General features: G+C 33.9%; 4 protein-coding genes and 1 long non-coding RNA gene across 11 annotated transcripts; 3 read left to right on the top strand and 2 right to left on the bottom strand.

Moving 5' to 3' along the window:
- Positions 1–2492: 2492 nt before the first annotated feature.
- Positions 2493–5405, top strand: LOC132274192 (probable trehalose-phosphate phosphatase J). Of its 2 annotated transcripts, none has more exons than XM_059775403.1 (12): positions 2493–2654; positions 2744–3030; positions 3145–3285; positions 3380–3451; positions 3565–3657; positions 3791–3847; positions 3965–4066; positions 4169–4246; positions 4361–4430; positions 4652–4722; positions 4859–4951; positions 5065–5405. In XM_059775403.1, exons 2-12 carry the CDS (start codon positions 2752–2754, stop codon positions 5122–5124), a joined length of 1116 nt encoding a protein of 371 aa, XP_059631386.1. In that variant the 5' UTR covers positions 2493–2654; positions 2744–2751; the 3' UTR covers positions 5125–5405. The 2 variants fall into 2 exon arrangements, with proteins under 2 accessions (XP_059631386.1, XP_059631385.1); XM_059775402.1 differs by having other exon boundaries at positions 2741–3030.
- Positions 5406–26084: 20679 nt separating this feature from the next.
- LOC132272749 (uncharacterized) lies at positions 26085–27236 on the bottom strand. Its single transcript, XM_059773843.1, has one exon. The coding sequence runs from the start codon at positions 27234–27236 to the stop codon at positions 26085–26087; it is 1152 nt and encodes a 383-aa protein (XP_059629826.1).
- A 23111-nt stretch (positions 27237–50347) lies between these two features.
- Positions 50348–53504, top strand: LOC132274191 (uncharacterized). Its single transcript, XR_009470356.1, has 3 exons — positions 50348–50740; positions 51256–51359; positions 53228–53504. It is a non-coding gene; the product is annotated as an uncharacterized LOC132274191 (long non-coding RNA).
- A 3229-nt stretch (positions 53505–56733) lies between these two features.
- On the top strand, positions 56734–71012 carry LOC132274189 (uncharacterized). 6 transcript variants are annotated; one of them, XM_059775400.1, is made up of 3 exons: positions 56734–58383; positions 58502–58582; positions 58879–66068. In XM_059775400.1, the coding sequence occupies exon 3, from the start codon at positions 59483–59485 to the stop codon at positions 63524–63526; it is 4044 nt and encodes a 1347-aa protein (XP_059631383.1). In that variant the 5' UTR covers positions 56734–58383; positions 58502–58582; positions 58879–59482; the 3' UTR covers positions 63527–66068. The 6 variants fall into 6 exon arrangements, 5 of the variants coding, with proteins under 5 accessions (XP_059631383.1, XP_059631382.1, XP_059631381.1 ...); XM_059775399.1 differs by having other exon boundaries at positions 58824–66068; XM_059775398.1 differs by having other exon boundaries at positions 58777–66068.
- Positions 69107–70740, bottom strand: LOC132274190 (uncharacterized). The gene is made up of 2 exons (XM_059775401.1): positions 70657–70740; positions 69107–70528 (listed from the first exon to the last, which is right to left on the bottom strand). Exon 2 carries the CDS (start codon positions 70526–70528, stop codon positions 69107–69109), a length of 1422 nt encoding a protein of 473 aa, XP_059631384.1. The 5' UTR covers positions 70657–70740.
- Positions 71013–72089: the final 1077 nt, after the last annotated feature.

Raw genomic sequence — 72089 nt, 5'->3', positions numbered from 1 at the left:
CGATCCAAAGATTTGATACTTTATGAGGCACCTGGGGTCCAGGGTCAAGTATTTTTTAACTAGACTAACACTAAGTAACATAATTCTTCTAAACGAGTTACGCTCTCACGCTCCGCGTATATTCTCGCTCATGCACTTTGCGCAAGCTCTTATTCACTATCCCACTATGTGGGACTTAGATTTTGCTGCTTTCGCACACCCACTCCCGCTTCCGCTTCCGCTCCTACTCCGTGAGACTTAGGGCCAATTCCTTGGGGTTAATTCTAGTAATTTCATTATTCTTAAAGATTGTAATCTAGTGGTATCTCCTCAACTTTTTAAAAGAATGGAGTGATGGTAAAAATTCAAGTTCTCTTAGAGACAAATGATTGCATGAGTTTCTTATCAATGAAAAGGAAAAATCATTTTAAGTTGACTTCAACGAATGTGCTTGTATTTGAGTCCGCCTCCATCTAATTTGACAGGATAAAAAAGAAAAAAAAAAAAAAAATACTCTATAAACATTCCCACTAAAAAAATTAAACTATAGTTTTGCTCTTTCTGAAAATATGAAAAATAAAAAATGAAAATTGAAATATTGACCCGTAATTTTACTTTTAAAATTTTTAACAAGGAAAACTAAAGATAAATGAGTTCAAGGCTCACTGAAGATGGGGTTTAAATGATAAATGTGGTTTTCGGACGGTTATATGAATTCACAGTATGAAAAAAATCATCTGAAAGTCCATAGTGACTAACGAGAAAAACAAAAAAACCCACCAAACCACCACAAACGTATTTAATAATCAGCACATAGAATTGTATTGCCGACCTTAAAGCCAGAGGGTGCCATGAGAAAGAAACAAAGCTTAGTTATCAAACACATACATGTTTAATGTCAAAGTTTAGGTGACAAACAAAACGCTGCTGGTTTTCATGCAACTAGTTTGGTTTGGAGCTGCTTGTTTTAATAATGGCCTTTCCAAGGGGCAGGCTATAACTTGCTAACAAGAGAATATTTTTGTTAATTTAGGGAATGGTTCATTTGGAAGTTATTAATGGTTTGCTAAAAAAAAATAGTAAGTTGACCTAATACCTTTGTGTATAAAATCGGTTGAAATAGTGTAAAAAGTTTGTTGAGAGTTTGAATCACATGTCCATATTTATAGTCTCCATTAAGACAATGATCACATTTATAAGAGAATGAGTGTAGCTATGGTATACCAAGTTCATCTAGTGTTATAAACTTGTACATTGAATTAGGTATGGACCTTTTTGTCATATAATTAGAATGACCACATTATGTCCATTTTGATTATTCATTACAAGGGTTTTTGAGTGTAAGATTTGCCTTAACTTTTAAACAAATTGTAAAGTTTTGAAGTCATCTAACCATTTGAGTCTCTTGTGAGCTTTCAATACCTTTCTCCCTCTCTACTTTGATCATTAAATGTGCGCGTTGAGATTCTTAGTAACCAAGAGTTGTAGTTAAGTGATATTTTTTTAATTTAATTTCAAAAGAAAAAATCAAAGGTTCAAATTCCCTTAAAAATATAAGGGTGTGTGAGTTTTTTTGTCGGAAAACCACAAAGTTCAAACGATTACAATTACATAATGTGATAAATAACAACAAAAAAAAAAAAAAAAATGCACTATAACATGCAAATAGATTACCATTGTCACCGTACACTTGTTTGTTTGTGAGTTCCATTTCTCGTGTGATAAACAAACGAAAATAAATTATAATACGAATATGACTTATCACTTTCATTTGTATGTTTATACGTTATTTTTTTTTTTTTAATAAACAATATTTTTCCATCTCAGTGATATGTCTCTTTCGATGATATCATGACATGACATGACATATCAGTTGTAAGGAAGATGAATTTCTCTCTTCTACCCGTAAAATGTGAATTATTGTGTATTCTTTAATACATACTAATGCAATAAGTTTAGAATAATCCACATTGTTTTCACCCATTTACAGAAAAAAAAAAAAAAAAAAAAATCAATGCGCCTTGGGGATTCTAGTAACCATCTTATAAAATGGCCTTGAATGTTGAATGATTCAAACTTGATTTGAATACATGGAAGAATAACGATGGTGAAAGTTTTCATCTGCGCCTTTTACCATTATACCCTTTTAAACAAAATTGTCCTTTTATCCCAACGGCAAACACAGAGTCAAAAAAGTAAAAAAAAAGATTGGAGTGAACAAAAAAACAAAAGAAAAGTAAAAGTGTAAAACTTTTTACCAAGACGAGTGGAAAATTAATGACACTAGTGAAATTAAAAGGTAATAATAATAAGAAAGTAAAAAAGTAATTTTGGTATGAAGAAAAGAGGCACTAAGTGAATCCAAAAAAGGTACACGGAGAATACGCATACCTTACTAGGGCCCTGCCCACAAAAGCTACACAATAGGAGCCGAAAAAGAGGGATGCTTCCGTCCATTAGTGCCTTCGACTTACTTATAAATTGACTACATTACACGCCTCCTTTATGACATTGTGACTTGCTTACCTCTAGTGCGCATGCTAGCTACTCTCTCTCTCTCTCTCTAAACTCCCCTCTCTCTCTCTCCATACTTGTGAGCTAGTTCATCACCTTTCAATTCTTTGGACAGAGACCTCTGTTTTTCTGCTCTGTTCTCTCTTCATTGCCGAACTCAGGTACGAATTAACATTAGTATTTCGAATTCCTCTGACGGGGTTTTCTTTCAATTATATGTACTGATAAATATTTTCTTGATTTGTAGTAGAAAAGGAAATGACAAATCAAGATGTGGTGGTGGTTCCGGATAAGAAATCCGGTGGCGGTGGTGGTGGCATGACGATAACGGTGACCGTGTCCAACTCCACTCTGTTCTCATCGTTGATTCCGAAACCGCCAACTGGGTACTTCACCATTTCTAGGAAATTGAAGAAGGTTGAAATTGAAACGGGTGCCGGAGCTAAAATCAATGCATGGGTTGACAAAATGAGAGCATCTTCTCCAACTCATAGATCATCCCCGGCTTCTACTGATCAAGACCCGAACTCTTGGATTGTATGTATCAAGTTTCATTCTGAACTTTCTTGCACATTCCTTCTATGTGTATATATATAGTGTCTCATGAATTCTTATTATTATTATTTTTTTTTCGAATTTTATTGGAGACAGCTTCGTCATCCCTCAGCGTTAACCATGTTCGAGCACATAACAAATGCTTCGAAGGGGAAGCAAATAGTGATGTTCTTGGATTATGATGGTACCCTCTCGCCGATTGTGGAAGATCCGGACCAAGCTTTCATGTCCAATGAGGTTTGTTTTATGTTGTATTTGGTTCAAATTTCTCTCATATGAGTCATATATATACAGTCTCAGATCACTAACTTTTTATCTTGTTTTGTATCAGATGAGAAATGCTGTAAGGGACGTTGCTAAGTATTTACCTACAGCCATAGTGAGTGGAAGGTGCAGAGCCAAGGTACATTTTGTACATACACTATACATATATATATATATATATATATATATATATGTATGTATATATATATGTCATTAACATTTATGCTAACGAAGTAGTAATAATTTATGCAGGTTTATAACTTTGTGAGGTTATCAGAGCTGTACTATGCGGGTAGTCATGGCATGGACATTAAGGGACCATCCAAAGGTCACAAGTATAAAAAAGTGAGGACTAGTTTACTACAATAATACTACATATGCTTCATTTCATCAAACCAACAATATATATATATATATATATATATATATATATATCTTAGTTTGTACATTAATTTGTGCTAATTTTTGAAAAATTCAGGATAATCAAACGGTTCTCTTCCAACCCGCCAGAGATTTCTTACCCATGATCGACGAGGTTTGTTTTTTCACTTTCTTTCATCTGCATGAGAAGCAAAATAAAATATGCTACAAATATTGAATAATATGTTCATAGATGTTTATTTAATTTGTGGTTTACTATATTTTTTTTCAGGTGTACAAAGCCTTGTTAGAGAAAACCAAATCCATACCAGGAGCTATGGTGGAAAACAACAAGTTTTGCTTATCCGTACACTTTCGGTGCGTTGATGAAAAGGTACAAATCAAACCGTTTTCATTTTTTTTTTTTTTTTGTTCTTGCTTCATAATTAAATTTCAATAACTAATATTACCTTTTTTGGAATAAAAATTAAATCAGAGGTGGACCACTTTGGCTGAGCAAGTTAGATCAGTGCTCAATAAGTACCCCAAGCTCAGACTAAGTCAAGGGAGGAAGGTACTGTTTGGCATTCATCTACATGATTATAGGAAAAATTTTATACAATATAAGTTTTTCTTCCTATGATAAATATTAGGTACTGTTTGGCTGACCATTTGTTGGTTAAAACAGGTTTTAGAGATCCGTCCAACCATTAAGTGGGATAAGGGAAAGGCCCTTGAATTCTTGTTAGAGTCGCTAGGTGAGTTTTGACTCAACTTATAAATATTATATATATGTGTGTGTGAATAGACACATACACACTCACACTCACACACAACACAGCACCACCACCAGCACAACAACAACGAGACCAACCACCCACTTGAATTTTTAATTCACATATATATTAAAGCATTAACACTTTTTTTTCCTTTATATGTCATTATATGTATATAATATTTGTTCACTGTCTTTTTTTAGGTTATGCAAATTCGCATGATGTTTTGCCGGTTTACATAGGAGATGATCGAACGGACGAGGATGCGTTTAAGGTATTGTGTGCTGTTTTGCTACATTCAGTTTGGACAGTTGATCATGTTTTTTCTTTTCTTTTTTTCAACATTGCAAGTCATTTTGAACACATTTATTACAAGTCATTTTGAAATTCTTGTACAATGATATATATAGGTTCTAAGCAAAAGAGGACAAGGGTTTGGGATTCTCGTCTCAAACGTACCAAAGGAAACAAATGCCTCCTACACTTTGCAAGAACCATCTGAGGCAAGAACATTAACATGCAATTTAATTTCTTTCGTTTAATGTTTTATTCAATCATTTAATTAGTTTAATAATTTTGCATGTTTATTGAATTATTATTTGTAAATTTTTTGCAGGTTATGATCTTTTTGCAGCGTTTGGTGGAGTGGAAAAGATCGTTGCTACGAGGACATTAGAGGGCTAACAATGTTGTATTTAGAGAAGAAATTGAACCTACCCTACTCAAAAAGTTGATTAGGGGTGGCTTGGATTTGTGTAGTTTTTATTGTTTAGGTCCACGTTGATAGATAATGAATGAGAGACCATAATTTGAGGTTTTGTAATCTTGAAAAGCATAAGAATATAATTATCATAAGAAACATCTACCCCTTTCTCTATATGTGTACCCTAGGGTTATCGAGAATATAGTACCCTCGATCAATGGTCAGTCAAATAGTAGATACAGGAGTATTCAATATTTTTTTCGTGCACACGTGAAGGAACAAAAGTTCTATGATGCAACCAGAACTAGTGTGAATGTGCATCTATGTGCAGGTTTCCAATCATTTTCACTCAAAATAATTTTTTCATTTTCTGACACAAACTATAGTGCATTTTGAGAAATTGACTAAGACAACTGAGGAGAAAAAAATGGAATTGAGGTATCATTTACTTTTATCATTTTTGTACTACTATTATTCCAACTTATAAGAGCATGGAATCAAAGCATTTTAAGGGTTCCTTCCAAAAGCAATATAACTTTTCTACACTAACAAAATGATGATGATGCCAAGAAACCAAATATTCCAGCCCCTAACATCAGATCTTAGCTTCAATAATGCAAAAGATGCTACTTTAAAACCATTAGAACTCTTCCAAAGCATTTCTCTAATTCAAAGGAGAATCAAAATTTTGAATTAATTGTAAGGCATGTGGCTTTTTAGGTGCATTGTATGTGACCACACTGTGTGGTATGTGACCACACTGTGTGGTGTCTCCATTAGGACATTCAATTTTATTATCATACATCTTAATTTTTAATTTGTCACAAAGTTATATATATATATATATATATATATATATATATATATATATATATATATATGTTTCTTGAAGGAATGTATGGATGGAAAAGGTTAGGGGTTAGATGTTTATGCCGTGCACAAACACTGCTACATGAATTGTATATATAATATGGTTTGCCGTATCGACCTATATACGATTTATCGGTCGGTTCGTAACTTTTTTTAATGATCTGATACCATTACACACAAGGCCGGCTCTGAGACTCCTAAAATTTTGAGAGGCCTTAGGCGAATTTTCAAATGTAAGGCCCTTTATAAGGTTCCATACATGCTGTGAAATTTTCATTAAAATGAGATGATAAACACAAAATGTATTAATGTCGAAAACACACGAAATAAAACCCGATTTTGCTATTCTATAAAGAGCACGATCCAGTTTACATTAAAAAATTAAAAAATATATTCAACACAACTTAGTCACAAAAATCAAAATTCAACTTCATATTAAAATAAATGTGATCATCTTGTATTTTGAGCTGTAAAATTGTGAATTAAAGTAATCTAATTAAGTTTCTCCAACATATCGTCGATTGTAGATAAGATTTGGTCAACTTTAACTTTGAAAAGCTTATCTAGGCAAATGCAACTATAACTGGGATAGTCAATAATACTCTATATGCAATCCAAGCATTTGGAAAACAATAACATAGTTTTTTTATAGCAATCAATACCTCAATTGCCTTTTTTATTCCTCTTGGTAAAGCTTTTCATAAGACTTGTAGCTTTGAAAATAATTCTGTTCCATCAATATTAGAAACTATGTCCTGTTTTAGGAAATCTTCAAGGTTATTTTAGAGAATGTGACAGTTGATTGAAATATCCATGAGTTAAAATTTTTGGTTGTTTAGATTGGACTTAACGGAATCTGCCATGCATGCACATGAGCCCAAAAATAATATAATAATAAAAATACAAAAGTTTCTAAGTTTAATGATAGATTTTATTTATTTATTTATTATTTTTATTTTTATATTTTGATGGGAGGGGACATAAATAAATTATTATTACCATACAAATTGTTGTATTATATATATAAATATTATAAGTACGTGTATTTATTGCCATAAATTTATTTTTTGAAAGTTATATATTGCCATAAATCTAGATGATATTATTGACATTGGAAACACATCACATTATGGCAGGGTAACGTTTCGCAGTTCAATGAATCTTCCACTTATTTGATGGGATGGTTATTAAAAGATTATTTATGGTTAAACTCTTTCCAACTTATCAATGGATATAACCACTTTGGTATGAATAGTTTATTGATCTAGGCATAGATGTTCTTATTTGGGCATCTAGTTTGGGCTACTGGTTTTGTGTTCTTAATTTCATGCTAAAGTAGTAATGAATCCTGTCAGTAAAATGGGTCCTATAGAAAGTCCATCTATTCCCAATCGCCAGTGGAAAAGTTCCATTAAAGAGCGTTTCCACGGGGTAGAACCTCCTAAGAGAATATAAGGTTTTCATGAGGCTGATCTTGAGCGGCCATCCAAGCACGAATACCTCCGTTTAAAAGAATATTTTTGGTGTAGAAAGTCTCAAATTCAGGATCTTCTGCTGTGCAGATTTCTTGAGAAACGAAGTCATAGGCACGTGGGTTCAGGGCTAGGCCGACTACTCTAAGAACACTCATCCATAAACCGGTTACTGGTACAAATAAATGTATATTGTCTTTTAATTATGCAAATTATGGTCACACATACATACTACTATATTTGCATTATGATCCTAAATTTGAGACCCTTCCAAATTGGAGGCCCTAGGCGCCTTGGTCGCCTTGCCTCAAGGCTGGCCCTTGTTACACATCTTTATGAATCGGTTGGTTTATACCGATATTCGTTTGAGTCCGTTATACCGCCACCACAGCCGATACTGTAACTGCGAAAGTATCATGTTAATTTGCTATAACGTACGCGCACACAACAAAAGTTATGGTACTGTTTGGTTCAATTACGTGAAAACGGTTCTCTTCTTTTAATCATGTTTTCATTGGTCATAAACTGTTTTAAAAAATTGTCAGTGAAATATACATTTTTTATTTTTTATTTTGCCTTAAAAAAACTTTGAAAATAATGTAAATATTTGAACTAAGTGTTTCATAGGAACAAAATCATCTCTTGTGCTACAGGAGAACCTGTGCCATCAGGTGAGTTAAAATGGTAAAGGTTTAAAAAAAAAAAAAAAAACATTTGTTTATACATACACAGATACACACAGGATACTTTGAAATGTACGTTAGCAAAATGTTGGGATGCTGGTAAGGAAAAAGTTAAGATGTACGTTAGGAAAATGTTGTGATGCAAGGCCAACGTCTCAATATTTTCCTAACATATATCACAAACAAGAGAAAGAGATGAATAGTGGGATGCTGGTAAGGAGAAAGTTGGGATGTACATTAGGAACATGTTGTGATGTAAGGCCAACTTTCCAATATTTTCCTAACAGGTATCGAAAATAAGATAAAAAGATGAGTAGTGGGATGTTGGTAAGGAGAAGTTGGGATGTACGTTAAGAAAATGTTGTGATGCAAAGTCAACGTTCTAATATTTTCTTAACATGCATCCCAAACAAGATAAAAGAGATGAATAGTGGGATGCTGGTAAGGAGAAAATTGAAATGTACGGTAAATCCTCTTGGAAATGTGATGGAAAAGCTTCATAAGTCAAAAATCTTGGAGAGAAAATGTTGTGATATAAAGTATCAAGATAAATTTATTTTTGTATTTGTATAATAAGTAATTTAATACAGTAAATTTTTTTGTAACTTGTTTGGACAATGACGTGGCTCAACAAAAGCCAAACAATGTTCACCGACTCTGACGAGAGGATTGTAACGCTAGAGAGGATTTTGTTCCGTGTTTCATTCCCCTTGCAACCAATATTTTCCACTCGGTAAACAATATAATAATAGAAAGCATCTTAGTAGGTTGTAAAGACACTTAAGGGACTCAGAGACAGCTAGACTGATGGAAAATTAGATACATTTTGTCGTGTATTAAGATTTTAATAAATGTTATTTATTATTTTTTGTTCTTGTTCAAGCGTTTACAGTAGAGTAACAAAAGTAAGTAAACTTAGGAAAAGTTCACATCAATCTGTTTTCGAGTGTTTGTAACTGTAGCTTCTGATGTGCAAGTTGATGCTACACTTCTCTAACTACAGATATAATGCGCAATTATTTACAGAAAAAATGCTTCTACAAATTTTTTTTTTTAATAGAAAGTAAATATGAAAGGAGCGACCAAAGTCCTAATTTTAGTTCTCGTGGCCAAAAATGTTACGTCTTTGCATGGATAAGATAGTGAAAACCATTAATGGATACTGTTAAAAAAAAAAAAAAAAAAAAAGAAAAAATTTTACACATTATAGTTTAAAATAAAACCTCTCATTTTCTGTCAAAGATATATATATATATATATATATATATTTATTTTTTTTTTGAAAGTTAAAATAATTACACATGCATCTTACCTTCACCAAAGTTTGAACTCCCAACCTTTCCTTTAGAAGAAAGGAGTGATATTGCTGAACTATTCGATTCTTTGGTCAAATAATAATAGATTTCCAGCTAAGAAACTTGATATATATCAAGATATATATTTTGTCATCTTTTCAAAGATCAATAATTGACAGACCACATACACAAACACAACCCTATATATATATATATATACACACACACACACGCACACACACATATCATGATAGAATTTCTTGTCACGTAATCAGAACCTTCTTTCCTATATCACTTAAGTAATTTTTCATGTGTGTGTTTGAAGTCAAGTGCTCTCATTATTATGTCCCAATCTAGTCTTAATAAATGCTCCTACCGTCTTTAATTGCAAATTATTTATAATCTTCATTGATATATATATACATATATATAGAGAGAGAGAAATAGAGAGAGAGAGAACATGAATATGGTACAAATTATATGTTCTGATTAGATAATTAATTAAGATGTACAGCTAAAAGTATAGAGCCCATGCTTCTAATTAGGAAGCACAAACTAACTAATTAGTTAATTAATGACCCTATTATATGTAGTCTTTGAAAGAAGAGAACATATTAGACACCTATACAAGATTAAGATATTAAACCCTAAATGGATGGAAACGAACGCCATTGCACATCAACACATGTACAGACCTAATCTATTGGGCATTTAGATTCGTGATAGTCCACCTCAAAAGATGAGAAATAGATCTTAGTTGTGTTTTTTTTAATGGATTCGAAATCTAGTTTATTGGGTATTTTCAGAGGGTTAGGTGGTGAAAGAGAAATCCACTTGTATGTAGGAAGAAGAAAAATCCATGGTTGAAGTAAGAGTTGGACTCCACTTAAAGTGCTTGATGTGAAGAAGACATGGATATTAAATGGAGACACCAATATGGTTCCAAGCCATGGAAAAAAACCTCTACACTTTTTAAACGTGTAAAGAAGGCTTCCACTAGATTCAACCCATCATTGGTGTCTTAAAACTCTTATAAACTATATAAGTCATATGAATACCAATAATTGGTGGACAAGGGCACACTTCCCTAGGACAAGCATCTCAACCCACACTAAATATCATCAGTATCATTGAAAAATTCAGTTCAATTCAAACCTTTTGATTTAAAAAAGTGAACTCACAATAATGTAATAATATATTATAATGAAGAGTCGTGATGTAGCGTTCGAAAATAAATGTTATAGTGGGACTCACGTCCTACTCACATAAATGCAGTTGTATGTGTCCGACTTTGTACAATATCACTTTCGTACAAAGAAATCTAAACGTTAATTTTGATTAGACTGTACCATCAAGTAGTAGATGAGACGTAACCCATCCAATAATTTCTCATCAATATCACCTTTAACTACTCAAATCATTCACCACCATGGAATTTTAAAATTTAAAAATAACCATTTTCAGATCTTCTATAAAAGTGGTTTTTCGAGGCAACTTTAAATATTTTTAGTTGTATAACTCTCCTCCTCCCAACAATGTATATAGTGTATGCTATAAAAAAAAAAAACTTAGGGGTTCAAAAGTTTTCACTTAGCCCATGATTTGAAACACTAAGACCCATGCTTTCAAAATAAAATACCATGCCTCCATTATTTGGATACTCTGTTAGCATGGGAGAGGTACAACTGGCTTTGATGTGTCATATAATTTGATCTTAAAGATGTCGACATAGAAATAATGAATTTTTTTTTTTTTTTTTTTTTGTATTGAGGTGGTCAATGGTAGGGTGTGCATAGCACTTGCCAATTTGATTCCCGTGTTAGTCAGATGACTTTGGTTAAGGGAACAAACAAATGGAGTGTTGGAATAAGAGTGTTGTTTAAGCTATATGTCCATGGTCATAAAAGAGAATCTCCAAGAATAAGGGAGCAATGAACAAATTGCAATGCTGGAGTTTATAACAAGTTATTAGCAATAATGTTAAGCACATCATACATATATATATATATATATATATATATATATATGGTTAAAATTGGCAAGCATGGAGAGGATGTGAAAGCCAATTTTAAAAAATAATAGGTATGAAGGTTGAATCCTTAATAAAGAAAGTGTCTTTAAATGTTTAGTAGCATTAATCCTAATCAGCCTCTAATATCAAATAACTCTCTTATCACAATGGCCAATTCATAGATGAGCTTAATGTTATAACATCATGTCATATGCAAATAATTAATTGAATAATAATTTAGAGTCTGAAACTCTAATAATTCCTACTGATTTATGTGAGTAGAATCGGATGATGTTATAGTGATATCATTAATATTTCTGACGGTACGATAACACCGGCGAATTAGTTTCCAAGATTCTCCAAATTAAAGGAAGTTTGATCGACCACCTTAGACATTCTCAAGGCACTTGGTGTGGAATGCAAGTGATGTAGCAGCAGGAAAAAAGATATTGAGTATTTCATGCTACTTAAATAGGGCCGATTGACCTGACTTATGTTTTTTCTTTCCAATAATCGGGGTGTCTCGGGCTTGACTTTGACTAATTCACAGAATTTGTGCAAAGTGATTCCTCCACACTATGCGCGCGGTCCCCTAAAGAATTTATCGCACTTAAAAAACATTCGAAACTTAATACTTCACGAGACACAAAGTTCCAAAGTTTCACCATTGGAACCAAGTCCCGATTGACCTACGAAGCTAACTAAACCATAATTATTAGATGCATTTATAGGGGTTCAATAGCTGTGATTAGGGACCATAACCCCAAAAAAATTGAAAAATAAAATCCTAAAAAATAGTGCTACCTATGTGCCGCCACAAAACTTATAAATAACCTCAATTTGAGTCATTTAAAGTCCTAGGTAATGTGATACCCCCGGATTTCCGGATGCGGGTTGGCCAGGCCCACGCCCACGCCCGAGGATATAAAAAACAAATGGTAATAATCGAACACATAATACAATTATGATAAAAAGGAATAAATAAAATTGCTGAAAGAAAACGAAAACGATAATCTAATAATGAAAACCTTAGAATAAATTTTACATATAAGAACTATTTTGATACATCTAATACAAATACAACTTGGGATCCATCTAGTGGACCCGTATTCAAAACCCAACTGAAGATAAACTAAACTAAAAAAGAAAACCAAAACTAAATATAAATAACAGTCCTACGCAGTTGGAAGAATGAGTGATCGTCTCTGTTCAATACGAACAAGTTCTAAGAATGAAACCGTCCGATACCTGAAAAATAATAGTGGGTCAGGCCCACGAATAAGTTCTATTCTAACTACAATCCAAATAGAGACTCGATACGCAGATACATCCTAGATATCTCAACAATATTTATCTAGTCCATACATATATATATATCCACACTATGAGACTCTCACTGGCCTACAAAGGGATTTTCAACCTGAGTAGAAGGCAACATGCAAAATGCACCTGAAGTGGACATGTGTACCTAAGCCTAACAGGGTATACTTTGACCTATCATAGCCAGCTACGCATCCTACTGCACATACGCGCCTTAACTATCGACTCTGAGACTCAAGCTCATATTGTGGTACCATAAATTATATATATAAATTTCCATCCAAAACCAATGTAGTGCCGCTCAACTGTTCGTTGTCAAGACACGACATATAATTTGGATTTAAATATTTTAATTAAATCTATTTCCTTCCTAATACAGAATATAAACAAACATCCAATATGTCGTTCAACTGTTTTAGTTGACAAGACATGAAACCATGTAGGATTTAACTGTTTTAGTTAATCCATTCTGTACGTTTGAATAGGTAGGAATTAGCGTTTTGATCTAATCTATCCCTAATATGTCACTGTCCCATACCGGTGCATATAATCCACATGATCCATAAATGATGCAATACTTAAACAATATATCAAATAAATCCACAAAGTCCATAATTGATAGAAACAAAAATTAATGATTCATCAATCAAAATCTAGAATACATCCATGTAATTGACGAGACAAAGTTTAATAGTTCATCAATTAAAAATTCAAAATATATCTATGTAATTGATAGAATATAATTTACTAATCCTTCAATTAAAAACTAGACCAACATCCATGTAATTGACAGAATATAATTTAATAATTCTTCAATTAAAAACCAGACCAACATCCATGTAATTGACAGAATATAATATAATAATTCTTCAATTAAAATCCAGACTCACATCCATGTAATTTGACATAATATAATTTATTTATTCATCAAATGAAATCCAGGATAAATATCACAAAATCTAACATGTATATGACCCTATTATGCATCCAATACAGCTTTAAAAACTATGTTCCAGTCATCTAAGTTGCTAAAATACGATTAAGCAACTAAATATTTTATATTCATTAACAGCATGTGAAATTTGTTTAAACTTTCTTACTGTTCACGACATTAGCATATAAATAAAGATTATGCATCACAGGATGTACTATGTCATAAGAATCATTTAGAATCCAATTTAAACAGCCCATAATAGTTCTGAAATCAAAAAATATATCAAAACCGTATAAAAAAAACATTCCAGTAGGCAATTTGGCAAAAGAGCTTGCTCTCACAAATGAGAGAGCAAGCTCTCACCCTTGAGAGCCGGCTCCCCTACCTTGAGAGTCGGCTCTGTGAGCTAGGGAGCCAGCTCCCTAGTTCCATGGAGTCGGCTCTCTCTCTCACAGAGAGCCGTGGTCAAAATCCTTTGCAGCCGGCTCCATTCCCTTGAGATCGCTGGCTCTGTCCCTGCCTTCTGTCATCATTCTCGCCTCCGACGATGCTGTAAACACTCTGCAATGTCTTATTGTGGTTCCCAGAAATCCGTCTATGTCCCAAAGTTACCCAGAAAACATATACACTCCAGTATGCATCATTAATAGAAATTTAAAACAAACTTTAACTAAGTTATTCAACAAATCAAATTAAATCATTCATCACGTCTAAACAGTTTAAAAACAGAATTAACATGCATATTTAATCCATTTATTATCTGTTTAGTTCCTGGAGATTACCTAGGCATGCACAGAACATAGGTCAAAGAGAGAGAGCAAGAAATAGAACTTGCCTCTGATTTCAGTTTTAAAACCTTAACATCGTCTTCTTATGTTTTCCGGCGACTCTAGTTACCGTCGAAGCCCTCTACTGAACTGTTCCAACCTACACACAGCCTCCCCTTCTTTCTCCTTGGTCGGGTCTTGGACCTTTGCCAAAACCCTAGTGCTGTTCTCTCAGTTTCTCTCTATAACTCTGTGTATTCTCCCGTCCCTCTCTTTGCTGCTATTATGGTTTTCAAACCCTATTACAGACCAACATATGTATTTATATAGGTTAAATAGAATCCAACCATAATCCTAATTGAAAACTAAATTGGATGATCATAAAAGAAAAGAAAAGAAAATTAAAATATAATTATATATACATATTCGGTCCTATACGTATTAAACAATTATATATATAATTTATAATTATATATATATATATATATATATATATATATATATATATATATATATATATATAACATAGTAACATAATCTTGCCATTATTATCATTAAATAAATAACGAATAATAATAATAATCTATATTCTCCAATATATATACTCAAGTGTATATATATACAACCAACCCTATATGGGAATTATGCGTACCCATCTCCAACCTCTATTCAAGTAGTCTATGAGACTTACTGTGGGTCCTTTACTATCCAAATTTATCCTGTTAAACTAAAAATAAAATAAAATAAAATACACATCAAAATCAAATACCAAATAATTTCATTCAACACTTAATGCAAACAAAACACTTAAGCACACACAACATTACACAATTAATTCAATTAAACATATAACATGAAACCATATAAACACACAGCCACGTAAGCACCTAAAGCACAATAAAATAAAAATTAAATTTCAATTATATCCTTTTGAAAACTAGGGGTATTACAGGTAACTTCTATCTTCGTTCATCTTATCAGTTCATGCACCTAGTGAATTGTGGAATATTTTTATATTATAATAGTTTATTTTAGATCCATTATCAAAGAATTCTAATTTAAATATACACACACATGCGCGCGCACTATTATATATCATAGCTTATAAAATCTAAGCCTATTTATCTTGTGAATAACTCAACCAATTTTAAATCACTCTTGTACCTAAATCAACAAATATTAGCATGGTTCTTCATTTACTTGGAGTAGTTCTTAACAACCTTAAATTGTAAAAGTCAAGAGAATATATACTACGAAAACAAGCATATATATGTAGAGAAAAATGATCTTGCAATCGTTTTCATTCATGTTGCCAAAACCTCCTTTTATAGGATTACGATGATAATGACTGGGAAGGCAAGGGAAAGGTTACATAATATTACAAAATTTTGTTCAAACTAATTTTCTGAAATTGTTCATTTGGAGGGAAATTGTTCTGAAATTGTTTCTTTGCAACTTTCTTTATTTCCATTCTAGGATTCCAAGTCCTCTTACAAGTTAACATATATAGATTTATCATTGTTGAGCTAATTTATTAAAATATATCATTGTTTTAATTTTAACATTAATCCATGATATCCTCGACGAGAAAAAGAAACAAAAAGGATACTTTATACTTAACAATTGGACGTCTAACTAAGGGTACATAACGGGTCGCGCTTGCCCGCAGTTTTGGAAATTCAGCACGAGCCCACACGCTTTGATTCTTAAACGGATTGGGCCAGGCCCAAACACACTTTTAGAATTTCAAGTCTGTCCTAGGTAAAATTATTTAGAGTTGTTATTACTTGTATATAATAAAACAGGCTTTCAAACTTAATTCAACAGTAATGTAAGTATAATGATTTGTACTTCCATAATAAATAATAAATATAATTATTTGTATGGAATGATAAAAAATAAAACTGATAATAATTAAAGTAAAATACTGAATTTTTTTATTAATTAAAAATAATTATATTAATTATATAATGAGAATTGACATTTTCCACCTACAACAAACCAGTCTAATTGCTAATTAGATTAGTTACCATAATAAGATAGGTTAGTTCCCATGTGTTGAGTTGTATGCATAAATTGTACGCGTGCATATAAATATATTAGTAGCTTAAAGTAGTTACCATATAAACCCTCGCCATCTTAAATTGTATATATACATTTATATATATAGTCGGTTCCTACACGAGTTTTCCATTAGTCGAGCTTCATCTCACCAATAAGATCCTCATTTATTTATAGACATCATATCTCCTCCCCATCTCATCTCTAGAAAAATTCTAGATAAATATTCACCTTCTACCAAACTTATCACAAGCTCTAGTACGTTTGTAGAATATTCCCTAGTATTCACAAGCTTTCTAATACGTTTGTAGAATATTCTCTAGTATTCACAAGCTTTCTAATATTTAAAATATTCTAACTCTTTCACTACTCTACAATCGATACACAAATATAAAAGACTCTGGAAATTCACTCTATTTTTGGGTGTGTCACCTCTAGACACGACATTTTACCATTACTACAAAACAATTTGCTTGGAAGAAAAAGAGTCATTGATGCTATGTGAATTTTCCTAAAGCGGATATAATTGCACTTTTTTTTACCTTATAAGTCATATATGCGTTGCATATATTTTCCATAGAACACGTCTTAGAATCTTAAAATCTAGACAAATTAAGATCAGTTTATTTATCTATCATAACAATGATTATATTTCAATATTATTGGCTGAATCAGAACAAGGTATAAGACAGAATGCTATTCAAACTAGTGTTCAGATCTACCAAAAAATGGAAACACAGTTGAAGTCCAGTAGAATTCCAAAGAGTCTTATGGTACTATTTGTCTCGGATCAAATGGAAAAGTGACTGGGTATGAATAGGCGGGTACATAGTACTACCACCAACTTGAATTTTTGAATAAATGGGCAAACGCCCACCCATTACAATTTGTTTCAGAATCGGACCCAGTTCTTGATCCGGTCTCAAACCAAACACTAAGCCCAGAAGGTGTCCGAGTGAGTACCCCGAATAGGCAGGGTGGCTCGAGCCGCAACGAGGGCATTGCGAGTTTGGGTGAGGGAGAGTGGGAGAGAATGTAACAAAGGGCCATTTGTCCTGGATATGCACGTGCTACCCAACAACTTGGGCACATAAATTTCATATTTACCAAGTCGGTCATCACTTCTCTTGTGTCTTGTGTTACAGAAAATACCTCGACTCCTGAACATGCGGAAATTTGCATCAACAATAGTAAAGAAAAAAAAAAATGTTACCAAAGTTATAGGCATATTAATATAGCAAAAATAAAAAAAGAAAAGAAAAATGAAAAAGAATTATGAGGAGTGTTAATACTTTATATTTATGTATTTATACATAAACACATCCAAATGGGGCTCGATTCTTACAATTAACGTACAGAATTTGAATCAACATAAGTTCGTCAGTTATGGGTCAATAAATTGAATTATATATTTATTAGATATATTTTGGTCTTCTTCCTATTGTTAAATAGTGGATAAAGTTTTCAGGTCATCAGTATTATCAAAATAATATCACACGAAGACCTTCTATATCATTTGAATTTAATCAGAACAAAGTTGTAAGTCAAAGAATCAAATTCAACATATGAGAGAGAGAGAGAGCGAGAGAGTTTTTTTGATAATTTTATGCATAGATGTACTTTAAAAAAAAAAACATATTGGTGTTAAAAAAAAAATTACAGAATCTACAACACTTGGTCAGAATTTTAGATAAGAGGGATCATAACAGAAAAATGTCTCCATGCCCGTTGATCCACCCCGCATGATCAATGTCTTCAATTGTTTCCTCAGTTCACTTAGGCTATCCAAAAAAATAAAAAATAAAAAATAAAAAATTTACAAAAATGATATTCGAATTGGGACAATGGCAGGCACTTGGCTGTGTGGAATGCATGTGATGTAGCAGCAGGAAAAAAGATACCCAGTATTTCATGCAACTAAATAGGGCGGATTGACCTGATTTATTATTATTTTTTTTCAATAACTGAGGTGTCTGGGGCTTGACTCTGACTAATTCACAAAATCTGTGCAAAGCGGTTCCTCCACACTATGTCTGCGGTCGTAATCCCTAAAGAATTTATCGCACTCAAAAAAATTCGAATCCAAAACTTAATGTTTCACGAAGCACCAAGTCCCATAGTTTCACCATTGGAACTAAGTCCCGACTGACTTGGGAAGCTAACTAAACCATAATTATTAGATGCATTTACAGGGGTCCAATAGTTGTGATTAGGGACCATAACCCCCAAAAATTTGAAAAAAAAAATCCTAAAAAATAATGCTACCTATGTGCCGCCACAAAACTTATAAATAACCTCAATTTGAGTCATTTAAGGTCCTAGATAAACTTCTATCTTCATTCATCTTCTCAGTTTATGCACCTAGTGAATTGTGGAATATTTTTATATTATAATAGTTTATTTTAGATCCATTATCAAAGAATTCTAGTTTAAATATATATATATATATACACACACACTATTATATATCATAGCTTATAAAATATAAACCAATTTATCTTGTGAATAACTCTTCCAATTTTAAATTACTCTTGTACGTAAATCAACAAATATTAGCATGGTTCTTCATTTTCATGGAATAGTTCTTAACAACCTTAAATTGTTGTAAAAGTCAAGAGAATATATAATACGAAAACAAGCATATATATATATATAGAGAGAGAGAGAGAGAAAAATGATCTTGCAAACTATTTCATTCATGTTGTCTAGGCCTCCTTTTATAGGATTACGATAATAATGATTGGGAAAAAGAATTATGAAGAGTGTTAATACTTTTTCATTCATGTTGCCACTTGCCATTTACTTGGTTAAGTGTTTTGCGTTTGACTAGAATGCCACTTGCCGTTTATCTTTTATTTGTGCTGTTTATCTTTTATTTGTGTTGTTTAGCGCTCGAAATATCATTTGCCACTTAATTTTTATTTGTGCAAGGGTAAGATTACACAATACAGGTATATTTATGCATGTATTTACAACATAAACATAATATTACAAAATTTATTCAAACTAATTTTCTGAAATTGTTCATTTGGAGGGAAATTTTTCTGAAATTGTTTCTTTGCAAGTTTCTTTATTTCCATTCTAGGATTCCGAGTCTCTTACATATATAGATTTATCTTTGCTGAGCTAATTTATTAAAATATATCATTGCTTTTAATTTTAAATACATCGAAACAATTTCGAATCATTTTTCTCGAGTAGGAGGATAAAACTTTTTATACGTTTCTATGGGGATATTATTTCGATACTAAGTAGCACAAAAAAATTTGAATCCATTTTTTATTATTTTATGCACTAAACAATCCCATTTAGGTTTCTCATACATGTATCGTTTAAACATTAATCCATCATATCCTCGAGGAGGAAAAGAAACAAAAAGAATGACTTTAGACTTTGCAATTGCACAATAATGCACATGTCTGTCTAAGGGTTCATAACGGGTCGGGCTTGCGCGTAGTTTTGGAAATCCAGATCCGAGCCCACAGGCTCTGATTCTTAAATGGATCGGACCGGGCCTTAATGCACTTTTAGAATTTCAAGTCTGCCCTTGGAATAACTATTATAGTAGTAATGTAAGTATAATGATTTGTACTTCGATAAACAAGATTGTAAATGACTTTAAATGACTCAATATAAACAAGTAAAAAAAATATAAAAAAATTTGTCAAATAATAAATATAATGGTTGGTATGGAATGATAAAAAATAAAACTAATAATAATTAATTTAAAATACTGATTTTTTATTAATTAAAAATAATTACATAATTTTGGGATAAACCAAACCATTGTAATAGAATTAACTCTTATACTAACCCTAAATTAGTTCCATACCACTCGAATTGGTTTTCAACTAAATCCCGTCTTGAATTGTATACGTGTATATAAATATATTAGTAGGTTGAACTAGTAGCAATATAAACTCTCCCTATGTTGAGTTGCATATATATACATTTGTATACACAGTTCCTTGGTTCATACACGACTTCCTCATTCCTCGAGCTTCTCTTACGAATAACATCCTTACTTATCTATAGAAATCATATCCCCTCCCCATCTCCTCTCTAAAACTTTTCTAGATAGATATCCACCATCCTATCAAACTCATTTCTCCGTTTTTAGAATCTTCTCTACCTTTCTCCCGTATCCACAAGTTTTTCAATATTTAAAATCTTTCGCTTTTCGATATTTAAAATCTTTCAATTCTTTCACTGCTCGACAATCAATACACAAATACAAAAGATTTTGGAATTCTACTCTATTCATGTTATACAAGGTGGGCCTGTCACCTCTAGCAAATAGACGAAGTGTGACATTCTACCATTACTACGGAGCAATTTACTTGGAAGAAAAAAGTCATTGATGCTATGTGAATTTTCCTATAGTGGATATAATTTCACTTTTTATTTATCTGTCATAACAATCATTATATTTCAATATTATTGGCTAAAATCAGAACAAGGTATAAGACAAAATGCTATTCAAATTAGTCTTCAGATCTACCAAAAATGGTAACATAGTAATAAAATGTATTTATACATAAACAAATCCAAATGGGGCTCGATACTTACAATTAACATACAGAATAATTATACATTTATTAGATATATTTTGTTCTTCTTCCTATTGTTAAATAGTGGATAAGGTTTTCAGGTCATCAGTATTATCAAAATAATATCACACGAATTAAGAAGAATATATGCTCCTGTATCACTTGAATTTAATCAGAAAAATGTTGTAAGTTGAACAATCAAATTCAACATGAGGGAGAGAGTTTTAATAATTTTTTACATAGATGTACAGTATTTTTTTTATAAAGGTGTTAACACAAAATAAAAAGTAAAAAATAAAAAATCGTACAGAATCTACAACACTTGGTCTGAATTTAAGATAAGAGGGATCATAACAGAGAAATGTCTCCATGCCAGTTGATCCACTCCGATGATCAATGTCTTCAATTGTTTCCTCAGTTCACTAGGCTATCCAAAAATAAATAAAAAATAAATTACAAAAATGATATTCGAATTGGGACGATGGCAGCATCACTACCACCACCACCGTCCCCATCTTGCTGCCTCTGCCAATATCTAATTTTCGAACGAGTATTTTGTACAACATTCAAGAAACATAATCAGAGTAAATTTCGCCAATGTATCATTGTACTCCCAAGTTTTCAATGTCCCAACCTTCAATCTAACCGGGACATTCATCGATGGGTACAAAGAGGGGAACCAGAATGGGATCCTAATTCACAAACAGAAATTAACGTACCTTCGAGTTTGAGCTTGCCACGCTCCTCTCAATCTCTCGAGGTAACACAATGTTTCTGCAATGGAAGTTCATCTTTGGTTGTTGATTAAAAGTTGAAATGTTCCAACAGCGATCCATTGTTGCCTAAAAGAGAGGGAAGAATCACCACCCTGGTCATTACCAAATGCGAGCTTGAATTTTCTCGTTTCATTGCAAATCTCATAGTCAGGGCTCTTGCTCAACGAAGAAAATGTATTAGGATTGCTATCATTTGTGAAGAATAGAGACAGCGGCTACTACTAATAGGCCAAGAACGATGACAACAGCAACAACGGAGATGAATTTACACATGCAAGAGTGGGAAGAGCAACAGCGCCCCTTTTGGTGAGGGTGGTTACGACGGCGGTCCGCCAGCATCGCATTCTCGGGTGGTGGAACGCGGTAAATTTGTTCTTTGGGTACCTGGACTATGTAGGTGCCGGAGGGGAAGGTAGGTTGATCAGGTAAATTCTGGTCATTGTGGTTTTCATTCTGATCAGCATGTGAAATGGATTGGGTTTCGGGTTGGGGTTGAGGGATGGGGTGGTTTCCATTGCCGTTAGGTGGGGGGAGCCGCTCGTCCATGGAAAGATGGGGAGCGGTGCTCAGGAGGGAGAGGGTGGTAAGGGCAATGGCAATGGCGGGTGAAGGTGGTGGGATGCACGGGGAGGAGGAGGTGGTGACATGATGGACAGACAATCAATGGGAGGTTCAGAAAAGAGAGAGGCAGTTTGAAGAGGGATCTTCTAAATAAGAGGCTATTAATATATTGTTTACTGGGTCAATTACTGAGATTAAATAAATAAATAATTTACTCACATTAATCTGAATGGTCACACAGAAGAAATTTACAAACATAAAATATAAATAACTCAAATAAATCTAATAAATTCTTTTAACTAAGAAAAGAAAGATATATTGGTAAGAACAATACTTGCCTTAGGCCATATAAGAAAGAACTTTCTTCTTATGATGAGGTGACCCAATAAAACATCAATAGATGTTTAAGTTTTAAAAGGGAAAAAAATAATAATAATAATGACTACATGCCATAGAAAGCGACCATTTCCTCTTTCTCTCTCAAACAGCAGCAATATATATTATTTATATGTTTTGAATATAAAACAAACATTGGTATGGAGAATATATATATTATTTATATGTTTTGAATATAAAACAAATATTGGTATGGAGAATATATATATTAGATCGGCATCTTTCAAAGACAAATAATCAATATAAATTCATGGAAAATGATATATATCATAAATTCATTTTCATGATACGAATCGTAAAAGACCGGCACTCTATTTATTAGCTACGTATTTTTTTTTTTTTTTCTAGGTTTTTTTCTTTGATATAGAAATGATATATATCATGAATTCATTTTCATGATACGAATCTTGAAAGACCGGCACTCTATTTAATAGCCATGTATTTTTTTTTTTTTCTAGGTTTTTTTCATTGATATAGAAATTTCCTTTATTTTTTATTTTTTTTTTCTCTTTCGCTTATATATAAATTTTAAAACTTTTCATATTCATCTTCTTTTATGAGGACTTTTCATTATCCTTTCTTTTTCTTTCCTTTTCTTTTCTCATCCCAATCTCTCCTAAATTTCAAAACATTTCATATTCATCTTCTTTTCTTTTGTATCTAATTACAAACTTCTCATCAAAATTTAATTGTTACAAAGATGATTATTACCAAATAAAAACAAAAAAAATAGATCTATTAGATTTTTCTATCGAAAAAGTTATTTAATTTGGTATAATGTGCCGTTCATACATTATATATAATGTGTAATTCTCGTTCATACATTATATATAATATGTAATTTTATATTTGAGAGAGAGAACATCATCATTCTTGATAGAGTCAATGTAGGCCTAGGGTCATTTCCCCACCTGGCCCCACTCTTTATAATATGTGATATGTATATATATTATATGTATTCTTCAAAACAAGGTTTGATTTTAGATTCAAAACACATAAATAATATATATAGCTCCTTGAGAGAGAAAGAGGGAAGGATTAGCTTCTATTGCCTGTAGTCATTATTTTTTTTATTTTTATTTTTTTCCTTTTAAAACTTAAACACATGTTGATGTTTTATTGGGCCACCTCATTCCTTCTTATGAGGCCTATCTAAGACAAACATTGTAAACATAAAATATAAATAACTCAAATAAATCTAAGAAATTCTTTTAACTAAGAAAAGAAAGATATATTGGGAATACTTAAAATGTGAGCCATGATTAAATTCTCTAAAATGTGAGGCATGATTAGACAAATTTAAAAAATGAATCTACTAAACGGACCAAGTAACTAAGCCCTTGTGGTCTTGAGCCACCACACTGTTCATATTGGCAACTAAATACTTGGTTGTATCATTTTTACCTCGGCCCCTCTTTGAAGTAAGAAACTAATGCCGTTAAGTCACTGCCAGTTAGTACTTACTTGTATTATTACATATGCTTCATTTCTTAAAAGTAAATTTGCTATTTTTTAATAATATTGGACTGAATGAATAGAAAAGCTAAAACTTCGCACACGTTTTGTTTCTGAAATTAGGTCTGTTCAACTTGAAATTCAATTTCAACATATTTCTCACATCTAATATTCCACTAAGAAAAGGGTTTTGTAGCTGTTTCTACTACGGAAAAATTTATCCAAACTTTGACACATTTACTGCGTGAAGGGATTCTCTAGAGTCCCTTTTGTTGGATTCAGCCTACTTCTGAACCCACTTAATCCGATTCAAACGTTTTACCTTAAACAATTTTGAAGCAGTCTAAAGTTAAAAACTTGAAGAATATATAATAATTAATAAAATAAACACCGAATTTTCCATATAGAACTTGACAAGAATTGAATATATTATATATTCTACTGGGACTTAATGATGACAATTCTTTTCAATTTTTGTTTGTTAGATAATTCTAATATACCATTGAAGATCATCATCTTGAATTGATTGCGTTGGACGGTTTTAGGATCATAACTTACTTCCCGCATGTAGTATTTGCATTTTTTATTTTTGCTCTTCCTAGGATTGTCAGTCATTATGGTTTTGAATGATTTTCTCAATGTGATGACAAGGAGAAATGTGCTCATTTGCAGTTTACATTGCCCCCTTCACTAAAAATGATTAGCATATTTATAGCTAGAAAGAAATGTGACGCGATTTAAAAATGGTATCTTATTTTCAGAAAACATAATGCAGAATTAGTTTAAGCAATCATGATTTTAGTTGCCACCGTGAACTGCTTGAATCAACATTGCTTGACTACAGTTTTCTTCTTGCGTCAGAGCCTAAGTGACTGTGTCTGCGCAAGTGTTTCTTGATCTTAAAGCATGCAAATATGATTTACCTGCATTTGATACAAAACGTTGTTTCTTGGAATTCAGTCATTAGCGGGTTGATGGAAGTGGGTGAGTTGACAGGAGCTCTTCGGCTGTTCGATGAAATGCCGGAGAGAAATTATGGGGTTGTTCCACAAATTGATCATTATGGTTTCACGATCGATCAGGACTTAGGGGACGTCTTGAGGAAGATTTTAGGCTTGTCCATAACATGCCAATGGAACCAAATGTCATTATTTGGGGTACTCTTTTAGTGGCGTGCCGAATGCATAATGAATGATGTTGAACTTGCAGTGAAGGTGTTAGATCACCTAGTTAAATTGGAACCAACAAATGCAGGAAATTTATCTATGTTGTCAAATATGTATGCTGCAGCAGGGGATTGAGTAAGTGTCTCTAATGTAAGGTTGCGGATGAAGAACAGAAGCACCCAAAAGACATCAGAAGCTTGTTCAATTGTGATGGGGAATAATGTAAAATTAGAAGGACCAAGCTTGAAAGAGCAAGCTGCTTAATTCATAATACACACACACACACAGTTCCTTTCCCATAACTGTACTAACTTAGGCACATATTTCTGCTGAGACAGTTAACTGGAAAATTAATCCATGTTTGTCAGAGTAGTACACCATATGGATAGAAGAAGAAAAATGTCAGAGACAGTTAATTGGAAAATTAATCCATGTTTTTCAGAGTAGTACACCATATGGATACAAGAAAAAAACATGTGAATATCTAGTGCTTTAGAGTACCTACTTACCTGCCATGCCATGCCGCCAAGTCGTTTTCTTTTTGGAAAAAAAATTCAATCTCATCCTGCCTCTAGGTATTAAATCATTAAGTCACAAAGGATGTGGACTCATGATCTTACGCACATATTTCTGCTGTCAAAGAGGCCTTGTTAAACACGAATAATTCACCAACTTCATCTGAATAAGGAAGTACATATTTCTCAAAGAACTTCTTATCAGTGAACCCGAGTACAGTCACCAAACTCAGCTTTTTAAGAAGCAAATTCCTGCTTTCCAAAACCTCCAGAACTCTTAGCCGTGGCTTAAGCCTATTCTCAACACTGTAAGAAAGTATGTTTGGGTTATTAGCAACATATGACATATCACATTTGCCCGTGCTAAGCAAAAGCTGTGTTATCTCCTTAATTTTCCTCTCTGACAGAGCAAACACCATGGGCGCCCTCCTAAAAGCGGATAGAATGTCGTCTTCGGAAAATCCCAAACTCTTAAACGCCTCCAATTTCAATTCCCAATTCTCTATAGACATCGAACAAATAGCCTGAATCGCAGGAAGAAACATCTTAGACTTCCTGTCAATGCCCATCTCATCAACCCTCTTCACATATTCTCTCATCTGCATCGGTTTATACTTGAATAAATTTGGGTATTTGTACACATACCGGGTTGTTTGTGTCGAACTAATACCGCAGCTATTCAAATATTCAATATTGGGTATCATAGTTTTCGCCAAATCACACCCCAAAAACCAACCAGATTTCTTTAAAACCCTAGACACATCATCCATATTCGAACCCAAAACACTCTTCAATGCTAAAATCGACGGGCCAAGCCGTTTATCAACGCTACTAGTTAGAATCTTTGGGTGAATGGAAACAATTTTCACAATATCGCTAGAAGAAAAACCCAAGTCTTGAAACATCTTTATTTTGGGTTTGATGGAGCGCTCAAGATTTGCAGAGAGAAGTTGAGGCGCGTGTTTGATGAAACGCTCTAGATGGGAATCCGAAAAACCACTTTCCTGGAGAAATGAAAGAATCGAATCGGTCTCTTCAGGCCTTTTCAGACACTTTACCACGGAAGAGACTTTCGAAGCAGTTTCAAGCGAAAATTTGTGTCTATCAATCAAGTAATCGGCCACCGCAATGGGGGTTTCTGGAGAGGAAGAGAAGAAGAGGAGAGAGAAAAGAGAGATTGGGGTTTTGGTGAGATGTGAAGAGTTCTTAAGAGATAGTGAGATGAGACTTTTGCAGATATATATAGTCCTCATTTCTTGAAGAAACACAGTGATGTATTATATATAAAATATGCTTTCAATCACAGCAAAGAGTGTAGGGATGAGTACTTGCCTGTAAAGCGGGGAACTTCATAGATTTGAAGTGATTCGACTTTCTCTCGCTATCACTCTCTCTTTGGTTCCCTGAAAGTGTTTGAATGATGGAGTGTGCCCTAAACCTGGTTTCAGCTCTGAGAGGTTTGAGGCCTTGTTGAACCCAAATGGACAGTGGTATGAAAATGTTAGATTGAGCGAATCCTAGGCCAAGAATTAGGTGGGCTGGACGTAAGTCTCAAGTTTTTTTTTTTTTTCGGAAGTTACCTAAGTCTCAAGTTCTTAACATATATATTGTGATGTTCAACTGATTCCAGTAAACAAGAAATAATATACTCACTTTAAATTATAACCTTATGATCTAATATTACAATTAATTAAAAGAATAATTATTTTAAAAAATTACCATTTTTCTAATTAGATTAGATATTAATTATAAAATAATTATTATTTTACACTGGAGGTGGTGGCAGTGGCGGTGGCCGGTTAGATGTGAAGGGTTCTTAAACTATTTTTAATTTTTTTTTTAACAATGCTTGTGTCCAATCCATTTCATTCAACTTACTGATGTGGCCCAATAGATCTAAAACAAATGTCTAAAAACAAAAATAAAATTTAAAACACATGTCCACAAACAAAATTAGCATGTGGCTGGGGAAGAAGAATCTGAGAGAGAAGAATGGTTTGGCGCGGGGAGTTGTTTGTTGATTTGGCAAATTTGCCCATCCAATTACATCAGAAAAACAATCAATAAGGATAATAAATTTTTTAAAAATAAATTCAATCATCCCATCTATTTTCTTATTTGTGACTTTCCTTATTTTGCATTCACAAATTATGTTACTGAATTATTTTAGTGGTCACTTTGAATGACCTACTCATCTAGGTAAATATTGTTCCAGCAATTGTCCAATTTCTATTGGCGCCGGGGATTACAGGGATCACGTCATCATTTGAAATTAAAACATAATGAATCGATGTTATTTAAGTAAGGACAAAAATGTAAATATCATTTTCTATTAACGGGAACAATTCCCACTTGTTATTTTACATAAATTAACACATTTTATTATTTTTATTGAGTAATAGTTTTGGATGATGTTATAATTGTTAGGAAAATGATAAATGCACTTTTTTATTTTTTTTTTAAAATTTAATGCCACAAATGCCTCTTATATTTTCTTTTTATAAATTGAATTAAGGAAAATAATATCAATCCATGTTAAAAAAGGAGGCATTTATCACCTTCCTATATATATATATATATTTGGCAAAGTTTTGCTTCTAAAAAAAACTAAGTGTTATATTCCTAAGTGTATATATATATTGTTGGAAAAATATATGTTTCATGTGACATTTAAGATATAACAACTCTTATATTAATATACTATGAGATAATTAACAATATGCTTAGAAATGATTAATTAAATATGTAATTATATATTTAATTAAATATGTAAAATAGAGCAATAAATTAATAAATAATAAATAAAGAACCTGAACCGATGCTAGTATTGAATACAATGTCCTTAAGACAATTTACGCCCCGCATGGTGCTAACGGACTCTATACGTTTGTCTCTCAGGATACAACAGTCTACATGCACCAGTAGCAGTACTTCAAACTCGTGGACAAGGCGAACCTCGTCCGTGTAATACTCTCTCTGACTCAAAAATGCATCTATACTATATAAATAATGAATTGGGTGCAATCCGAACCAAATGGCTCGGACCAAATTTAATATGATTCAATGAAATCGGTTTCAGGCCTAAGTGGCTCAAACCACTTGACCATGGCTTAAACCCACTTGTGTTTGGTTCAAATCTAGATTAGGGGAGAAAAGATCAGAGAATTGAACAAATGATTAATGCTGCCTATAGGGGTATTTATAGACAAAATGGTGTGTATTGGGACTGGTTGCATCCCTTCACCATCCATTGCAATGTTTTAGATTAAATACAATTCATCATTATTTTGGAAATATCTTAAACATGGTGTCTGTTCATCACAAGACACGACCACCAGATGCATTAATGGTTCAAATGGTTATGTTGGTTTAACGTACGACTGTCACACCTCTTCACAAATTGTATCGACAACCATTCACACCATATATTCACGTTGCTACAACATACACACAATGTTATGTTTTGTTAACGTTTATAACCCAAACTCACAAATATGGTCATTATGTTATCCTTACTTTCCAACCCATCCTTAACCACGTTGAATCACGTGTCAAAAATTCATTGTAATTTGGAAACTCTGTATTACAGAAACACTCTACATGAATAACCAGATTCATGGGTTATTAATGTCGCAAAAGCTATGGTGGCACCACTCCAGTTACAAACTCGTTGATTAACAACTTCCATTCACACCAAATTTCTAACAATCCCCCACATGAATGAAAATTTGCTGCTAAAACGCAAATGATAATGCAAACACTAGAAATAGTACAGTCGGAAAGTTACTGCATCAAGATAGGTAGCTTTTGGCTTTGAACCTTTCCTAGTGTATTGCTATCGGATTTACTAGCCAACCAGTGAACGCGATGTCTTGAACTGTTCAGTCGTTTATGTAAACCAAGACAATAGCAAACACACAATACCCTTCCTCATAAAGTTATTACTCATTGTTATGTTCATTTTGGCTCTGAACAACTCTTGGTATTCATGAGTGCTCTAGAAAACTTAGCCTTTATAGTTCTCATAAAGCGGTCCCACTTGACACTTATATAGGTGACTTCTTATTAAGAGTATACTACCATACCCTACTTGAATATTTCAAGGTATAAGAGTCATTAAAAGCGTAACTTATCCTAATCCTCATTGTAGGTAACACTGTCTCATCATAGAAATAGGCATAAGATTTATATCTTCCCAGTGCTGCTTCTGGCGAGTTACTCAGAATTTCTGTTGTTAGTTTGAATCTAGATCTTGGGATCTCCAGTCAGTTAGGTTGAGTTTTCATTAAGGTGACTTGTTAGCTTTCGGCTTTAACTCCATTCCCCTTGATGATCTCAACCCTCAATTTTATATGTGGCGACACGGTTGTATATAAAAATATTATACTATATAAAGATTTCCCCAGTTGAAAGCAACTGTATAATTTGTGCCCTAAAATATCCTTTTCTTTAGTGGCACAAGTGTAAACTTACTTTGAAATGTCCTCTAGGTGAAGTCTGTTGATTTTCCTATTTGATTTATTCAAATTTTCTAACTTTGAGTTATATTTAGAATATACAACTACACTTTTAATATTAAAGACATATCTACTCTTGAATTTGAAGTCTTTAATATCCCTCATCCAAATTGCATCACTGTTACACCTCCAATTTAATTTGATACCTCGATGTATGCAATATTTGACTTAAGGTGTATCTCAGCTGCCCTATTTATTATTTTTCAATGATCTTATCCTTGATTGAAAGTGTGCAATTAAAACAATTATTAAGATGACTTGCAATCTCAACCAATGTTGTACTTTGACTAGTATTTATATTTGAGATTTTCATCTACAAAAGTTAACTAGACTTTTGTTATCATAACTAGTATTATCTCAATCCCACTCTATTGAGAATATACTATGTTATCTGATGTTAAATCTTTCTTATCAAATACACTAGTTAATATATCACCAATATTTTAAGGCATACAATGACTTATGTATCACATTATGTCATTTTCTCGGTACATACTTTAATCCACTTAAGGTCTTATAAGCTTGCACATTTACCTCTTTAGCTGGAACAATGAACTCCTCTAATTGTCTTATTAAATAATTTTCCTCATAGGAAGCAACATGCACTACTATTATAATACTATAAATGATTTTTAGTTTTATCCTAAAACTCTTAGGATTCGAAACCTCCCACATTTATAAGTATTCTTCTTAAGATGAGGTGACTCGTAGCAAATTTCATTTTTGGATAATATCTTCCCCACAACTTTGGGATAATCCTGAAATTTTATCTCTAATACATTTATTATGATTTTCCAACACTTGAAATACCATATATTAAATATTTCACCTCATTTACCTTTTCAAGGTTCTATATTCGCTTCTCAATAAGCACGTATAATAGTCTCTAGTGCATATGTACTCACTTTATCACTTTATCTCTAACTTATTCTTATAATAATTCACAGACATTATTGTGAATTAATACTAGAAATATTAGTTAGATTGAGCTTTAATTAATCTTTTCTTCTACATTTATCATATTTATGACTTGATTTATTTATGCTTAGATTCATGTCAAGTTAGTCATATTAATATGTCATAACCTTTCATGTGTCACACATTACATAACTCAATCATTTAAGCAAATAACTCACTTATTATTTTAGCTTTGGATACATCACAACATAATGAACACTCTCAGCTATCATTACTATTTAAAAGTGAGTTCTTAACTATCATTACTAGTTTAGATTAAGCACACTCTTCTCATATCTCACTACTAGGTTACGATGAACACCCACTTCTCTGCTATTACCACTAGCTTGAAGTTAAGTTTGCTCAGTTATCAATTCTAGTAGCTCTTAACTTTTGTACACACTTATCTAAATAGTCTATCTCGGTAGTAGAGTAATTTGATTTAAAGAATATTCTTCAAAAATTACTATTTTACAAGTAATATTATTCCCTTATACATAAGCAGATATGACGTATAACTCAAATAGCTTATGGCTAAAATGGCTGCTCATCACCCTCGTGTTTTTTACTACCAAGTTGAGAGGTAAAACCAATTAACATATTTTCATCTTCCTCTTAGGTTTTGTGCACCTCGTTAATCATTTTAGCTTATAACTAAGTTAACTAGTTTATAGCTCAGTAACATTTTAACTTTTAGCTAAATTGTACATTATATCTAACTAGCTTGATTTAGCTTGTCTCAGTGTACCAGCTTAGTGTATCTATAAAATTTTCTATTAAACTTGTTAGAGTTATCGAATTTTTTTTCTCTTATTCAGCCCATTCACAGCTATATGTGTCTTAGACACTAATATAGATTTTTTTCCCTTCACTATCGGGAGAATTGACATAGCTAGATCAATCAATTTTTGTCTGCTGTATTAATACATGTAATACCCCTAATTTTAAAATGATAGTCTCAGTATTATTTTAATTATTTTAATTGCATTTTAATTATTTATTTGATTCTTGGCTAATTGTTTACTTGTTTAATTGGTTTAATTATTTGTTTAAATATGTTAATTGACTTATTTGTTTAAATTAAATTGTGTGTTAAAACGTGTATTTGATTTCTTTGTTTAAATTAAATTGTATGTGATGATGTGTCCTTATTTAGGAATTTAATTATTTTATTTTTTTATTTTATTATTTTTTTTTTTTAAAGAATCGGATATGGATAGTAGTAATGTACCAACCAATTGGGTCCCATAGCCAACTTGGGTAAGGGGTTTAATGGGTACGGATAATTACCCATGGATAGTTGTATATGTATATATAATAAATAAATAAATATATATATTAATAAATATATATATATATATATAAGGAAAGTTCTTTAGCAATAATCTGATGTATATTTATATATTATATATAAAAAGGAATATACATAGATTATACGAAACATATATTTTAGTTACCTTTTTAGTATTTAAATTTTTTTTTTTAATTTTATTAGTTTGACTTGGATTGAGAAAAGGAGTAGGGTTATTATTTAGCCTATAAATATATAACTATAGGGTTGTAAAAGGGGTTAGAAAATAAATCATGTAATATATTTTAGAGAGAGAGAAAGAAGGAAAAGAAAGAGGAAGGAGGATGTTAGGGTTTTTATCAAATTCTTAAAGGCAAGTTTTAATTCTTCTCTTTTCCTTTGATTCGTACTCTATGCATGCTAGATTAATTATAGGTTCTTTAAATAAATTAATTTGATCAAATTTTATTGATTAATTTGAAATTTGAAATTCATGTTTTAATAATGGAATTTAACTCTTCTCTTCCGCCGAACTTAGCACTGTTGATGGCCTTGGTTTTTATTTTAATTTATCTATTTTTTTTTACACATGAATTAATTGTAGAATGAATCAATTTTGACATGTGTTGATTTGTTTGTCTTGAAAACAAAAGAGTGCGTCGAACGAGGCAAATGATTGTTTGCATGAATCAGTTTGAATACTATAAGTGTATGAAATCAAATTTTGGTTTTATTCATAAAGGATGCACTCCGAATGAGGTGATGAATCAATTTGTGAATATAAATATGAAGTTTGACATTGTTAAATCACAAACTGATTGTATGCATAAAGGGGTGCACGAGATGAAACTAAAAATTTGGAACTTCAAGTCTTTCATAAGGCATACACGCCGAACGAGGTGTGATACCCCTCGGATCCGAGACACGGGTTGATCAGGCCTAGGCCCAAACCCGAGGGAAATATCAAACAATTAAAGTATTTTAAAGCGAACACATAATAGAAATTTAAGAATTTAAATAAAGAAACCAAAAGAATTATAAAATCCTCCAAACTGTAAATATTAATAATCCAATCCTTCCAAAACCTCCAAGGTAACAACTTGGGAATCTAACTAGTGGACCCCGAAATAAAACTCTAACTGAAACTGAATAACTGAAAGTAAAAAAAAAATCCAAGACTAAAGCGTGAAGTGAAATCCTACGTTGTCGGTGGAATGAATGAGAGTCTCTGCTTAGCATGATTAAGCTTGAGACTGGAACCGTCCAATACCTGAAAAGAATAATAAAGGAGTGGGTCAGACTCACGAGCAAGTTCTAATCTAACTGCAATCCATACAGTGACCCGATACGCAGATACATCGTAGACACCTCACAATATCTATCTAATCCATACACACACACACACACACACACACACACACACACACATATATATATATATATATATATATATATATATATATCCACACTAAGGGACATTCACTGGACTATAGTCGGGGTTTCAACCTGAATAGAAGGTAACATGCCAAAATGCACCCAAAGGTGGGCATGAGTACCTAGACCTAACATGGTACACCACAACCTATTGTAGCCAGCTACGCATCCACTGCATATCGCACCCTAACCTATGAGTCTGAGACTCAAGCTCATCCCGTGATACCATAAACATATATATAAAGTCCATCCAAAACCAGGGTATGATATTCATTTATTTGTTGAATTATCATACAACATACAATCTAGTTAGTCACTCAACTTATTCAGTTGGTATGACTTAACTACAATCCATTAATCCAGTAAGCCATTCAACTTACTCACAGTTGATCTTACTTTAAACACAATTAGGAATTCAATATTTTAAATCCATTCCTTTAATCCATTAGGGTAGGTTTATGCGTTTTGAGCTAAACTGTCCCTAGTATGCCACCGTCCCATACCGGTGCATACAATCCTCCAGATCCATGTAAATTACAATATATATAGAATAAACAAGTAATTTACAGTCCAAACCAAATATCCAAATAATCGCAGAAAGAAGATTAACAATCTCGCAATTAAAATCCAGTATTAATCCATGTAATTGCATCAAAGAATTTAATATTCTATCAATTAACATCCAAGGCATGCATAGTTCCAATCTAATATAAAAACCTTATCATGCATTTAAAACAAGTTTTATCAGCATACTGGATCTCTTTAAATTGCTAAAATTTAATTAAGTAATTAATCCGTCCTCCATCCGTTATCAGCGTAGAAAATTTATCAATTTTATACTGTTTGTCCCATGGATCAACTTAAATTAATTCAAGGTTTTAATCACACCTTAAATTAACTATTTAATCCCTTTGTGAAGTTCCATTAAATTTCTGAAATTTAATCAAGCCATTCAGTTCCTTTCTTCTGTTAATAGCATGCACTGTTATATATTTTTACATAGCTTCATCCTTTATTAGAGAGTCTTAAACCATGCAACAATAAGTTTAATATTACTTAGAGTTAACCCTTAAAACCCTCTGTGAAGTCCCTACAACCCATCAGAACCATCCCAATACTCAAACAGTGCCAAAAATATCACACAGTGCCGTAGGAACCCATTTCAGAACGCACAAAAGTTTGGAGCCTGCTCTTAAAATGAAAGAGCAGGCTCCTTCCCACTTGGAGCCGGCTCTTGTTGAAGGAAAGCCGGCTCTTGGCTTTCCAGAGTCGGCTCTCTCCCCCTTGAGAGCCTCTAGTTTAGTCTCTGCTTCGTTTTAATCTGTCTGCTCATTCTCTGATCAATTCCTACCCCTCTGTTGGTTTCTTAAACTAATCTTAAGGGTTTAATACCACTCTAATAGCATCCCCAAGGTTTTATTACAACAATTTGAATCAATTACAAAGATTAAACTTGCTACTGAACTTAACATGCTTTAGTACCAACTGAAACCACATGCACGAATTGAAACAGAACAAATTGCAACACATATTTAAAACAGAATAATAACAACCCTATGAGTTTTATATAACCCCAATAGTGTTCCTATATTTTTTTTACAGTAGTTGCAATCAAATACAGAGACTAAAGTTACCACAGAAACAACATGCTTAAAGGACAGAAAACTGGAATGAGACTTGTATGCACTGTAACAGATTTGTTTTCAACACCACAAATCATCAATATAGCATATGTTAAACAGGAAAATTTCTGTTACTGATTGATTAAACCCTAGAGATTATCTAGGTGCACAGAACACAAGCCAAAGAGAAGGAGAAAGAGAAGAACTTGCCTATGATTTCAGTTATGAAATCCCGGCGTCATCTCTAAGTTTTCGACAACTACTAACTTCCTTCAAGCCTCTTGTGGGTGTGATTTAATCCACCACAACCCTCCTTTGATCCTCTCTATTCTTGTCCTTGGTAGCTCTTACGATTGCCTTTGTTCTCTCAACTCTCTATCTGTTACATTCTATTTTCACTGTGCCGTGAATAGGGTTCTCCAAACCTTTAGTGAAACTCATACACGTATATATATAGGCCCTTAGAAAACCCTAATTAAACTAGAGCTAAGGCAAAAACCCTAATTAAACTAGAGTCGGCCCATAAACTTAAGTCACATACACGTTAAATACTTGTATGACGGCTCCAAGAAAAACCCTAAATGAAAACATATTTATAACCTTAGTTAACATATTTACATAATCAACCTATTCAAATTTAACAATTACCAAATAATTCAATTTTAAAACAAACAATTTATCAAGTAGTTCAATGTAACAACAATAATTAATTAAATGACAAAATTAAATGTAATTAAATTAAATAAGTCACAAAATGCAAATAATCTCAAATAAATCAACTAAATCAATTAAAAGCAAATAATAAACACAAATAAATAATTAACAAACAAATATACACTCAAATAATTTATTAAAATACCAGGACTATCCTTTTTAAAATTAGGGGTATTACACGAGGCAACATATAATACTGATATGGTTAGAAATAAATCAATTTGGTATAAAAAAAAATAGCTATGCATTAAATATTTTAATGTTAATTTATTTAAGGTTGGAATATTAAATTAATATTTGTTGTTTTTGATTGATGCATTTTAATTAAATATTTATTTAATTTAAATAAATTCATTAAGAATTGGAATGCATGATTTAAGTTCACATGCTAAGTATGAAATTTAATTAATTTTAAAAGGATAAATTAATTAAATATTGTTGGATTATATTATTTTAATCAATTGTTTAGATTTAAATTAATTTAATCAGAACATGGAGATGTACAATTTAGTTGAGATGCATGTTAATTTCTTGTGATGTAAATTAAATGCATGCTACTTATAATTGATATTTTTTCTCAAGTAAATACAAAGGATGTGTATATGATTTATATCATGTTTATTTGGATTATTAGATGTAAATATTATTTACATTATCCTTAGATTGGAAACTTTTATTTGATTATGATATGGATTAACGCACAATTATGGGATGGGGGCATATTAAGGACGAATCAACTTAAGAGTTAAGTCCTACCTATTTTTAATAAGGGAACAGATTAACCATAGTGTTAAGTCCTACTTATTCGTGTTAGGTCAACGGAATAGTTGGATGACATATTATTAAAATAATAATTGGATAGTTTATTTTGATGGTTGGATATGACGGATTTTACATGTATAATTATATGTCATGATATGAGCTTAAGTCTTAGAATCAGTGGTTAGGGTGCGTATATTGCCAGGGATGTGTAGCTAGATATAATGTAGTTGTGTACCCTGGTAGGTCTAGGTATTCATACCCACTATATGTGCGTTTTGCATGTTGCCTACTATTCCGGTTAAGACAACTCTATAGTCTAGTGAGGTTCCTTTAGTGTGTATATATCTATACATAGACTATTTAGTTATTGTTGAATTAATTAGGATATGTACGTGTATCGGGTCTCTGTTTGGGATATAGTAGATTAGAACTTGTTTGTGGGCCTGACCCACCATTATTTTTCAGGTGTTCGTCAGTTCCAATCTTAGAAATTGTTTGTGCCGAGCAGAGACAATCATTCACTCTTCCAACTCGATGTGGGACTCTTCTTCGTGTTTTAGTTATTAGTTTTATTTCCATTCAGTTATTTCAATTAAGATATTATTAAGGGTCCACAGGATGGATTCCCGAGTTGTAGTTTAATTAATTACTGGTATGAGGATTAGAGGATTTTATTATTGAATTTTAAATTTTTTTTTTATTTGAGAATTTTTAAATAAGGATTTATTATTTAGTTCCATTCAGCTTATTATTTATTTATTTATTTATTATTCTTTTTGTATTCAAATGCTTGTTTAAATATTAATTGTTTGATATCCCTTATATTCTGTGATCGGACTTGATCACCCGTAGGTCTAGAATCGAGGGGTATCACAATACACAAACCAGTCATGAACTCGTACAAAATTAATAATATCACACATTAAATAAACTATATTGCAAAATTGAATTACTATACACACTAAGTAATTCAATTACATAACTTAATATTATAATCTCAAATAAAAGTAAGCACTTATATAAATAATATTGAACTCACATAAATAATATAGTTTAATATTATATCACATGATTAATTATATCACATAATTAATCTAAGAAATAATAATATTTAGGAGAAAACTTTGTTTCCTTAAAGCTTTGTGACTCATTCTCCAACAAGCTTGCTAGAAAATTAGGAATAAAAGATTTAGACGTTCTATCCCTCTTGCTACGTCTAAGCTCATCTTTATTTTCATTGTAAGATTTATGTACAAGAAAATGATATGCACTACTGTTATGAGCATAACCTATCAAAGGTTGTATGTAACGATTCACTCCACCATATGATATGATATTGTCTGCTTTGAGCTCGAGCCTACACGTTTTGTTTTTAGGTTTTATCCCAAAAGGCCTCATAGCAATTTAAGATAACACCGCCACATAAAAGCACTTTACATTTCCCTTACTTAAGCGATGTGGGACTGTGCACCTATAGCTCACTTAGTGTGGTAGCCTATTAGTGCCTCTTGCACCCATCCATGACACACCCGCTCACAAGATTATCACATTTTAGGTCCCACTTTAACTTTCTTAGAAGTAAAAACTACAACCTTAGTTAGACACCCCCACACTTTTAAGAATTTATAGAAAGGTTTTTGACCTTTCCATAATTTATATGGTGTCACATTACTTTCCTTTAGAGGTATTTTATTGAGAACATAGTTTGCGGAAAGCAAAACTTCCCCTTACAAATTTTGAGTTAAATTAGAACTTATCAACATAGCATTCATCATTTCTTCGTGAATGATACCATATTCTGAACAAATATCAGCATATGGTGTTTTGTATTCACCACCTCTATCATTTATTAACACCTTGATTTTTTTTTTTTTTTGCCAAGTTGATTTTCAACCTCATTTTTGTAATGTTTAAACATTTCTAAAGTTTCATCTTTACTTCGTAGCAAATATACATAATAGTATCTTGTGCAATCATTGATAAAAGTAACGAAATACCGTTTTCCACCTATAGTTGACACATGTTTAAGGTAATATAATATACTACATAATATCATATTACAAAATTAAAATAATTCAACTAATATTAAATTATATAAATAATTCAATAATCTACTTATATAACATACTTTAATTTTACATAATATTAAACACATTAATATTTAGCATATTATTATATAATAATGTATATAACATTATTTTATTATATCTCAATTATTAACATAATTTCTACTTATTTATATCTTAAATAGAAACATATAATAAAATCTACGCAAGGAATAAATTGTCTTAAGATTGTTAGAAAAATATATGCTTTATGTGACATTTAAGATATAACAACCCTTATACTAATATGTTATGAGATAATTAATAATATGCTAAGAAATGATTAATTAAACATGCAACTATATATTTAATTAAATATGCAAAATAAAATAATAAAATAATAAATAATAAATAAAGAACCTGGATCGAGGCTAGTATTGAATACTATGTTCTTAAGACAATTTACACCCCGCATGGTGCTAACAGACTTTATGGCGTTTGTCTCCCAGGATACAACGGTTTACATTCACTAGTAGCAGCACTTCAAACTCGTAGATACGGCGAACCTCCTCCGTGTAATACTTTTTCTAACTCAAAAATGTATCTATACTATATAAATAATGAATTGGGTGCAATTCGAACCAAATGACTCGGACCAAATTTTATATGGTTCAATGAAATCGATTTTGGGCCTAAGTAGCTCAGACCACTTGACCATGGCTTGAACCCACTTGTGTTTGGTTCAAATCTAGAGAGGGGGAGAAGAGATCAGAGAATTGAACAAATGATTAATGCAGCCCCTAGGGGTATTTATAGATAAAGTGGTGTCTATTGGGATTGGGTGCATTACTTCACCATTCACTGCAACATTTCAGATTAAATACAATTCATCGTTATTTTGGAAATATTTAAAACATGGTGTCTGTTCATCACAAGACACGACCACTAGATGCATTAATGGTTCAAAGGGGTTGTGTTGGTTTAAGGTATGATTGTCACACCTCTTCACAAATTGTATCGACAACCATTTACACCATATATTCACATTCCTACAACATACCCACAATGTTATGTTCTATCAAAGTTTATAACCCAAACACACAAATATAGTTATCATGCTATCCTTACTTTTCAACCCATCCTCAATCATGTTGAATTACGTGTCAAAAATTCATTGTAATTAAAACACGTGGTACTGGGAGCAGTACTGGGTAGTGCTCCAGTTACAAACTCCTTGATTAATAACTTTAATTTAGACCAAATTTCTAATATATATATTTCTAATATATATATTATCTTGATAAAAAAAAACTCGCACATTGATAAAAAACTTGAATCATCGACCTTCTATTAAAAGTTATAAAGTTTTAGTCAAGTTAAGTTGTTTGTGGTCGTTATCAAAAATATAGATAATTTTTTTTTTTTTTTTTTTTTGCTTCTATTAAAAGTTATAAACAAACAACCAACCCAAGTAATCAATCAACTATGGAGAGATTCCCTTCTCATGGATATATTGAAACAGAGTACTCGCCCTTCATACTTCCCAATACTAGAATAAGCATGAAGAATTGTTGTGTTTGCTAGGAAATCAATATAGCGGTCCGCAAAAGACATTACATCAACAGCCAAGATGCAATTACATGCTGTGAAATTCAAGACAACCCATCAAAACAAATATATATATATATATATATATATATATATATATATATATATATCCCGTTCAGTTGCTCCCTGATGTGTAGGGAGTAATTTACGCGACTTCTATTTCAGTCGTTGGATTTCATCCAATGATTGAAATTAAAAACAACTATATTAGTTTTTGGTTTTTTTAGACTCCAAAACCACTCAATTTGAGTGTTTTAAAACACCTTCTAATAAAGAGGTATTAATAATTAAAAAAATAAATAAATACTTCCACTAAAATTGTCTGGATATTAAAGAGTGAAAGTAGTGGACTCCTTCTATTACTAAAAAAAAAAAAAATCTCTTCGTACAAATTTTTTGACAAAAAACTTACAGAATCTTTTCTAGCTCTTTTCTCTCTGTTCATAATTACCAAGTCCTTCCATATTGTAACAAAAAAAAAAAAACCTTTCCATAACGAAATTGAAAGGAGAATTTTTTTTTTTTTTTTTTTGGCTAAGTCTCCCTTCTTGTTCCACTGGGTAGAGTCCTTCCATAAAAGTTAATATTTTAGAGAAAGAAGAGTCCTCCTAAAAAAAGCTGACTACAACTTGTTACTTTACAATTACAAAGTTCTAAATTACCGAAAAATACAATAGTGTGTTCATTAAAATTTTGATGAAACGTAATTTGAATAGGCCATCTTAACTGATTGATGAATGATATTTTATTTATTTATAAATGTTCCACTATATGTACAAAAGAAAATACGGAAAAAAAAAAAAAAAAAAACTCTAACATTGAAGAAAAAAAATTAATTGTATGATAATGAAACAATCATCATCTAAATTCTCTAATAATATACTAACACCCGACAAAAGAAAATACGGGAAAAAAAAAAAAACTCTAACATTGAAGAAAAAAAATTAATTGTATGATAATGAAACAATCATCATCTAAATTCTCTAATAATATACTAACACCCGTAAAATTTGGCTTATTAGAAGGTGTTTTATTTTATTTAAAACATCCAAATTGAGTGATTTTCGAGTCTTAAAATAAATAAATAATATACTTGTTTTCAATTTCACTCATTAGATAAAATCCAACGACTGAAATAAAAGTTGCGTATCATGCACACTAAAGAGCACTTGAACGAGACTATATATATATATATATATATATATGGTTTTTTCCAAATTGGTATTCTTTTGACATTTTCATTGATTTGCTCGTAGACAACCAATTGATTTTCACCACGGGCACAAGATGCAAGCGACCACTTATAAAAGGACAGTTCTTGAATGTTTTTTCATTTTAGCATTCTTATCAAGAGGGTCACATGGTACATAGCAGATATTCATAGCAGTCATCACTAGCAATAACTGTGATAAAAAAAACAGTTCATGAATTTTTTGAATCAATCTAAAGTTATAAACTTGAAGAATATATAAAGAGATTACTAAATTAAGGGTTAAGTGCATAAAACATAGTTAGTATTTAGAAACTTGAAGAATAGCTAATACTTCGCACTCTCTATTTTAAAAAGTGTGTCATTATCTCCTTAATATTTATAAAATTTGCAAAAACACCCTCAAATTATTTTTTGCAAGTTTCCAACATAAAGTAAGATTTTAATATCCGTTTTGTCCTTTTAGCCTTCTGAAAATGCCCAATGGTGAGTATTATGTATATTCTCATAATAGAAGGGTTATATACGCATCAACTATATTTAACCCACTTTGAAGTTTTGTTTTGTTTTCTCTCTCTCTCTCTCTCTCTCTATATATATATATATATATATATATATTCCAAAAATAATATGTACACTATATGATAAAAGAACAAAAATATAAATAAAATAAAATTTTAAAAATATGTATCTCACCCTCTTTTGTTTCTTGTGCTGAAACATTCTGGATAGATCCTAATCACAAAACAAGATAGATTTTGATAATAGTTTGTTCTCAAATGAAGTCTATGTTAATCAATAGTCTCTCTCCCTTCGCAATCACATTTATAAAGTCATATTCCCCAGTAGTTTTATACATGTCTAAATCAAAACAAGAATTGAACAAAATATATACAAACTGCATAGTATGTGTGCATTTATAAAATTATATATTATCATGTGCATCGAGCAAAATATATACAAAATGATTTTTTATTTTATTTTAAATATATGTAAAATGTCTTAGTAAAGGTAATTTGGGCATAGCATGTCAGGTGTGACTTATTTACACCAAATCAATATTTCAGGGGTGTTTTGTGTATGCATGGGGTATGATACGCACTGTAAGCATAATAGAGGGGTGTTTTTCGCACTTAACTCTTTTAACTTTTGGCATTTTCTGTCATTTCACAAAATGGCCGTTTTTTAAATAATATGTAAAATGTCTCAGTAAGGGTAACTCAGGGATATCATGTCATGTGGGACTTATTTGCACTAAATCAATTCTTTGGGAGTGTTTTATACACGCGAGTGAGTGGTGTGATACTCATACACACTATAAACATAGTAGAGAGGTGTTTTTCGTACTTAACCCATAAATTAGACAACTAATGTTCTAACAATGAAATTTGACGATATAATATGTGTTTTGGTGGAACTTATTGATGCCAATATGTCTTAATCTTTCGTTAGATTAATCAAATAGACTGTTGGAGATCATCATCTTGGATTGATGATATCGTCTTAGACCGTTTCCTTTAAGCAGTATTGAAAAAAAAGTTGAAAATAATGCATCGAGCCATTTTGTCATGTTTTCATTAAGGAGAAATATGTTCCTTCGTAGTTTGCATTACCTCCTTTAGAGAGAAAGGTAATAGTATTTATGAATAAAGTGCAAAAAAAAAAAAAAAAAAAAAACCTATGTCTATTGTTGATGCGAAAATCCTCGTAATTCAGAACGACGGCGTTTACTTGCAAAACAAAGGGACATCACATCGAATGGTACCGAGGGGTGTCAGCCGAGGACCCTCCAACGATCAAGTTAGTACTTGTAATCGTATCACATAATAATTATGTAATCTCTGTTTAGGGGTTTTTTCCAGTACCTTCTTTAACGGCTTGGTGCCCTATTTATGGTTGTCGATTGGAATCAAATTTGTTCTGCCAATGTCGATGGTTGAGGTCTCCCTTATCATTTGCTTGTGCGAGATCAGAGGAAATCCGTTTGTTGCCAGATTTGTCGGGGATATGATTTACTCCTTTGACTTCCTCAAATTGTGCCTAGGTTATCTTTACCCTGTTGAACCACGTCACCTTTCATTATCCTTGATAATGAAATATTATCATTCTTATCCAATGGAAATATCATCATTCGAAAGTTGAAGAGGTTTGGCGGCTGGTCAACACTTAGTTGCCTCTATCATTAGGTCAAGGTAGGTTATGTTTATTTTTCCCTGTCAGTTGCCCCCCATTCCCAAACTTGTTCGTCTAGCTTTGAGAATGTGAATTTTTTTTATTTTTTATTTTTTTTCTTGCCCCGGGCACTGTTCCTTCGGGAATAGTGTCGCGAGAACTGTTCATTTGAACAATAATTTTTTTTTTTTTTTGCCCTGGGCACTGTTCCCCCGGGAAGAGTGCCCGTGGAACTGTTCACTTAAACAGTAAAATCCAATATACTAGTTGTAAACTTTATGGGCTTCAGTCAGCCTATCCCTTTGGCAAGGGAATAAATTTTACGAGCTTCACTCAGCTCGTCACACCTTTAATAAGAGAATTAAATTTTACGAGCTTCACTCAGCTCGTCCCTTTAGTAAGGGAAGTATGTTTTACGAGTTTCACTCAACTCGTCCCTTTAGTAAGGGAATTATGTTTTACAAGCTTCACTCAGCTCGTCCCTTTAATAAGTGAATTAGGTTTTTTGTTAACTTTTTGTAAAGCATTAATTACCACATAGGTATAACACATGAGGGAGCTACCCTCCATTTAAAACAATAAATTACTGATCAATAAACATCGTCCCTTTAAAGATGAACTTCTAAGGAACTTGTGAGGAGGATCATTTTTTGACCCGACCTTTGTAGGTTAAGATCTGATCTTTGATGACCATATTTTTGTCAGTTAGGCCCTGGTCCTGGTCTCTGATGACCAGACTTGGGGTGACCAGGCATTGATCTTGGATAACCGAGCCTTTGTAGACTTTGGGCAATTAATTCTTAATCTTGGTTGACTAGGCCTTGGTTTCGGATAACCAAGCCTTGATTTATGACAACCTACCTTATGATCTAACTTTTGGTGTTGGAACTATTTTCTCTTTCTAGAGTCGTATTTAGATCTGTTTGATCATTGATTTCTCGATCCTTTAATAAGGGAAGTAATCGTTCTTACTCCTTTGGTAAGGGGTTTGTAATATGTTGAAGCTTCACTCAACATGCCTTATTGATAAAGGAAATAATAATTTCGAGCTTCACTCAGCCCGCCCTTTTAATAAAGGGTTATTTTTTATGAATTTCACCCAGCTCGCCCCTTTAATAAGGGGATGTTTTGCCCAAGCTTTATATGCTTGCCTTTTAATAAGGGAGTTAAAGTTTTTCACTTTCGTGGACTTATCCTTTATACTTGCCTTGCTTTGTGGCTATGGTGGTAGTGACCCATCAAATTTGAAGTGCATGTGACTAAGCTTGGTTCCTGGTAGAAAAGACCATCATTGATGCTTGATGGTTAAAAACCTCATGGGACCACCTTGGACACAGTGGACTCATTGATTGGAGAAACTTCATTGGACTTAGAGTCCTTCCCGGTGCGTAGAGACTTACCAGGTTATGGTTTCGGGGGATTGACCACCGGTCGTGGACGATTAGTGCCCCCGAGGGGTCACTAAAAGAGAGAGACTAAAAACCCGACTAGCTCGATGTACCAAAGTTGGTACGTCAATATTCTAAACCTTGTCATCATATATAGATCGATGATTGATATCGTGTGATCCACTATTCTACCCCCGATGGTGGGATCTTGGGTGATGACCCATTCTATAGACGTTTATACAGCGGACGGGGTGCCTGGTGCTGCAACAATTTACAGTTGTCTAAAAATATTAGATTGTGTTATCAATGATTACTAAAAATTAACCTGCAATGAATTATCAATCCAAAATTTTGCATAATCTGAAGTCGATAGGCAATTCCTGTAAGGGAAGAGAGGTGACTACTGTTAGGGGTGATCACGGATCGGATTGGTTCGGTTTGGGGTAAAGTTCAATTCGAACCGATCTTCACGGATTGGAGAAATTTGAAACTGAACCGATCCGTGGGGACCTTCAATCCGAACCAAACTGATCCGTGAAATAACGAATCGGATCGGTTTGGACGGATTGGGCTTTTCAAATAGCCTAATAAAATTAGACTTTGGCCCATTAAAATCTCAAACTAGTAATTAAAAACTAGTAAGTAAAACGTAAATTATATACCAGGTAATATGCTAACAGTAATAGCAATAAATTTGTAAGTCATATACCAAATAACAGCAATAGATTTGTAAATTATATACACAAGAATAGGCAATATAAATTATCCAAATAGAATAATGAATAAAAAAAAATAGAAATACAGTAAGTATATTCAATATTGTATATATATAGTCATATATATATAATATATTAATATATTATTTAGGCAACGGTTCGGATCGGTTCGGATTGGTTTTTTTAGGACTTAATCCGTTAACCGAACCGCAAATATCGGATTGCTATTTTTCTAAACCATCACCGAACCATGATATCTGAAAACTGAACCAAACCACACGGATCTAATTGGTTTGGACCGGATTAACGGATTGATAGACTATTTGCTCACCCCTAACGACTGTCGTCTAGTAGGTGAAGGCTTAGTGTCCAGCGATTGGCTTGATGCCTGGTGGATGGGGGCGTGGTACCCAACGGCTGACAGATGATGGCCTGGTGGCTAGTACCTCGTTGGGTCCAATGATCGCCCTTAATTTAGGAACCTCCTTGGGAATACAGACCTCATTAGACATGGGATCTTAAGGGACATTGGACCTCCTTAGACTTGAAGGCCTCGATACATTCTTGGGTGTAGAAGGCCACCCCGATTGCACGAACGAACGGAGTAATGAGACTCCATTGCTAGAGACATCCTCAGTGGTAGAGGCTTTAGTAGTAGGTAGAGACCCCCTTATTGATAGTGATCTTCTTGATGGGTGGAGACCTACTCATTTATGTAAGCGCAGAAGGACCAGGCCTTAGTCTTCAATGATCAGGCCTTGGTAGTTGGCTGCTGCCAGATATGAGATAGAATTTGGTCTTAGACAATCAAACCTTAGTAGTGAGGGGACCAAGCATCACTAGATGGAAAACACCACATTGGACTGCTTGGGTCGATGTGCCAAATTTTGATTATTGTCATCGTACATTGGGTGGTATCACGCAACCCACCGTTTTGCCCGCAATATGATGGATGGGTAATCATAATGTAGAGACCCATCCTTATATAAGAACATGGAAACCCGTTGTCAACTGATGACCGATGGTTTCCATGATCGGAAGCTTTTGTCTTGCCATCAGAGCCAAGTCACGTCAGGATTATTATTTCTTCAGAGAACTAATCGTTTCCACAAACGGCGTCAGCTGTTGATGCGAAATTCCTCGCGATTCGGAACGACGATGTTTACCTACAAAACAAAGGGATGTCACCTTGAATGACACTGGTGGGGTGCCAGCCGAGGACCCTCCGATGATCAAGTTAGTACTTGTAATCGTATCACATAATAATTATGTAATCTCTGTTTAGGGGTTTTTCCCGTACTTTCTTTAACAGCTTGGTGCCCTATTTATGACTGTCGATTGGAATCAAATTTGTTCTGCCGATGTCGATGGTTGAGGTCTCCCTTATCATTCGCTTGTGCGAGATTAGAGGAGATCCGTTTGTTGCCAGATTTGTCGGAAATATGATTTATTCCTTTGACTTCCTCAAATTGTGACAAGGTTATCATTACCCTGTTGAACCACGTCATCTTTCATTATCCTTGAGAATGAAATATTATCATTCTTATCCAATGGAAATATCATCGTTCGAAAGTCGAAGAGGTCTGTCGGCTGATCAACACTTAGTTGTCTCTATCGTTAGGTCAAGGTAGGTTAGGTTTATTTTTTCGTATCATCTGCTATATAAAACATGTGTAAGAAATACCTTACTGTTTAAATAGTGCATATAAATTCATGTATTTTGAAATTTTGTAGCAAATTGCCCCTTGTCTACATATTTCACTAAATTTTTTTTATGACAATCCCAAAATACCCTCAAGGGAATTTTAGGTTTTTTTTTTTTTTTTTTAATAAATAAAAAATTAAAACAATAAATAAATAATAAATAAATTTTTTTGGGGGGTTTTATAATTTTTTTTTTAAAAAAATGCCCATATTTTATTATTTATTTATTATTAATGTTATTATTATTATTTTTTTTTGGCTAAAGACATTTTAGGTATTTCAGTATTTAAATTGAAGAATTGTCCTTATTTGTTCAATTTAAAAAATTTAAGGTTTTTTTAGGGTTGCAAGTTGGGCTGCCCAACCCAATCCAACCCAGCCCTAACCCAACCTCAACCCGAATCGGGTTGGGTTGGGCCAGCCCGAATTCGTTATAACTCGGACCGAATATTTTCGGGCGGGTTAGGTCGGGTTGAGTAAATTTTTTATATAAATTTTTTTTTTCGAAATTTTTTATATATTATATATATTTGATTATATTATTATTTATTAAAAATATATATATATATATTTAGGGCAAATCATTTTAGCCTCCCCAATCGCCTCCATCTTTATTCTCGTTCTCAACTCTGAAATTGGCCCCCCTTTCTCTCTGAGCAACTGCAAACTACAAAATCAACAAGAATCAGAAGTTCAAAACCCATATATTTCAGTTTATCTATCTATCTGCAAGAATCAAAAGTTGAAAACCTATTACCTATATCAAAACCCCATATCGGCATATCATTTCAGATTGTTCAAAAAATCAAAACCCATTATCTTTCAGTTTCCATCGCCCGCTGTTCCAGTTCGGGTTTGCCGTTCGCATGCTTCAGCCGCTGTCTCTCAACTCTCAAGCTTCCCCCCTCCCCCCCCCCCCCCCCCCTCTCTCTGTGCAACTGTTAACTTGTATGTATGGGTTTTGTTTTAATTTTTGGAAGTGACGACGGCGGCGGCAAAGGCAGAGGGACGGCAGTGGTGGTCGATTAGCGGCTGAGGGCGAGGGATGGCGAGGACGGCTGAGGGACGGTGGTAGAGAGAGAAAGAGAAAGGAGAAAAAAAATAAATTTTTTTTTTTAATTTTTTATTTTGGGTTTTGGGTTGGGTTGGGTTCGGGTTGAGCCCGAGCCCAACCCGAATATATCTGGGTTTTGACAAAACTCAATCCGAACATGAACCTAATTTGTGAATTTTAAGCCCTAATTTCAAAATTTCTGGGTTGGGGTTGGGCTGGGTTAGGCTAGCCCGCCCAGGTTGCAACACTAGGTTATTATAACACCGGGAGTTATTTGCACATTTTGGCACTTTTTTTTTTTTGACACTTTACCCAATATTGATATAATAAAGAGCTTAGAAAAACATTTGAAATTGTCTTAGACATATAATAGAAACAAGAAATTGTTTAGGAGTCATCAAATCTCATTATTAAATGCTTCGTTGAGACAATTTTTGACCTGAATTAACAAATCTCTCTAATGGTCAGTACGAAAATTTCATGACTCTTCTCATGAGGTAACTCTCCTGATGGTCTTACTCTAACTATAATTACTCATTTCACATATCTGATACAATAGTTCACAAAAAATAGTCAACGGACACATTTAGTGGGTGTAAAATCCATTATGATTATTAATTTTTTTAAACAAAAAATATATATCATAAGATATAATCTAAAAAGCACGGATACGGACACAATACGGATATGACAATGCAACAATTGTCAAAAAAGACACATACGACGTGCATACATCAAAAAATAATATTATAATATTTTATTATATATAAAAAATAATCATTTTTATTCATTTTATCCACATAATCATGAATGAAATCACTAATTTGAAATTTAGAATCCAATTTTGTTATTTTAAATTTAATATTATTTTTCGTATTGGTTTATAATATATTTTAGAATGCATTGAATTTCATTCTCTAAAAAAAAATAATTATTTATAAAAAAATAATAATAATTACAAAATCACCCCATTGTGTTTAAGAAGTAATCAAAATGTGTCATTGCCGTATTCATATCGTATTTCAGCCATATCTAATTAAAAAATAAAATATTCAAATTTCAAGACACTTCCAATAGTGTTGAACACCCCTAGACGGAGTGTTGGTGCTTCCTAGGATATAACATATTAATCTAAAATCACGAGTTAACAATGGGTCCCTTTTGAAATTTCGAAGGCGCGCCTATTCATTCAATTTCCACTTTCTATCTTCAAAATTCCATTTTTCTCTCTTCAAACAAATCAAACCTCTGTAACTCAAAAATCACACCATTGTTCATCACTAAGTTCCGATTTAGGGTTCTGTATTAGAAACAAGAAGAGCAAAACCAAGTATGTGATTTAGGGTTCTATTCTTTAACCTCTGTTGAGATCCTATTGATATATGATAGAAAAGACCTCTCTCTATATTTAACTAAGGAGGGCTCGGCTAGAGAGCAAGAGAGGAAACCTAGAGGAAGAGGAAGTGAGGGCTCAACGAAGTCATACAAGAAGATCAGTTCCACCGGATTGTCAAAGCTTTGGAGGTTCCGAGATCTATACACCAACAACGACAAGTTCATGTTGTATGATTCTTCTTCTTCTTTTTTTCTTATTTGATGTTTCTTAGCTTTTCAATTTATCTGATTTTACTTTAAATTGCAATTCCCCAATCAGTTCATTTGATTTATTTTATTTTTCACAAATTATTTCTTCGGAAAATCGGATGTGGCATCGATTTGTTATCTAGCCCGTTGATGGTGTTGAGATTGTTGTGTCTAGTCTGTTCTTTGGCTGGAATATTTCGACTCAACCTGGTTTCTCGTGTAGCTAGCGATGGTGGTGTTGGGTTTATAGGAAATGGACTGGTTCGTGATCCGATTATCTCACAAAATTCCATCGATTATTGCTTCTCTCTTTCTCTATTTGACTGCAATAGAATATATATTTTTTAATATTTTGCTCTGTATGATCATATATGTGCCAGGAAAAAAAAAAATCAAATTCGCAAAATTAGATTTTGGATCTGTTGTAGATTTTTCCTATTTTAAGAAAAAATGTTTCCATATGTTCCTATTTGAATTGTTCCTTCACTTTGTAGGTTGAAGGGGATGGGTATTCTCTTTATTGAAAAAGAGGAAAAAGGGGTCCTATGATGGAGGATCGATATTCAGCCCTTGTCGATGTTCAAGGAGATTCCAATAGGTACTCTTTAGATGAGAATTTTTTGTATATCTCTCGTCTTTTAGCGGCAATTAAGTGAACTATGAAATATTTCATTGCATCATTCAGGAAGAGATGAGAATTAGAAATAATTTTTAGGGCTGAATTACATAATTTACCAAATATAGGAATTTGAAACTATTTTAGAAAGCAGACAATTAGCCTCCCCAATTTTTTTCATGATAAAATCTAAGCATAAGAATTAGCCATTCTTGTTTTTTGGTCTTGAAGCACTAGTATTCTAATAATTAATGGTATACTTCATGTTTGACATTGCTGGTTGTTGGTTGGTAATTGCTATTTTTGAAGAATATAATAAGTGTTAATCATCACTAGCATCACTTATGTTACCAAGTATGGCCATGATTAGTTTTGTTAAGTTGTGATTATGTCAGATTATTCAAAAAGATGATTAACCAATATATACTGGTTGATGCTTCACTCTATATAAATTTAACGATGACATGATTTTCCTATAATTATTAGAGTATGAAACAACAATGCAGAATGAACGGGCAGTATATCTAGCAGGCTTGTTTAATAGCAAACTCTACCACCTGTTGCATGTCAAGTAGACATATGGGTATATTTTTAATGTTTATTTTGAATGTGAAGTATATTGATATATATATATATATATATATATTATTGTTGGCACAAGATTACTTATTGATTTTGTTTCTCTGTTTTGACCAATGGATAATAGAACCATCTTGGATTGATAAAAGCTTGTCCCATCTAAAAAGAGAAATACCAAGATATAGTGGAATAGTAAAACCATCAAGGTACTTTTATTTCTGTAATATTCCATTTCAATACAAGATGTAAAATACTTTTCTTTCTTGTCATGTTTATGATGCCAATTGCCTTCCCAAATTTATTTTGACCTTTTTGATGATTATATCCTAGGAATATAAATTATTGACTCGTTGGCTAAACAAGTGTATGCAAAACCCATATCCATTTATTTAATTTGCCTTACAACGATCCACTTTGGTTAATTAGTTCCTAAGAACACTTGTTTGTAATGATGTGGTTACATTGTGCTGTAGATATAAACATACACCTTCAGTGGTAATCTCTTTCAACCTTGTTCTTCTGATACCACAACTACATAACCTTTTCTTTAAAAAAATTTCTATAAGTGCAGTTCAAGTTTATGAGGTGTTACAAATTGGAGATAATATGAGTTTGAACATAAGAAACTAATTTTTAATATTCTATAGCTTTTTGTTATTAACTATCTTTTGGTTTTATGAATTTTTAAGCCAATTATTTAATTAGAAGTAAACTATTAGTATTTTTAGCATCTATAGTTCTAATCATTTTTAATTGTTTCATTGGATATAATGATTGTTTGATATAACTTTTAAAACGAATCTGTTCAACATGTAGTTCATTGTAATTCAATCTCACTAATGGTTTTTTCTTTTCTTTTATTTTTACTTTTGAAAGAAAAACGAAAAAGAACATCTTTTCTAAATTCTAAACTTTGATTATTTATTAGTTCCATGGTTTTTTAGCATTATGAATTTTTCCTACTATCATTAAAATCAAGTGATAATATTGAAAGTTGCAGTTAGAAAAATTAAAATAGAAATAATAGAAATAAATGTTTATGCTTTCAGTATTTGTTGTGCACTGCACCCTAACGAATGTTTGGTAGCTATTCCTCAGTTTAATTTTTCATGGCCTATTTAAACTACATAATATTGACTTGGATATGTAATAGTCTCATAGTTTTAATCGTTTTGTGAATTTGATATTGGAGTGTTTTATATCTCAAGATTTTTAATCCAATCATGTGAAACTGATGATCTATATTTTGTAATTTATTGGGTTGGTGCAAGGGTATAAGAGTCCATTGTGGGAGGATGTCTAACTTATGATGATGTTTACAAGGAGGTGAACCCCAAAAGGTGACTACCAGGAAGGTGTTACAAGGTTCAATGCTTGGACCAAATATAACGCTTGAGAGCAGTCGATTTAATGATACATGATCAAAGAAAGTTTAAAACCTTCTGTGGCCTACTTGATGATTTAAAGAAACCAGGGATTTTGATGCATTAGAATTAATGAGTAGTCTGTAGTTATGTTTAGTTATAGCGTATTTGGATCATATTATTATGGTTGGACTAAATTTCAAATTATCTTCTTCTTCTTCTTGGTTTTTATTTTTTTTGTTTTTTTTTTTTATTTTTTTTTTTATTTTTTTTCAAATTTAGAATCTAGTTGTAGTTATTTGTAACTTTATCTCTGTAACAGAGGCTTTGGCTCTTTGACAAGCTTTGCTCTTTGTAGTGGACCATTAGTTTCAAAAGGTTACCTTTGAATGCGATGCATTATCAGTGGTTAATATTGTCAATAATTATAGATCTATTTGTAATGGCGTGGTAGTGATGTTGGAAAATATTATCAGAGGCATAGATGTATTAAGTAATGGCATGGTAGTGACGTTGGAAAACTTCCAACTATTGTTGCAGGAGCATATCTACGGATAAACATGGAAGTCCATGAGATGTTTATACACTATATGGAGCGCGCGTTTGGTGCCGAACCTTGTAAATGCAAATAATGCATGACATTGACATCACAACTACTGTTACATTGTATTTAAATTAAGTTAAATTTTATAAACATCAATTTCCAGACATGTCAAAGTGCAATTATAAGCAATATAGTTCTTATACGCTTTCAGTGTAAAAGAAAAATACTGAAACCATAAAAATAATGTAGAAGTTGAAACCATTATGTTTTTTTTTAACGTACATTCCAAAGAAGATAAAGAGATGAATAGCGTGATGTTGGTGAGAAGAAAGTTGGGACGTAGGGTAGGAAAATGTTGTGATATACAATTTGTACCAAGATATATTTATTTATGTATTTGTACAATAAGTGGAATGTTGGTAAGATGAAAGTTGGGATACAAGATGGTATGCTGTAGATGCAGATGGTATGTTGCATTTACCACATAGAAGAAGTTGCGGGCATACCATCTGATCTACCATCTGTTCTAGAACATACCATTTGTTCTATAAATGTTGTGATACAGAAGAAATTGTAGGTTAGGGAAATGTTTGTAGAGAGATTAGAAAACATATAGATAAGAGTTGAATTAAATTTTGAGATAGTGTGGATGCAAGTACTCTCTTCAGTAGGAATATATTGGGATGTTGTGTATTACTTAGTCATGAAACAAAGAATTAAAGATCAGGATTATTTGTACAAATGTATATGCATAAGCGTATAAGTTAAAATTGAAATATATTAGTTTGTCCTTAAAATTTGGAAAACGTATAGATAAGAGTTGTCATGAAATCAAGTAACAAAAGATCGGGATGATTTGTACAAATATATATATTTTTTCATAGTTGGTACTCACACACACATGCCTCTTCTGAGGCTTGACTTCTTGACCTCCCTTTGAGAAGACCGCTAGGCATACAAATATATTTGCATAAGCTTATAAGTCAAAAAATTTAAATTTGAAATATATTAATTTACACCTAAAAATTGGAAAACGTATAAATTATAGTTGAATTAAATTTGAGATAGTGTGGATGCAAATAATCTCTTCAGTAGGAATATATTGGGATGTTATGCATAACTTAGTTATGAAACCAAGTAACTAAGGGATGATTTGTACAAATATATTTGCATAAGTCTATAAGTTAAATATTAGTTTATCCCTAAAAATTGGATAACATATGGATAAGAGTTTAATTAAATTTGAAGAATTGTGGTTGCATCTATTCTGTTTAGTCAGAATATATTGGGATGTTATGTATAACTTAGTCATGAAACCAATTAACAAAAGGTCGGAATGATTTGTACAAATATATTTCCCAAAACCTATAAGATAAAACTTGAATTTGAAATATACTAATTTGAATTTAAATAGTGAAGCCTAAAAATATGTGATTCTTTCTACGTTTGTGTTGGGATTTTATGAATAACTATTTGTGGACCTATACTACATCTATGTTGGGTTTCTTCCTAAGGTGATTCTAGCTAAGTTTAATATTGGGAATTAATAGACATTTTGTAAATTCACCCTGATTACTTCAAGAATAGTATGGACTTACTTTACGTAATGATGAAACACTATATATATTTTTGCTCAATCCTTTGGGATATATTGGACTACTAAAAATTTTGCTCCTTCCCTTAGGGTGAATGTCTATATTGTTGAATCATATGAATTATGTGTTGAATACTTTGTTTTGACAGCAAATATAATGAATTATTTGCTTAAATGGTTATTTTTGTTGGGTTTAAATCCTTATATTGTGGTGTTAACAGAGAAAAAATAATTCACTCATCAATTGGGATATGGACAAAACTTGGATAAAGAAATTTGATAAATTTTCATATATACTTTCAGATCACCTATAAATGTAACTATCTTTTATACAAAGTTTGTTTCTCACTATCTATAAATGAAAGTCTAGACTTTCAAAGAAAGGCGATGCCATAGAATAATCACATTACACCAAAATGGCTCATAATGTCGGAAATAGATCCCACAATGGCTCAAACAAAGACGCGACCATTTTGACGACTTCAACTTTATGTTGATTGAAAATGGGGCAACCGAATTTGCAGTGCTCTTGAACATATCCTTATCAGAACAGTCATCTCCTATACAAAACACAAAATTGGTGGCTTCCCTTTACTTCACATGGTTGCAACGAGGCTTTCTACAACTACACCCTTGCTTACACCTTATATTTACATAATAACACCATCCATTACAAAGTGAAGGAAAGATTGAGATTACTAAGAACAAAGTGATTTTATACATACGCGTTTCACAAGAAAACCAATCTAAATCAACCACACACAAAAAAGCCATCAAATAATATTCCCATTTGGACGAACTAAAAAAAAAAAAAAAGATTTTTGACAGATTAAGGGAATACAACCTAAATTGTATATATTGATTAATTTATAAAAAATATCAAATAAAAAGATTCCAACCTCCGAGGGCTTCCAAATTCCAGAAAATCGAGCTCAAACACAAACAATACCATAACATAGAAAATTATAAGATTGGACTGACTTTCTTGAAATTCTCAACAATCGGCAAATCAATTGCCAATAGGTTCTGAAATGGAACCCAAAATCTCCCAACATTTGGTTAAACAAAATGGAAATCTTATATAAAGAACAAATAAACCCTAGAAAAATATGAAGACACGATTTTTTCCTTACAAAGAAGAAAAAAAAAGAAAAGAAATACTTTGTGTTGGATGGAACTGATAAATGGTGAGAGAGGGAAAAGAAGTATTCTATAAAGGTCTGAATGCGATGACCAAATTGCATTTACCTTGTACCTAAATAACCAATTGTACTTGAGTTGCTCACAACCGGATTAGCAAAAAAAATCTTTTAGTCATCCCAATGCCTTTTGTAATCTGTTGCGTTGGCCACTCACTGGCCTCTAATAGTGCGCCCACCCAGGATCAATCACGTAATTCATGGTCCTCACCATCTCTTCGATTGGCGTCGATGAATTGGGTTGGCTGCAATAACTGCAATCTGATGCGTTGTTTAGTGTTTAATTGGGTGAAGAATATTTTAATGCCCTTTCAATGGTGGAGGGGAGAGACGAGAGCGAGGGGGGAAGACGCCACGGATGCCTCTGGGTGCTATTTGCCTTGCCGACCACCATCTGAAGAGGAGGGAGAGAATTAGGGCGATGGTGATCGAAGGTTATTTAAATTTTTAGAAAAAAAAAAAAAGTTATTTGGTATAAAATATAAAATTTCTTTTTTATTTCGTATTAAGTATAAAATTTTTTTTCCATACTTGTATAGAAGTATTCAGTAAGTTTTTTTTTTACTCAATTGTTTTTGAGTTAAAAAAACTTACTCAAAATTTACTGTTGCAGTCTCTCACCGGCTGCAACAGATTTTGATCTCCCAAAGGCAGCCGTCAGAATCAACTTTTCTTTAGTTGATGCGTTGTTTTGTGTCGGTATTCTTTAATCGATAAAAGTTGTCGATGGGGCCCAAAGAGCACCCGGACTTATCTTTTAATGAATTCCAAAGTAATTTTCTTTTGGAATCCGTCAGATCCAGTCTATAAATAGATAGACTTAAGTTTTGTAATAGACAGAATTCTCCCGAAAGAGATTAACCAGTCATTGACACTCTCTCGAGAAAACATAGTTTGTAATCATTTCAGACTTTCAGTAATACAGTTTTGTATTTACAGACTTCCGCTAGTGCATTCGTAACAAATAGTTTTTTTTTTACTCAATTGTTTTTGAGTTAAAAAAACTTACTCAAAATTTACTGTTGCAGTCTCTCACCGGCTGCAACAGATTTTGATCTCCCAAAGGCAGCCGTCAGAATCAACTTTTCTTTAGTTGATGCGTTGTTTTGTGTCGGTATTCTTTAATCGATAAAAGTTGCCGATGGGGCCCAAAGAGCACCCGGACTTATCTTTTAATGAATTCCAAAGTAATTTTCTTTTGGAATCCGTCAGATCCAGTCTATAAATAGATAGACTTAAGTTTTGTAATAGACAGAATTCTCCCGAAAGAGATTAACCAGTCATTGACACTCTCTCGAGAAAACATAGTTTGTAATCATTTCAGACTTTCAGTAATACAGTTTTGTATTTACAGACTTCCGCTAGTGCATTCGTAACAAATAGATTTTTTTTTACTCAATTGTTTTTGAGTTAAAAAAACTTACTCAAAATTTACTGTTGCAGTCTCTCACCGGCTGCAACAGATTTTGATCTCCCAAAGGCAGCCGTCAGAATCAACTTTTCTTTAGTTGATGCGTTGTTTTGTGTCGGTATTCTTTAATCGATAAAAGTTGCCGATGGGGCCCAAAGAGCACCCGGACTTATCTTTTAATGAATTCCAAAGTAATTTCCTTTTGGAATCCGTCAGATCCAGTCTATAAATAGATAGACTTAAGTTTTGTAATAGACAGAATTCTCCCGAAAGAGATTAACCAGTCATTGACACTCTCTCGAGAAAACATAGTTTGTAATCATTTCAGACTTTCAGTAATACAGTTTTGTATTTACAGACTTCCGCTAGTGCATTCGTAACAAATAGTTTGTAATCATTTCAGACTTTCATTAATACAGTTTTGTATTTACAGACTTCCGCTAGTGCATTCGTAACAAAGAAGGTGCCCTAGAGAGCAGGGACTTCCCGAAAGGGAAACCCTTCTCTTTCTAAGGTATGACTTCCCCAAAAATATTGTATGATTATGTCATTTAATTTTTGCAATACAATTTACATTTTGGTAGCATGCTTGGGTATGATTTTATCTCTTACTTAAAACTGCTATAAGTATTAATATGCTGTAACATCATATGGCTTGCCCAAAAGGAATGTTCTTTTATGATCATCATCTCTAGCATATGATAACAGCATGCGTTGCACTCCTTACTTTGTATCTTTGATATGATCTGACCAAGTACGAAGACACTTGCTAGTAACCCTGAAGGATGGTTACCCTTGTCCGCTTTGAAGGGGTAAACAGGCCAGGAGAGCCGCACCAAGTACCCGTGTTTAGGACAGTAGGGCATCTGGGTGAAGCTGGGGTGTAGTAGGCGGAAGGCGACGAGCCGGATGAAGAAGGCAGCTCCACCTGATTATGTCTAGAGTGGTATCCTAAACTAAGGAACAAGCCTAAAGCCATATGTCTGATGTTGTGTTACTCTTATGTGTGTTAGTACAAAGTTTTATGTTTTGAGTAGTTTTATCATTTAAGCAGTAAGACTATTTATGTTTATGCAAAATACAAAAACAAATGAAAAACATGATAAAATGGGAAGTAGTAACCTTAGATCACATGGGAATGTGGGAGTACCTAGTAGGGACTAACATATCTTGTTGAGCTCTTATTTTTTTATGCATCCTAGTTACGACACCAAAGAGTAGATCATTTAGAACGTGCTATTAAAGGCAAAGAGCCTGTAGTAGTCACTCAGGTACAGACACCTGAGCCTAAGCTTGACGATATACTCACCAAACTTGGAAACTTATCCTTAGGACCACCTTTGGATACAGAGGCCAAGATCCCTTGGCACCAACTTACTGTTCCCAACAGTAAGATCCTCTCCTTCGGGACCTAATGTCTCGAACCAGAACCACAACAGGAGTTGAACCCTTCACAGGGACTGCTCGTGTTATCAGAGAACGAGGTAGCACCAGCACCTCCAGACCTCTCCTAGACAGACTTATGTCTCTAGGAAGAAGCAGACAAGAAGAAGGAGATGTTTCATTAGACGAAATCATCCAACCCGGCCAGGACTATGACAGATTTGCTTGCAGCAGAGGAATTGACTTGCTTAGCGCAAGAACCCTCTACAGAGCAGGAAGACTGGCCTATCACACCGGATTCTTCAAGCATCACCGAGAAACACGCATCAGATGTTTTACCGGCGACGCAGTCACAAGAACCCTCTTCAGCACAGAAGCTGCTGAGAAGCTTTATACAGACCAGAAGCAATATCAGTACATGCATATGGGACTGATAGTCATTGGCATAAGTGGCCTTATGCGACAAGACACTGGCTGTAAGACCCTGGTCACCATCTATGATGAAAGATGGAAGGACATGGGAAAAGCATTAATAGGACTCACGGAAGTAGATATGAACCGCAGTCGTGGCATATTCTACTGCAGCCCTAATTATATGCTTACCATTGATGACTTTGTCAGGTTCATCAAGATTGGTATTCAGACTAAAGGCTATGAATCAGCAGACGAAGGAGATAACAACCTCTTCACCATTGGATTCTTAGGAAGATGTACAACTAGAAGCAGAGCAGATTTCAAAGTCAAGATTGACGAAACTGTAAAGCTTATCAGTACACAGGGACTGGAGATGTGCCCACCTGAAGCATATAGTCCAACTATACATGCAGGACAGGAATGGGAAATGAGCAAGTTCATCAAGAAAGCTCAAGTACTCCAACCAACAAGCACTGTGATGAACACAGACAGAAGTGGAAATATGTCCGTCAGATTCAACGGATATAGCCTCCAAATTCTCACTTGTGATCCAGTTGAGCAAAAGGAAGATGAACATCCTCCCAACAGGGAACTTGTTTATATAAAAACAGAACCTGGTACGATCAGCAGAATAGTCAAAGATAAAATCCTTTACCCCGTGGAAATGGGAATGACTGATCTTACACCAGAAGAACTTACGGAGTTAGAAGACCAATGTCGCTCTACAGGACAATTGGTAGCAGGACAGTTTTTACACTATGATCTTGAAAAGAACATCCGTATTCTAGAAGTCTCCACAGAAGAACCAGAGATTCTCATCTATGGAGAGGACAGTGATGATGAAGATAGCATCAGCCAGAGTGATGATTTCCATGAAATCAGCCTCACATATGATCTTGAAACCATCACAAGATCCCTAGATTTAGTAGCTGTCCAAAGCAGCACAAATCTAATAGAAGACCTGGACTATGGACCAGAACCAGAACCTGATCCACCAGATCCAGAACCTGATCCTGAATTACAAAGCGTAATCAGTGAGGTAGACACGCTCAGCATTGCTAGCCATATATCCTATAAGAAGGAATTTATGGAAAGAGGCGGAGCTCAGACACAATCCACTCCAATGGAGGAAGAAGTGACATCCAGACCAAACCCTAATCATAGACCTAGGGGAGAAACCACTTCTACCAGCAATCTTCCACGACGACCCAGTCAGAAGTATTCCAGGAGAATGGATCAGATCAGAAACCATGACCAGAATGAATTAGTTCATTATCATGATTCAGATTCTGATAATGAGTTAATTAATGACTTTGGTACAGAAACAAGAACCCTTGCAGGATGGACATCCGATGCTGTTCTCTCAAATCTTGTTCACATTACCTTAGTTCACCCTTCCGAATGTATCCATGAATGGAAAACATCTGAAGGATCAGACAGTACCCCTTGCTTTTATTGCAAATGGTATCCCAGCCTTCTCAAAAGAGCTAAGTGCCCCAAGTGTTATACTGAGGGATGTATTTCATGCATCAACAGTACCTATAATCTTAGCCTTAGTACCTCTTTTGCCAAGCCAACCCAAGATATAGGCAACCTAGAATTAAATATTCTATCCAGAAAAGTGGCTAATCTTGAAGACCACAACCAGATGCTCTACTCCAAGATCGCTCATCTTGAAGATAGGATAAGTTGTTTAGACAAAGGTAAGCAGCCTCTAATCAACCCTGACCCCTCTGGGATCGGTGGATTAAGCCTGTGTAACCTTGCACAATATACTCCACAAACTACAGAGTATATTTACAACCAAGACGTCTCTCTCAAAACCATTAAGGTTAGCTGCGAGATTAGACTTAGACATCCCAAGACTAAAGAGTTGTTTATCATCAACACTCAAGCCTTGATAAACTCAGGATGCACAAATTGCATTATCAACCAGGATTTGATCCCTTCTGAATATTGGAGGAAATCTCCTTATTCACAAGATGCTCAGCAGATGGATGTAAAGTTATATACTTACACCCATACTGTTCTTCCTGGTAGCACAATTTGTTTCTTGACAAATTGTGGAGATTTTTCCCAACAGTATAATCTCCCTTACGAGGTTACTTGGATAAGACCGCTACAGCTTGGATCTGTAGACTTTATCTTAGGGTTAAACTTTCTGCTTGCAGATGGAGGTAGTGTTCTCCTCAGCCGAGACTACATTCACATCCACAAACAGACTCTGTTTACACCAGTCGAGGTCACTGCTAGAAAAAGACTCACCAGAACATCAGAGTACGTCCGTAAGCGTGGTGGACCCATAGATAATAATAAGACAATTGACGACATCGGAAAGAAGTTGGCAAAGTTCGATCAAGAACTCAACAAGCTGGAAGATGAAGAAGACTGTCAATGTTCAGTTAAAGGAAGCGGTAAAAAGAAACCAAACTTCACACACGAAGTTTCAGAAGACAAGTATGATCCCACAAGTGATCCTACTTCAGATCTGTATGAAGAAGAAATAACTTCAGCAGAAGTAGACTTAGACGAAGTCTTTTCCAGAAGCAACGACTTAGCAGACATGAAAAAGATCAGCCACACTCTGTTTACAGCTCCTCTAGATGATTTTGATCTAGAAGACTACATAGACAGATTAGAAAAACTCCAGATAATTGGTGAAGACATCACCAAACATTGGGAGAAAGACAAGGTCATTTGTAAACTGGAAATTCTTAACCCAGATTACAAAATCAAGACCAAGAAGATAGAATCCAACAATGAAGATCGAGAAGACTTCAAGATGCACATCAAAAAACTCCTCAGATTCAATGCCATCAAGAAATCCATCTCACCGCACAGATCTGCGGCATTCATTGTAAGAAAGCACAGTGAGATTGCCAGAGGAAAAAGCAAAATGGTCATCAACTACAAACGGTTGAACGACAATACTGTAGATGATGCCTATGATCTCCCTGATCAGACCCAGCTTGTCAACAACATCCAGAACAGTCAGATCTACAGCAAGTTCGACTGTAAATCAGGATTTTGGCAAGTTAGAATGCATCCAGATAGCATACCATGGACTGCCTTCACATGCCCAGAAGGACATTTTGAATGGTCAGTCATGCCATTTGGACTCAAAAATGCACCATCAGTCTTTCAAAGAAAGATGGACGATGTTTTCAAGACCCACATTAACTTTGTTGCTGTATATGTTGATGATATCCTAGTCTTCAGCAAGACAAAGCGTGAACACAAAGAACATCTTAACATTGTTTTCGAAGAGTTCATCAAGCACGGGATAATAATCAGCAAGAAGAAGATGGAGCTTGAAAAAGCCCAAATAGAATTCTTAGGCAGTGTGTTTGGTAATGGAATAACCCAGCTCAAACCACATATAAGTACGAAGATCCTAGACTTCCCGGATAAACTTGAAGATCTCAAGCAACTCCAATCGTTTCTAGGCCTTCTCAACTATGCCAGTCCTTACATAAAGGATCTTGGAAAGATTGCAGGACCTTTATATTCAAAGACTAGTCTAAAAGGCCAAAGATACTTTAACCAAGAAGATGTTAAGCTTGTCCAACAGATAATAATCAGAAATTATATGATACTGATCTTATTAATTTCTGTAATATTTCTGTGCAGATGGAAAGACTTCCTCGTAAGCCTGGCTTAGCTGGATTTAACCGTTTCGCTTCTACAGTTCCACTAGACGGAACTATGGTCAATTACCAGACTCCCACTCAAGCAAGCCCCGCTTCATCGAGTGCAGGTAAGACAGACAGACCAGCTTCACTTGGCCCAAGAAAGGGTAAAGGGAAGAAGAAGCAATTATGATTCCCCTAGCCTTGGAATCCAGTGGAAAGTGCTCTATGAACTCACTCGAGAACCAGAAATACTGTTAGCAAGTTCTTCTGAATTGAGGAGACGGTTATGCTCGTACTCATCATGTGCGGTGAGTTTGAGGTACCATATTTGATAGGGCTGAAAGAAACGAGTTTTTTCGTAACTTCCAATGGAACTGGAAATCCAAAAAGTAAGATGGCAATATGATACGACGTTTTTTGGTTTTTCCTTTTGTAGGTTTTGGGACTTCTTCGATGGTTGTATCGGAGGAAGAAGTAGGTAAGGGATCCGCTTCAATGGTTTCATCGAGTTCTTCGGAAGAGTCTGACTTATCAGAAAAGGCGTAAATTTGTTCGTTTTCTGAAGTATTTTTTTCGTCAGAGTCACTAGAGTTTTCATTCGGAATGTAACCGAAGTGGGTAAGCAGATTCTCATTTTGTAATGAGATCTGGCGCATACGAGTAATGATATGAGCGCTTTCGTCGAACGTGAGTTGTGGGTCGACATATAAAGCTTGTAAACAATTGAGCTGATCTATGATGCTTTCATAATCTTCTCGACGATAAGTAGAGGAAGAGGGTTCAGAGAAGACCTTAAGGGTTTCAACTTTGTCTTCATGTCTGTAGAACAGAGGTTTGACCTTGTAACGGGTAGGTTTTCCAACAGAGGGATATACTGGTGGAAGGGTATCGTCAGATGGAAGAGCAGAATCCTATGGTGGAGGAGGATCTGGTGGTTCAGGTGGGTATAAATCAGACATTTTAGCTTTTTGAAGTTTGGCTAAATCGATAGTCATTTGATTGATTTGATCTTGAAGAGCAGCATCTGGTGTGGATGAAAGGGTGAAAATCTGGGTAAGAGTTTCTAGTTTGTCATTCAAGGAGATCATTCCTTGTTGGACATCTTCAAAGGAGGAAGCCATATGGGTGTTGGTTGCCTCTAAATTGTGCTGGAAATCGATTTTCCAGTCAGTAACCATGTCGACAAGAAAGTTGATTCCTGCCCCTACTTGTGTAAATGAAATAGGTTCTGTAGAAGTGAAATGGGAGATATGGCGATAATTATTGATATCATGACCGGTAAGGTTTCGGATACAGTTTACAGAGCTATTTTGTGCCATCGTTATAGAGTCTCAGATGTTTAGAAATCTGTTCTGGTGCCTAAAACCAATGGTTCCTGTAAGCAGCTTAACAATTGTCGTAAAAGTCATACAGACACTGACATATAAGCAAAGACAGGAGAATATGGGCTTGCAACAGTATTCAAACATAAGAGAGAAATAACATAAGCACAACTTAGATACTGAAAACTTTATTACATAGAAACATAAAACTTACAGTGGTCCAGATTCGAGGTAGGCTCTGATACCAATTACAAACACATGCGGAATTACAACAGACCTTTACAAGACAAGGGGAAACTGAGAGATTTACAAACACAGAAACAAAAACAGATGCCTAAACCTTCTTGGGGCTTTGGTTTAAATAGCATTACAAAAGATAAACAGTGCCGGAGGAGATAAGAGCGAATCTTTTCTTTTACTGTTTGAAAAAGTGAGTGTCGGCAACTTTCACTGTTGATGAATAGTATGTCGGCAACTTTCGGCTACTTTTGCTTTTGGAAAAGTAGATAAGACATGTCTTCTGTCGTGTGCTGGATCATGATTGCAGTCGAGTGGAGAAGAGTGTCGGTTATCCTTCCATTGCATTAATGATATTATGGAGTTCATATTCATCAAGAGGAGGAATACTGGCAGGCGACTGTGCATCGGCAATATCCCATTCAAGATTGAGGCGTTCAGCCCCGTCTTTGACACGAGAGGGGATATCCAGTGTAGTCATGCTAACGATTTCTTTTAAAAATGCTGTAGCAGTCTGAATCTGGTGTTCACCATTCATCTCATCACCATAATAACAAGTGATTGTAGTGACAAAGAGTCTGCGTCCGTCACAACAATAAAATATGGGTTCTTGATTATAATAAGAGCCATCAAGAAAACGTCGAGCAGTGTCTTGGAGATGTAAGAAACTGTGAATTTCGAAGTAATAAGGAACAATACTGTTAGCAAGTTCTTCTGAATTGAGGAGACGGTTATGCTCGTACTCATCATGTGCGGTGAGTTTGAGGTACCATATTTGATAGGGCTGAAAGAAACGAGTTTTTTCGTAACTTCCAATGGAACTGGAAATCCAAAAAGTAAGATGGCGACTATATTGCCAGTGTTTGCTTACTTTGTAAATCATGGATTTTATCATGGCGGGGAAAAAATGATAAGAATCATGGGAAGAAAAAGTAATTTTGTTTACCAATCCCCAATCGATGGGTTCCATGGACCAGTCTATGCCAGGAATGATAAAGAAGGTAAGCTTAGGGACTCGTTTACCATTATAAAGCATATCAAAGGTATTGATATCTTCATGAAACATTGTATAATAATTTTTAATGGTAGCATAGTGATCTTCAATCTTTCGATAGATAATCCGAAAGAGATCGGGAGGAAAAATATCTCTTGCTTTTTCAAGGAGACAGATACGATTGATTTTTGCAAACGTATTGTGTGGAAAATCATGTTCTCCTACTAACTGGGCAAGTTTGAGAAAACAATTTATTTGTGATAGAGAAAAATCTTTTTCCCAGTCAATAGTCAGACAGATCTGTATGCAAAGCTTTTTAAGCTCGTCCGTCATAGCGGATTGTTCTGCTATAAGGGCTGTAAGAGAACTCAGATGTTGTCTGAATTTCTTGTTTGCACAAAGTTTATGTGCTTTCCAAACATTATTAATTTCATCATAAAAATTGTTTGGAAGTCCAGGATCATAGAAATTGTTAATTTCTGTAATATCTGGAGTTTTAGAAAACATTTTTTGAGAAGCTTGTCCCACATTATAGAAAACTGTTTGGGCTTCTATAAGTGTGTCATAAGCTTTAAAACAAGAGCCATTATAAGAACGAAGCTGTTTGTGACAGTCATTCCAGGTGTCATATATGCCAGGCTGGTGACCTGCAAAAACCACGAACCATTTTTGTGGTTGTGAAGGAGTTGGTTTGGAGATTGCCTTTTTAGCAAGAGTGATCCAACCTTCTTTATCCTTTGGTGGAGTATGTTCCGCCATCTGTTTGTAAGGGAGGAGAAATATCTTTGTTAGATACTTCTGGAAGTCTACTTAAGAAATCTGCAAGAAAGTTGTTAGTTCCTTTGATATGTTCAATAGCAAAAGAATATTGAGCAATAACATTGTACCACTTTAAACGTCGTCCGTTTAAGCAATTTCTTTTATTGATCAGAAAATCTTTAACGGCTTGGTTATCTGTTCGAATAATAAAATCTTCCGGAGTAAGATAAATATGAAATCGTTTGATTGCCAATGGGTGTCAAAGAGCACAAGTTGCATCATCAGTGAGGAGTTGCTCACCGGTATGCCCAACCAATTCTTCTTTAAGGATTTTGACAAAGCCGCGTAAAACACCGTCGATTTTATCGAAATTATTTAAGAGGGCATCCTTTTGTCGTTGGCCTTGGGGAGTTTGATCCCATTGACGAAGCCAGTCGAGAGCATCTCCTTGTAGGGTTGCTGAAAGGTAATCAAGGAATCGGTCGCGTTCCCAAGTTCCTTTGTAGTTATTGACGAGAATGGCTAAAGACTGTGCCCATTCGTCTATAGTTTTCAAATGATCTTTATATGGGACATTTGTAAGGTCCAGATAAGTTCCATGTTGTGAAATGGGAAACTTATTGAGATCATCTTTTCTTGTCCAGGTGGGGACTGTAGAAAAGTAGTATTTATACGAAGAGGTATAGACTTTTGGTTCGGCGGGTTTGGCTTTTTCCTCATCAGTCTTTTGGCCAGAGCCAGAGACTTCTTCTGCCGGAAGAAAGTCTTTGGTGGGAAAATCGCCATAGAAAGATTCGTCTAGAATCGTATCAGATCGACGTTTTTTGGTTTTTCCTTTTGTAGGTTTTGGGACTTCTTCGATGGTTGTATCGGAGGAAGAAGTAGGTAAGGGATCCGCTTCAATGGTTTCATCGAGTTCTTCGGAAGAGTCTGACTTATCAGAAAAGGCGTAAATTTGTTCGTCTTCTGAAGTATTTTCTTCGTCAGAGTCACTAGAGTTTTCATTCGGAATGTAACCGAAGTAGGTAAGCAGATTCTCATTTTGTAATGAGATCTGGCGCATACGAGTAATGATATGAGCGCTTTCGTCGAACGTGAGTTGTGGGTCGACATATAAAGCTTGTAAACAATTGAGCTGATCTATGATGCTTTCATAATCTTCTCGACGATAAGTAGAGGAAGAGGGTTCAGAGAAGACCTTAAGGGTTTCAACTTTGTCTTCATGTCCGTAGAACAGAGGTTTGACCTTGTAACGGGTAGGTTTTCCAACAGAGGGATATACTGGTGGAAGGGTATTGTCAGATGGAAGAGTAGAATCCTGTGGTGGAGGAGGATCTGGTGGTTCAGGTGGGTATAAATCAGACATTTTAGCTTTTTGAAGTTTGGCTAAATCGATAGTCATTTGATTGATTTAATCCTGAAGAGCAGCATCTGGTGTGGATGAAAGGGTGAAAATCTGGGTAAGAGTTTCTAGTTTGTCATTCAAGGAGATCATTCCTTGTTGGACATCTTCAAAGGAGGAAGCCATATGGGTGTTGGTTGCCTCTAAATTGTGCTGGAAATCGATTTTCCAGTCAGTAACCATGTCGACAAGAAAGTTGATTCCTGCCCCTACTTGTGTAAATGAAATAGGTTCTGTAGAAGTGAAATGGGAGATATGGCGATAATTATCGATATCATGACCGGTAAGGTTTCGGATACAGTTTACAGAGCTATTTTGTGCCATCGTTATAGAGTCTCAGATGTTTAGAAATCTGTTCTGGTGCCTAAAACCAAGGGTTCCTGTAAGCAGCTTAACAATTGTCGTAAAAGTCATACAGACACTGACATATAAGCAAAGACAGGAGAATATGGGCTTGCAACAGTATTCAAACATAAGAGAGAAATAACATAAGCACAACTTAGATACTGAAAACTTTATTACATAGAAACATAAAACTTACAGTGGTCCAGATTCGAGGTAGGCTCTGATACCAATTACAAACACATGCGGAATTACAACAAACCTGTACAAGACAAGGGGAAACTGAGAGATTTACAAACACAGAAACAAAAACAGATGCCTAAACCTTCTTGGGGCTTTGGTTTAAATAGCATTACAAAAGATAAACAGTGCCGGAGGAGATAAGAGCGAATCTTTTCTTTTACTGTTTGAAAAAGTGAGTGTTGGCAACTTTCACTGTTGATGAATAGTATGTCGGCAACTTTCGGCTACTTTTGCTTTTGGAAAAGTAGATAAGACATGTCTTCTGTCGTGTGCTGGATCATGATTGCAGTCGAGTGGAGAAGAGTGTCGGTTATCCTTCCATTGCATTAATGATATTATGGAGTTCATATTCATCAAGAGGAGGAGTACTGGCAGGCGACTGTGCATCGGCAATATCCCATTCAAGATTGAGGCGTTCAGCCCCGTCTTTGACACGAGAGGGGATATCCAGTGTAGTCATGCTAACGATTTCTTTTAAAAATGCTGTAGCAGTCTGAATCTGGTGTTCACCATTCATCTCATCACCATAATAACAAGTGATTGTAGTGACAAAGAGTCTGCGTGCGTCACAACAATAAAATATGGGTTCTTGATTATAATAAGAGCCATCAAGAAAACGTCGAGCAGTGTCTTGGAGATGTAAGAAACTGTGAATTTCGAAATAATAAGGAACAATTCTGTTAGCAAGTTCTTCTGAATTGAGGAGACGGTTATGCTCGTACTCATCATGTGCGGTGAGTTTGAGGTACCATATTTGATAGGGCTGAAAGAAACGAGTTTTTTCGTAACTTCCAATGGAACTGGAAATCCAAAAAGTAAGATGGCGACTATATTGCCAGTGTTTGCTTACTTTGTAAATCATGGATTTTATCATGGCGGGGAAAAAATGATAAGAATCATGGGAAGAAAAAGTAATTTTGTTTACCAATCCCCAATCGATGGGTTCCATGGACCAGTCTATGCCAGGAATGATAAAGAAGGTAAGCTTAGGGACTCGTTTACCATTATAAAGCATATCAAAGGTATTGATATCTTCATGAAACATTGTATAATAATTTTTAATGGTAGCATAGTGATCTTCAATCTTTCGATAGATAATCCGAAAGAGATCGGGAGGAAAAATATCTCTTGCTTTTTCAAGGAGACAGATACGATTGATTTTTGCAAACGTATTGTGTGGAAAATCATGTTCTCCTACTAACTGGGCAAGTTTGAGAAAACAATTTATTTGTGATAGAGAAAAATCTTTTTCCCAGTCAATAGTCAGACAGATCTGTATGCAAAGCTTTTTAAGCTCGTCCGTCATAGCGGATTGTTCTGCTATAAGGGCTGTAAGAGAACTCAGATGTTGTCTGAATTTCTTGTTTGCACAAAGTTTATGTGCTTTCCAAACATTATTAATTTCATCATAAAAATTGTTTGGAAGTCCAGGATCATAGAAATTGTTAATTTCTGTAATATCTGGAGTTTTAGAAAACATTTTTTGAGAAGCTTGTCCCACATTATAGAAAACTGTTTGGGCTTCTATAAGTGTGTCATAAGCTTTAAAACAAGAGCCATTATAAGAACGAAGCTGTTTGTGACAGTCATTCCAGGTGTCATATATGCCAGGCTGGTGACCTGCAAAAACCACGAACCATTTTTGTGGTTGTGAAGGAGTTGGTTTGGAGATTGCCTTTTTAGCAAGAGTGATCCAACCTTCTTTATCCTTTGGTGGAGTATGTTCCGCCATCTGTTTGTAAGGGAGGAGAAATATCTTTGTTAGATACTTCTGGAAGTCTACTTAAGAAATCTGCAAGAAAGTTGTTAGTTCCTTTGATATGTTCAATAGCAAAAGAATATTGAGCAATAACATTGTACCACTTTAAACGTCGTCCGTCTAAGCAATTTCTTTTATTGATCAGAAAATCTTTAACGGCTTGGTTATCTGTTCGAATAATAAAATCTTCCGAAGCAAGATAAATATGAAATCGTTTGATTGCCAATTTTATTGCTAGAAGTTCTTTTTCATAAATAATATAATTCTGTTCATTGGGTTTAAATTTACCAGAATTATAACCACAAATTAACTCTTCTTTTTGAAGGAGTTTGGGTATGGGAGCTTTACGAGCTCGGATCATGGGAGAAGAAGGAGTGTCATCAACCCATTTTTCTTGAGGAATAGCTTTTAAGACACATCCCCAACAGAGGTCTGAGGCATCTGTTTCAAGAATAAGTTTATCTCCGGTTTGAGGAAAATAAACTTCAGGAATATGGACTAAATCAGCTTTGATTTGTTGGATAATGGTGGTATCACTATCAGTCCAGTCAAAAGTGACATTTTTCTGTAGCTTCTTTAATAAAGGAAGTTCCTTTTGAGCTAACCCTTTAATAAAGGAGCGGCCATAATTCAAGATGCCCAAAAAGCTTTGAAGTTGCTTTTTATCTTGAAGGATGTCAGGGAAATCACGGATCTTAATAATTATGTGATCCTGTAGTTTTATACCCTTGTGAGTTAAAACTAATCCCAGAAAATCAATAGATTCTTTTTCAACATCTATCTTTGTTGGAGATAAAATGATGCCGTATTTCTTTAGTTTTTCTGAAAGACAGAGAAGATGTTTTTTATGTTCATCTCTTGTTTTAGAGAAAACTAAAATATCATCTATGTAAACAACAACAAAATCTTTAAGATCATTAAAGATAGAATCCATCCAGCGCTGATAGATTTGTGGTGCTGTGTTAAGACCAAAAGGCATAACGGTCCATTGATAGTGGCCGTGAGGGGTACTAAACGCCGTAAGCGGTTTGGACTTCTTGCGCAGTTTGATCTGCCAGAAGCCTGCTTTACAATCAAACTTACTAAAGATTGTAAATCCACGAGTTTGATTGATGAGAACATCTTTGCGTGGGATAAAATATCCATCGAAAATTAGATGTTCATTGAGCCGTTTATAGTTGATGACCATGCGGGCTTTGCCACGTTTGACTTCACTATGGTTTCTCACCATAAAAGCAGGGCTGCTATGTGGACTGCGGGTGCGTTCGATGAGTTTTTTCTCAAGGAGGTCTTGAAGTTGTGTATCAAATTCATCAATGTCTCTTCGCAGATAGATCATGGGTTTAACACGAATGATGACATTGCGATTTTTGAGTTGAAGTTTACAGAAACGAGGACTTCTTTTCCACAGGGTAAGTGGATTCTCTGAGAAATTTTGCCGGAGTGACGCATATAGCCAATGGGTGTCATTGAGAACAAGTAAGTCTGAGTCTCGTTTGGGTGGAGAGAACTTTTCATTACAAACAGAGGCTAA

This window comes from Cornus florida, unplaced genomic scaffold (genome assembly GCF_030987335.1).
Source record: "Cornus florida cultivar Cherokee Brave unplaced genomic scaffold, ASM3098733v1 CherokeeBrave_3.0.0_Hap2_Chr09, whole genome shotgun sequence".
NCBI classification, from domain to species: domain Eukaryota; kingdom Viridiplantae; phylum Streptophyta; class Magnoliopsida; order Cornales; family Cornaceae; genus Cornus; species Cornus florida.
The sequence above is the reverse complement of the archived record's forward strand: the minus strand, read 5'-3'. Positions and strand labels throughout refer to the sequence as shown.

Bases quoted from the DNA above. Each gene is read 5' to 3' on its own strand.
- LOC132274192 (XM_059775403.1), top strand. From the start codon at position 2,752: ATGACAAATCAAGATGTGGTGGTGGTTCCGGATAAGAAATCCGGTGGC. The intron at 3,031-3,144 runs GTATGTATCAAG...TATTGGAGACAG, and splicing joins AAGACCCGAACTCTTGGATT to CTTCGTCATCCCTCAGCGTT. The intron at 3,286-3,379 runs GTTTGTTTTATG...GTTTTGTATCAG, and splicing joins AAGCTTTCATGTCCAATGAG to ATGAGAAATGCTGTAAGGGA.
- LOC132272749 (XM_059773843.1), bottom strand. From the start codon at position 27,236: ATGAGGACTATATATATCTGCAAAAGTCTCATCTCACTATCTCTTAAG.
- LOC132274189 (XM_059775400.1), top strand. From the start codon at position 59,483: ATGTCTCGAACCAGAACCACAACAGGAGTTGAACCCTTCACAGGGACT.
- LOC132274190 (XM_059775401.1), bottom strand. From the start codon at position 70,528: ATGGCGGAACATACTCCACCAAAGGATAAAGAAGGTTGGATCACTCTT.